Source organism: Camellia sinensis, chromosome 4, assembly GCF_055761805.1.
Source record: "Camellia sinensis isolate YWXY chromosome 4, ASM5576180v1, whole genome shotgun sequence".
Classification (NCBI taxonomy): domain Eukaryota; kingdom Viridiplantae; phylum Streptophyta; class Magnoliopsida; order Ericales; family Theaceae; genus Camellia; species Camellia sinensis.
Window position 1 is genome coordinate 149,075,735 of NC_138964.1, and position 72,089 is coordinate 149,147,823.

At 40.2% G+C, this 72,089-nt stretch overlaps 1 protein-coding gene across 1 annotated transcript; it reads left to right on the forward strand.

Annotated features, from left to right (window-relative positions):
* The first annotated feature begins 30,272 nt into the window (after nt 1-30,272).
* On the forward strand, nt 30,273-55,060 carry LOC145824127 (stemmadenine O-acetyltransferase-like). The gene is made up of 5 exons (XM_082923720.1): nt 30,273-30,384; nt 30,532-30,644; nt 52,633-52,690; nt 52,736-53,070; nt 54,326-55,060. Exons 1-5 carry the CDS (start codon nt 30,273-30,275, stop codon nt 55,058-55,060), a joined length of 1,353 nt encoding a protein of 450 aa, XP_082779846.1.
* Nucleotides 55,061-72,089: the final 17,029 nt, after the last annotated feature.

Sequence of the window (72,089 nt, forward strand, 5' to 3'; positions counted from 1 at the left end):
ATGGATCAACCGACAACTCTAGGTGGCTGAGTGATGAGCCAGATAAGGAGGAAGGAACTGAAATAAAATTTGAGGAAAAGGAATCAGGAATTGCTGTAGTGGCCGGAAGGCCCGATGAGAAGGAAAAACTGTAGGAGAACAGTGGCATGGAAAATTCAGCTCAAGAACTGGGCGCTGTGAGCACTGTGGACGCAGAACAGGAAGTTGCACTGAAGTAATTTGAATGAGATAGGGTTGAAGACAACCAGGAAGCTGTAATGGCCCAACACCCTGTGGGGGATACTTGTGATGTGAAGGTAATACAAACGGAGCCGGACAATTGTTTGTTGGCTGCTGATGGTGTATGGTGGGATAATGACGATTTGCATCTAGCCCACACCGACAAAGACCGGGGTGAGTGCCTTCCAGAGAGCACATGGTATGTGGAAGAAATAGATCACATTACAAGAAGTGGGTGGTATTTTAAGCCACCGTACTTAGATCAAGCTGAGGCATCTGGAAAAGACAGAGAGGTTCAGAAACAGAAAGAGAAGCAGCTGGAAGAAAAGGCAGTGTTGAAGAAGCTTAAGAAAATCCAAGCTGACATCTCAATTTGGGGTTTTCTCATGGCCTCCCAAGTACATCGACAAGCAGTACTGTCAGCAATAGACAAAGCTAAATTGTCCATTGATACTACCCCCGAACAACATGTGGCGCCAGGCCAACGCTAACCTTTTTTGACAAAAAACTGCCGCCGAAAGCCTCCGTTCCTAACAAATCCTTGTACATATCTGTTGAGTACAAGGAGAAATAGGTGTCGATGGTGTTGATAGACACCGGTTCGGCCATCAATGTCTGTCCTTCCCGCACAGCTTATACAATCAGCCATAGACCAGTAGACTTTGTGCCCACAGCCCAAGTAATTTGGGCATTTGATAATACGAGCAGGGAGGTCATGGGCACGATGCAAATTAGAGTCCATGTGGGCCCAGCTACACAAGATGTCAAGTTCCATGTCCTGGATATGCCGGCTACCTTCAATTTACTGTTAGGGCTGTCCTGATTGCATCATGTGAAAGCTGTCTCCTCCGCCCTCCACCAAATGTTGAAATATCCTCATGAGAAAGGAGTGGCAATTGTTTTTGAGAATTCATCTATCCATCCACCGCCAGAGGTAACTACACCAGTGCTGGAGATCACTCATGGCGAAGAGGATGTATTCCTCTTAGGGTTCACTTTGGCTGAAGCCCGGGTAGTGCAGACTATACTGGTCGCAGACGAAGGCATGTACGTCAGCGCCCAGTCTATCTATTTCATGAGTAAACTGTAACATGTTCTGAGAATGAAACTTGGAAGGAGTGGCCGGAAAGATGTGGCAACACTGACAAACATGTCACACAACCTACATGCCTTTGGTCTGGGCTATATACCCACCAAGGAAGAGTGGATCAAGAAAAGAGAAGAGATGACAGGCAGAGCCAAGCCTAAGCAAGTCGGGAAACACTATGAGCTTATTCAGAGGCCAATCTAGGGAACCCTGAATGGTTGCTTTGTTCGGGAGGGAGAAGATTTCTTCTTTTGCGGCTTTCCCGAGCCTTGGGTGAATTCCTTGAAGCAGCGTGTCCCCGGGTTTGAAATCTTCTTTAATCTACAGTTGCAATGTAATGATACTGAGGAAAGGGCTGAACCAAGCACGGAAGCTGAGCAGAGCATGGAAAGTGACTCAAACAACAGCGAACTTGGAGTAGGGGCAGCACTGGCTTGTCTCTTGACAGATCCTGTGAACCAGGTGTGAACCTAACCAGCATCATTTTGGATGCATCTGAGGCACCATCTCTTATCTGGCAGCTAAAGGAGGGCTATCTGTCTAGTTCTGAGTCAGGTGAAGAGCTAGAACCTGATTCCATAAAGTGTGTAAAGTCATAATTAGATTCCAGTTCTTCTGAGTCTGAGTCTGGTATTTCTGGGGGTGATAACTCAGATACCAAAGTCCTGTCTAGGTCTTTATTCAACTTTTCTTTCGAGTCTGTAATCGAAGATCTAGACCTTTTGAATGAGAACTCTACGAATTTTGTGTACTTCTCTGTGCCGTTGGTTTATTGTATTGACCATGATTTTCAGAATTTTAATGAAACCAAAAAAGAAGGAATTCCTCTGGTTTTGAAAAACTTGATTAATTGAGAGGATGAGAGGTTTGCTGAACCCTATGCTGATGAGATCATTGCTATTAATGTGGGTACTGAGAAAGATCCTTATTTGGTCCAGATCGGGTCCACGTTGTCTTCGGAGGAGCATGAGCGCTTAGTCACTTTGTTCAAAGCTTTCAAAGATGTTTTTGCGTAGTCCTACGAAGACATGCCTGGAATCAATCTTGAGATTGTATAGCATCGAATCACTCTTCACCTCGAGGCCCGCCCGGTCAAGCAGAAGTTGCACAAAATTCATCTGGATTGGGCACTAAAAATCAAAGAAGAGGTCACCAAGCAGATCGAGATAGGTTTCTTGTTAGTATCTTAGTATCTGACTTGGTTAGCCAACACTGTCCCAGTGTCGAAAAAGGATGGTAGAATCCGGGTGTGTGTGGATTTTCGAGACTTGAGCAGAGCTAGTCCGAAGGATGACTTTCCTCTGCTGCACATTGATGACTTAGTGGACTTTACTGCGGGCCATGCATTGATGTCATTTATGGATGGGTTCTTCAGGGACAACCAGATTCTGATGGCGCCCAAGGATAGAGAGAAGACCGCATTCACTACGCTGTGGGGTACCTACTGCTACCGGGTTATGCCGTTTGGGCTGAAGAATGCCAGGGCTACCTATCAGAGGGCTGCAACCACCGTTCTGCATGACATGATCCACAAAGAGGTCGAGGTGTATATGGACGACATGATTGTCAAGTCCAAAGAAAGAGAAGGCCACTACACTACCTTGAAGAAATTCTTTCAACGGATCAGAGAATACAAGTTGAGACTAAACCTGCAGAAATGCACCTTCAGTGTAACAGTAGGAAAAATACTAGGCTTTTTGATCACATAGAAGAGCCAAAATCAAGCCCATCCAAGAAATGCTAACATCGAGGACTGAAAAGGAGGTGTGAGGCTTTCTAGGTGAAGTTCAATTCATAAGACGGTTTATTTCCAAACTAATCTTGACTTGTAAACCACTATTTGGTCTCTTGAAGAAATGGAAGAAATTCTAATGGGATAATCGCTGTCAGTTTGCCTTCGAGCAGGTTAACCAGTTCCTCCAAAACCCGCATATGTTGTCACCGCTAGGGCCGGGGAAGCCTTTGATTCTATACTTATCAGTACTAGCCATGACCATAGGATGCATGCTTGCTCAGGAATCTGAAGATAGGGTGGAGAAAGCCATCTACAACTTGAGCAAGAAAATGCTAGATTATGAGACCCGCTATACTCCGTTGGAGAAAGCTTGCCTAGCCTTGGTATGGGCTACCAGGAAGTTAAGGCACTACTTGCTAGCTTCTCTGTAATCTCGATTTCGATATTAGACCCCCATCAAATATCTCTTTGAGAAACCAGCGCTTTCCGGTAGGCTAGTCCGTTGGTTCCTTCTTCTCTCCAAATTTGATCTCAAATACGTCACCCGCAAGTCGGTCAAGGGAAGTGCTGTAGCAGAGTTCCTGGCAGACCACCCAGTGGAAGGGGATGAAGCAATGGAATACTTGTTCCCAGATGAAGCCATTCTGCAAGTTAAGAAGGAAACTTGGGCGATGTACTTTGACGAAGCGTCCAATCAGTACGGTTATGGGATAGGTATGTTGATGATAGTACCCGACGACTCCCATATACCTTTAGCCTTCAAACTCCGGTTCAAGGTGTCTAATAATAAAGCAGAGTATGAAGCGTGTATCACTGGTTTAGAAGCCACCCTGGAACTAGGGGCAATAAAATTAGATGTTATCGGGGACTCGAACTTAGTTGTTTCTCAACTGAATGGAGACTGGAAAGTCAAAGAAGAAAAGATGAAGGTTTATCACCAGACCCTTGACGTTCTGATTCCTAGGTTTAAAAAGCTGACTTTCACGCATCTACTGAGAGAGAACAATAGGTTCACTGATACTTTAGCAACTCTATCTTCAATGGTAGACATCCACTTGGAGTCCAGATGCGTCTGATGATCATCGAGCAGAAATACAGGCCAGCTTATGAAACTATCACCACAATAGATGAAACGCAAGACAAAAACCCTTGGTACTACAATATTTGGAACTTCTTGGAAAAGGAGATTTATCCACCAGGGGCAAATGCCAAGGACAAAACGGTAATACGGAAAATGGCCGTCCAATTTATCATCTGCGGAGGTAAACTGTATAAAAGTGGTCATTTGGGAATGCACAAGTTGTGTGTCGAAGAAGAGGAATCAAAGCGCCTGATGAAGGCTATCCACGGTGGGGAATGCGGGCGCACATGAATGGTGTAATGTTAGCCCGGAAGATTCTCAGGCAAGGTTACTACTAGTCCACCATGGAGGAGAATTGTATTGGTTTTGTTCAGTGATGCCACAAATGCCAAATTCATGCCAATCGCATGAATATCCTGCTGTCAAAATTGTACAACATGACTTTGCCGTGGCCTTTCTCAATCTGGGGAATCAACGTCATCAGTGCAGTCACGCCAAATGAATAGAATGGGCATGAATATATCTTGGTGGCAATTGATTACCTTACAAAGTAGGTGGAAGTTCAGTCCTATACAGTGTTGAAGGCATCCCATGTGGCTAAGTTTATCAGAAGCAATATCATTTGTCGGTACAGAGTCCCAAACAAGATCATATAAGATAATGGCTCCAACTTCAAGAAAGGGGTGATAGACTTGTTGGAGAAGTACAATGTGGCTTTCCATAAGTCATCTATATACAGGCTGCAAACTAATGGAGCTGTTGAAGCTGCCAATAAGAACATCAAGAACATCTTACAGAAGATGGTTGAGACCTATAGGGACCGGCCAGATAAATTGCCATTGCACTCTGGGGTACAGAACTTTGATCCTAACGTCTACAGGTGCAACTCCTTATTCTCTCATCTACGGGTTGGAAGTCATTTTGTCAATCGAAATAGAAGTCCTGTCACTGCGAGTTATGGTTGAGTGTCAGATAGCAGAAGCGGATTGGCAATAGAGTAGACTTGAGGAGTTGATACTGTTTGATGAGAGAAGGTTGAAAGCATTATATCATGTTCAGGGCTACCAACGCAGAATTGCCAAGGCTTTTAACAAAAAAGTTAAGTCCCAAAATCTCAAAGAAGAGGATATGGTGCTAAAAGAAAACCGAGCTCCAATTCACGACCCTAGGGGCAAGTTGAGACCCAATTGGACTGGTCCTTACATCATCAAAGCTATTTGGTCGGGTGGAGCTATTATTCTCATGGACTTGGATGGCCTAGAATTTTCATAACCGATCAACTTGGACAAGTTAAAGAAATACTATCCCTAGAGGCTCGCTAGGCCGAAAACCCAAAAGGGCGACCTAGGCAAAAGTTAGAGCATGAAAAATTAGAAATAAAGAAAAACTAAGCTTGCAAGGTTAAAAACCCTAAAGGGTGACTTTGGCAAAAGTTAGAGCGCAAAAGGACAGAGTTAATACTCAAGTGAACCTGAACTAAACTACATAAGGCTTGATTCCCATCTTTGGGATACGTAGGCAACTCCATCCTGAAGTGTGGCCATAATCACCTCTAACTCAACTGTCCAGTCCATGTGTCTGATCAAGTCATCTTTGTCTATTTTTTTTATCTAAGAGTTCGGATGTGATTTTTATTCTAGGAAGAAGAGCTGGTTTTCATACAAAGCAGTAGTATTCAATCAGGAGTATTTATGATCTTTTGATTCGAGGTTGTACATCTTGAGGATTTATTTCGTGCATGTCAGGTGGTGATCCTTTTTGAAAATGGTTTTGAAAAGTTTTGATAAAAGTTGATTTTGTTCAAGATTTTGCCTTTTACAACTTTGTAGACATCCCATTTTTGACCGTCCTCAAGACTTGGATGTTCTTGTAGGTACATCCACTTACAAGTTTGATTGCTCATCGAGTACTTGACTTTCGCGACGGAATGCTCCAGGTTTGATCTTTCCAGACCCTATTTCCATTCTATCTCATATTTGGACCATGTGTTGGTCTTTGCTTAGTGATTTCCTTGATGGCCTGTCGGCCATCATTGAGGGCTGCCGGCCATGGGCTTTGCCCTGTCGGCCATCAATAGGTCCTGCTGGCCATCAATGAGGCACTGCCAGCCACCATTGTTTCAATAGATATTTTTGACAACTGTTTGCACAGAATGGCCCATCTGCTTGCACGTTGAGGGCTAGATTTGTTTGAAGGCTTCTTGTATGCTCTATATATACAAGCCATCTATATGCATGCAAAGGGTTACAAAGTTTGAGCTGAGCTATATCTCTCCCTCTCTCTCTCTAGAATCCTCTCTCTGTAGATTTTAGCCTTGAAAGTGTATTTTCTCTAGCCAAACACCTCTTGAAGCTCTTGGAGGCCTTGTTTGAGCTCCTTGGAGTGGTTTTGGCTCAGAAACTTGGTTGTTTTCTTGCTGTTTTAGTGTTGTGCTTTAAGGGTAAGAATTTCCCTCGTTTAAGCTTTGCTTTACTTCATTGCTTTTTCATCCTTGTGTGCTACTTTAAAGCTGGTTTTAGCTTCAAAAAAATTCTGTTTTTTAAAGTCCTAAAGTGTTGGTTTAAGCCTTGTGTGGTTAGGGGGTGGTTCCCCCTCTTGGCTCTTTGGCTTGTAAAGCCTTTTGAGCCAACTTCCTAAGCTTTTGAAACCTCCTCTTCTTGGCCTTATTTTAACATGTTATGATTCTGTTTTTGGTTGGTTAGAGCACCTCTTGTTTGCTTCTTATACTTGTAGTGTAATCATGCTTGCTAGCCTAGCTTACTTGATGTTATAGCCTATTATTCTAACATGTGTTAGCTTAGCTCCAGCACTTTCTGGCTACTAATTTAGCATGCTCTAGCTCTGTTTTGAGTGGTCTTGATCATATGAGGCTTGCTTTGTATAGCTATAGTGTAAATGGCCTTGACTAACTTTGAGTTTCAAGGTCTTCAACATGTTATGCTTGAGTTGTTTGCATGTTTTGGCATCATTTCATAAATGATTTCAGTGCATATAGCCATGTCACACTCTCACATATTCCACTTTTTTCATCACTTTTAAGAGGTATGCCATGTGCCTTGTTTACGAGCCAATACTTGAACATGATTTTCTTGCTTTTCATGCTACCATCTCAGCACATTTTGGCCACTGTTTTTGGCATGTTTGAGGTCTGTCCAGGGCTGGTTTGGCCATTTGGGCTTGACGTTGCATGGTTCTAGTGTAAAGCTTTTCACTAGTTTTAATGCTTAAGTCTTCTAATATGTTGTACATGAGTTGTTTGCATGTTGGAGTCTTGCATTTCATGCCATTTCAGCACTGAAATTCTGCCACCTCCCTCATTTCTTCATTTTTCTATTTGTTTTGAGGGTTGGTTAGTCTTAAAGTTGTGTTTAAGTGTGGGATTGAAGCTTATGCTTAAATGGCTTTAACCCTCTTTTGAGGGTTTCTCCTAGTCAAAGGCATAAGTTTCTCTCATGTCTTAAATCAACTTTTGATTGACCTCTCTCTCATTAGAGGACTTTCACATTGGACAAATCAATTAAAGAATGGTTTGGTAACTTAAAATGTGTAAACAAGAATTGAATCAAGTAAAACATGCCAAGATAAGCATGTTGCATTTGCATTGCATTGTGTTCAATCGGACGTTATATTGAACACAAGGTGAATTGGTCCATTTCATACTCAAAGTAATGAAAATGAGTCAATTCCTTTTGTCTCCATTGCCTTTGATTATCCATGATAGGGTTGTGGTTCTAGAGTCTTGTTTGTCTTGCATTTATTTAATTTGTGCGAGTTGGATCCTTGGCCATCATGCATTGAATGCTTGATTGATGGTTTTGGATCCAATGGTACCTCTCCTTTGATGTTTTAAGATGATAAGGAGTGGTACAGTACACACATACCCTTGGGAGACCCTCCAATTTTTCTCTGGTTTGAGCTCTATTGCAAAATGGTGGTGCAGCACACCAGTGGCCGGCAGTGCCACACCAATAGCCGGCACTGCTTCATCATTGGTCGGCAGTGCACATCCTTGGTCGTCAGATGGCCGGCAGCAGCTCCTCATGACCGGCAGGCAACTGGTACATTCCCCACCAGTGATTTAGTAAGGTTCAGTAGAGAGTTCTTGGAGACACCCTGCAAACAGAGCCTCTCAAGAGCAAGCCGGAAGGTGTTTCGAGGCTACAACCGAGGCATGCATGTTCAACTTCTTCAAACAGAGCTGAGGCAGTGTAGTTTGTAGCTTGATACTTTACTTGTTAGTTAGCATTTGAATTTGTAATTTAATTAATTTGTTAATTAGTTAAAGTACTGTAATAATTAAGTAGCTTAGTTTAGCTATTTCTTTATGGGTTTGTAATAATCAGTCTAATTAGTTTAATTAGATTAGTTAGTTAGCTTAGTTTAGAATAGCTTAGCGTATTTATTCGGACCCTCCTTCGAGAGGGCACAATGTTGTAATAAGGGTGCGTGTGTATGTGCATGTCTTCCAATCCCATTTCTTTCTCCCTTTTACTTAACTGCTTTCAGTGGTTAGTTTTAGGGCATGTTCAATTAGCATTCCTTATGCTTGCATGTCTGCATCATTCATTCGTCTTGCATGCACCGGGCTCGGCGCATCATTCAAACTGCATTGTATCTCAATACCTCTTTGAATACGTGTATCAAAATGTTGCATTCATATGCCATAGTAGATAGCCGAGCCTACTTAGTTGCATTTTTGCATGTGTTGCATTAGGCATTTTAACATAGTTAGGATCATGCATGATTTCTAACTAGTTTTCTGTTTTGGCTTGGAGTACACTGTAAGTCTTTACGTTTTAGCATACTTGCATGAGTGTGAGTGTTGCCATGTTTAGCATGCTTTCCATGAGGCCATTTGCTTAAGTGTTTAACTACATGAATGCCTGTGGGTGAAGGCTTGATTGCTTGAATTGGAACAACTCGATGATTATGAGCTTTAAGCCCACTTTGCGAAATGGCAAAATCATGTTTTAAAGCCCACTTAAGGGTGGCAAATCTGCACTTTAGCCTACTTGCGAGTAGCACTTTCAAACCATTTTTGAAAACCAACATGAATCATTTTGTTCCAATTCTCGTGTTTGAGTCTATACTTGTATGTTGTGCGCATCACATAGTAAGTTAGCTAATAACCGGATAAGAACACATGTGTTTATAAAAACAACATATCATGTTAGTAGAGGCCGATCCTTTGATCGGGTGAGCGGGGGTGCTCATTTCAGGACCTTCCCCTCTTGTACCCAAGTTCCCGAACTGAGGTAACTTTGGTGATGACGGACACGTGGCCTTTGGCACGAGTCAGGGTTTCCTAAATTTCTCAAAAATAAAACATTTAGGTGGCGACTCTGTAATCTGGCAAAGCAGTCCATGTTTGGCGCTTTTTTATTCAAAATTGATTTTCCAAAACCAATTGCCAGATTTGGACTCTTTGGTGTTTATCAGTCTCACATTGCACTTTGTGAGATTAGATTCAGAACCGTGACAGGAGTACGAACTGTAGTGAGACCAATTCGCGCCCTCTCCGAAAGGGGGGACGCACGGAGAAAGTCGAGTGCTACAAACTTAGACCATTTTTGGACCAAAAAGAAAAAATTTAGTGCTCACAACTTTAATTTCATTGATTTCAACATAAAGTTTACCAACTCTCTGATACAAATCAAAGTTATTTTTATTACATCATAAAAACTTTTAAAAAAAGGTCAAAGCAATAAACTAGGGGCACAGGTGAGTCGAGTGCTCCTGCGTCCTCTACTCGTGCTTGTGGAAGCTTTTGAAGCCAAAATAGGCACGACTCGTGCCTTATCCTCGAGCTAAGCCAAGCACTCGCCAGAAAGGGCATGATTGAAACTAAGGACAAGGGCCAGAACCTCTCTCGCCCTTCAGGCAATGAGGTACCTAGCCAAGTGTGAACCACAGATAGGGAATGAAGCTGGATATTCTACCACCTCCTCTGGGCAAGTCTAATTATGCCCAAACTAGCGTCTTAACCGAAAGGGAAAGTACAACATGCAGTGCGTGAGGCCGATCAACTATATGCCAATTTGCCGAGCCACGTTGTAACTCATCTCGGTTAGATTAAGCCAGAGGCAGCTCCAAGCTATGTCAGTAGAAAACCTGCTGCACATCCAATTGCACCACCATCCCTAGTTGGGGAAATCCACTTGTCGATGGTAGAAAAAATAACCTTGAGTTGAGTACTCGGGCAAGAGTCCACTACCTTCAGCTTATCCATAAGTCATACCTGGGAAGGAACAAAAAATAAGAGAGATTAAAGAATAGAGATATGTATGTTGAAAAAAAAGTAAGAAAAGGGCTTTGAGAGAAAAATAGAGCATAAGTGCCGCGTGAAGTGAGAAACACATATGAGAAATAGTGAAAAACAATACCTGAAGAAGTAATGGACTCCCCGCAACTTGGTCGTCTCTCGCTGATGAAATTTGTCCAAACCCATCAAGGTCTCGGCCAGTGCCAAACCAATGCAACTCTTACCTTCTTTTAGACCTTTGCCACTTCGATCAACCGAATGCTGGATCCACTGAAACTAGGGACAAGAAGGAAATGAGGAAGCATACATAAGCAGGGTGCATGTTGCTGAAAACCTCACCAGAGAAGGTCGCCTCTATCACCGATGTAGGAAAATCGATGAATCAAGTTGGGTATGTCAAGCTCTCTATTGTGGACCAATGATTGAGCCTCGTGTAAAGTGAGTCCACACATCCGTCCCAAAGCTTGGGCATGGCCAAAACGAGGCTGAGGCATAATTTCCTCATCGCGCTGGGATTCCATTAATGCCTAAAATTCTTCAAGTGTCGGGCACATTTCTTGTGCTCCGAAGCGAAAGACATGTGTAATTGGGTCCCAGCATCAAGCCGTGGCATGGAGGAACGAAAAACAAAGTGGAGTACGGCTCAACGGAAAAAGTACATTTATGCCGGAACCCCAGAAATTTGCCTTTTCTGTGCCATCTAAAGCAGCTATCCAATCTGTGAGCTTCTCGGCAAGGAATATCTCCATTTGTGGAAAAAATTGCAGATGAAATGAGATTTTGGAGAAGAAATCACGAAGCAGAACCTTTTGTAAAAGATAAGGCTATAATTGGAAGCCAACTGTCAACAATCTGAAGGTACCTCACACTGGCCACCCCTCTCTGGCCGGCAACTTCTCTTTGTGGCTGGCAGTCCCTCTTTCTGGCCTGTCATCCACCTGTGTGCTGGGCAATGTTGGCAACGTGTGTTTTGTCTTGATCTTTGTGTGTTTTAATGTCTTGTTTTGAGTCTTTTGATTTTAGCAAGTGTGTTTATTTGTATTTGAGATGTTTTTGCTTTGTTTATCGAGTTGTATTTTGTATTTTGGTTATTGGTCGGCTCATTACCCGATTAAGAACATTGTTTCAATTAGGTGCTCTCTTTGCAAATTCGATTCCATGTCCATTTCATGCAAATATGGTGTTCATGGTGCAAAAATGACAAAACATTTCATAAAAACTGCGAGGTTTTATTCCGATTATGGTTTTTATAAAAGAGAAGTACAAGTTTCGAAAGCAAATAAAACCTATCTGAAGCTATTCATGTGCTAATGCTACCAAACAAAGAAGAAACTAAACAAAAAGTACAAAAAAAAAAAAATCAGTGCCAGACATCTCAAGCTTGAGAGGCCCTATTTGTCCTCTTCCTCGGAGGGGACCTGAGAACACTATCTCCATCAGCACCACTGTTGGAATCAGACTCTAAACCAGAGTCGGTATCATCTCCGTTCCCTGCCTTAGAGCCCGTCTTGGCACCACCTCCGCTCTGAGACCCCGAGCCAGCATCCTTATCTCCACTCTCAGATGACTCAGCATGTCGACTCATTGCCTCCTCGAAACCACTAGTCTCAACATCATCGTCGCTCAAAATGGTTTCTGAGGGACTGCTCTAGCCTCAGGTACCACTATCTCTGCCTCGACCGTAACTCACATCTCGGCCATGAACTGGGGCCTGTCTTTCTCTCCTCCCTGCTACTGGAGAAGGTACTACTAGTGCTGCTGCTGTCGTTGGCGCCATCAGTGTAGATGGAATCTGAAAAAGTTGTCAACATATTAGCTACAATGTGTGTATCAGATACAGGCATAGTATGCAGAATAGGTATCATGCAGAAATCATATACAGTATGAGTACAATGTGTGAGTACAGTGTGTCAATGCAGTGTATCAGTACAATTTGGGAAAGACTACAGTTGAAGTGCCGATGTATCAATGGAAATATGATAGCATGATGCACAAACAGAGTTAGTAATGAAATGCATGCTGAACTGGCGGAAATTACCTAGATACCGTGGAGACCAAGCAGCATCTCCCTCTTCTACACCATACCCATTAGAGAAGCCACCAGCTCAAGGAGTCTCCCTGTATACTCTATGGATGCATGCATGTGCATTTGGGTGATCAATGTTTGGAATAAACATATCTAAAATGGAAGTGTAGGGGTGCAAATTGTAAAGTGTGGTCCATACCTGAGACGTGTCTCGAACTCCGACATACTAGTGCCTAGCCTCTGCTGGCTTGATCGGAATTTGGTAAGTAGTCCCAGTCGGCCGCCAACATATGAGCATAGTGGGAAGCTCTGGCCAATGAATAGTCTACTCAATATGGGGAACCCCTCTAATATGGGCCCTAGTCGCCCGAGTCGCCTCACCCGCCACAGGAGCCCCTGCTCCCTCGCCTGCGTGAGCGTCCAACAAAAGAGGCATAAGGTGGGTCTGAATAAATGTTGTGTAGTCCCCCTCATCTCTAAAGAAATCAGTGTTTAGGCCTACCATGAACTGAATGACTGCGCCAACAGATAGGGTATCCATTATCCTCATAGATGCTGGGAGTGGCATTTGAATGATTGGATCAGGTAGGCCCACAGTCTGGCATACGAATCTCTCATTTAAAAACCAAGCCCAACAGACTGGGCCTTCCAGCAAAATTCGAAAGCGCGATGTGCCCCAAGCTCCCTCATACTGGTCTCTTACCCCGGCCAGCATCATGTCGCAGGGCTGCCACGTGATCTGCAAATAGAGAATGTACAGATTGTTAGTTGCCGTCAGTTGCCAAAGTGTGAATCAAAGTAGTATTAAAGAAAAAATGATTGTGAGTTGTGGGTTACCTCAGCAGCGACCACTGTATCAAAGTAATAGCGGAAGAAGGCGAAGGTCTCACGACTCTGATGCTGACACCGACCATCGTACCATCTCGAGTAAGGGACAACAAGAGGGAGCTCGTCCATGGGCTCTGGAGTGAGGGTTGGAAAATATACATAAACTCATAGTTGCAAGGAAAGGGTAGTGGTTATCAACAGTATGAACAGATACAGAAAGTGCAAAACAGAAAGCACAGTATAAACAAATACAGAAAGTGTAAAGCAAAAGGCATAAAGTATGAACAGATACAAAAAATGCAAAACAAAAGGCACAAATGTTGAACACATATAAGGCAGAAAATGTAAAGTAGAAAGTTGTAGACACCCCATTTTTGACCGTCTTCAAGACTTGGTTGTGCTTACAGGTACATCCAACAACTAGTTCGATTGCTCGTCGAGTACTCGACTGTCGCGGCGGGACGTCACAGGTTTGAGCTTCCCAAACCCTGTATCCTTTCTGCCCCTTTTTTGGACCATGTATTGGCCCTTCTAGCTTGATTCTCTTGGTGCACTGTCGGCCCCATTTTGGCCCTGCCAGCCATGCATTTGTTACTGCCGGCCATTGATGAAGCCTGTCAGCCATCAATGAGCCACTGTTGGCCACTGCTGATGGCCGGCAAAACCCTTATCTCAGTAGGTTTCACGCTAGATCTTTTGAGCCAACTGGTTTTCACTCATTTCCCCTCCATACACGTGTATGGAGGGATGAAGCTCTTGTCAAGCTTGTTTAACAAGCTTCTCTTTGTTTTTCTTCTATATAAGGAGAGGCCCTCTCTCCTTAGCAGAAGTTCATCCATTTTAGAGAAGAAAGACCTCTCTCTCTATATATATTTCTCATTCTCTCTCTATATATTGCATAGAATAGTGTTCTAAAGTCCATTTTTCTTGCACTTTTACACTACAACACATAGAGATACACCACCATCTTTGGGATAAGGTTCTTGGGAGTGTTACTTGAGCTCTGAAACTTGGTTTTTGGCCCCTGAGGTTGCTGGTTTCAAAATTGATCTTCAAGGGTGAGTATATTCCCCATTTTAGCATTTATTTGTACCTCATTTTGGCCATCCTTGCATATTGTTTTAGGCCTTGCTTTCAACTGAAAAAAGTTCTGTATTTGAGTGTTTTTTATGATTGTTTAAGGTCTTCTTGGTGTTAAGGGTGCATAACTCTCTTGTTTGCCTTGTTTGGCCTTGTTTTGTACCATGCTTTAAGGCCTTCGAGGTAGTTTTGGTTTGGCCTTTTAGCCACTAAAATCCAGTGGATTTTCAATGATAGGCATGTGGTTTTGAGGCCTAAAACCAGAGGGGAGTGACCCCTCTCTTTTTGTTTTGTTTGCTTGAGTTTTTGGCCTATCAAATGAGCATGTATCCCTATACTTTTGAGGGTTGGTTAAGGCCCTTTTTTGTGACTTTTAGAACCTTCCTTGACTCTGTTCATGGCTAGTTTGGTCATCTTTTGCATGCTTCTTATATGTGTAGTGTGATCCCATTTGTGGCTCATCAAAGTAGCATGTTTGCCTAGCTTATGTTGAGTCCATTTCAGCATGTTTTTGGTGATGTTTTGCCATGACATAACTCTATCTAAAGTTGGTTTGGTCATCTTTTGCATGCTCCATATACTTGTAGAACAAATCTTGCTTACTAGCCTTATGTGCATGTTCATTTGACTCATCATTCCAGCATAATTTGGCTTTACCCCAACATGATTTTATTCTTATTTTGGGCTGTTCTAGGACTGTTTTGCGCTGCCATGGTCATATCACTCATGTTTTGTATAGCTATAGTGTAAATGCTTTGGGTAGCCTTGGGTTTTGAGGCCCCTACCATGCCATACATGTGATGTTTGCATGCTTTGCCATCATTTCGAACGTTATTTCAGTCCATGAAATTTGGTCATACACCTGCATTTGACATGCTTTAAATGCCTTGAAGAGTTTGTGTTTTATGCCTCATGAATGGATCATTGTGCATGCCATTAAGCCTAGGCCTTTGGGTCATCATATCAGTGCATTTTGGGTCTTGTTATACCATGATATACCTCTATTTTATGCTGTCCAAGTCATGCCATGTTTGGTTTTAATAGGTGTAATGTAATACCTCTTTTGTAGCCGTGTATGCTCCATGTTTTTTACCTTTGTTCTAGCTTGTATTGGCTAGGTTCAAGCATGTTTTTAGTCTCACCTTGACCTGCCTAGGGACTATTTTAGGTGCCCTTAGTCCTTCGGGGCTTGCCTTGCACGGCCATGGTTTAAGTCCCTTTGTTGGCTTTGTACTTTGAGCTTTCTTGCATGCTATGTTTGACTTGTTTGGGTGGTTTGGCATCACTCCTTGCATGATTTCAGAGATTACCTCATTGCCACATTATCATGATTATCACTCTTTGCTCATGTTTGAGAGTTGTGTCCTTATGCTTTAATTCTTGGGCTAATGCATTCTGCATCCATACCTTGCTTTTGTGCCCTCATTCCAACACTTTTGGCCACTGATTTGGGGCATGACTGAGGTCTACCCCCCTTTTGGTTTAAGTCCATTTGACATGTCCACTTACATGTTGCTTGTATGCTTATTTCACATTGCATTGAGTATGCCATATAGTTGTATGTTTGCATGCTTAAGTCATATTGCATGTTTGCTTGCTTGAGTCGCATTGTGTATGCCATGCTTGTGTTGCATTGTCGTTTGGATTAAAGTGTTAATCTGAGCACGAGGAACGAGGGGCGTTTCATACTTCAAGTGATGAAACGTGTCTCAATTCTCGATCGCCGACGCTCTTGATGATCCATGATAGAGTTCTAGGCACTTATGTGTTTTTCTTGCGCATTCATTTCTCATTGATTTGCACAAGTTGGATCTTTGGCCATCATGCATTGAAATGCGTGATTGATGGTCGTGTATCCAATTATGCCTCTCCCTTGATTTTTTGAGGTGATATGGGGTGGCATAGTGCATACATACCCTTGGGAGACCCTCCCTTTTCTCTATTTTGTGCTCTGCTGTAGCTTAGTGTCCCAGCACATCAGTGGCCAGCAGTGCCTTGCAGATGGCTTCCAGTCCTTTATTCTTAGCCGGCAGTGCCCACTCTTGGTCGGCAGGATGGTCGGCGGTGGCTCCCCATGGCCGGCAGGCCACTGATGCACTCCCCAGCATGTTTCTGGTAAGATCCAGCAGCAAGTTCTCAAAGACACCCTGCAAACAGAGCCTCTAAAGAGCATTTGGAGAGCTTTTGGGATAGGAATCGAGCATGCATCCTCTTCTCCCACAACCAGAGCTAGAACAACATTGTTTACTGTTTTCCTTACTGGCTAATTAGCATTTGGTTTTATAATTTAATTAATTAATTTGTTAATTAATTAAATTTTGTAATAATTAGTTGTAGCTAGTTATTCATTTGGTTATGTAATAATTAATTAGCTTGTCAGTTAGTTAATTAGTTGGCATGTATTATTTATTCGGACCCTCCGTCGAGAGGGCACAATTGTTGTAATAAGTGTGCGTGTGTGTGTGCATGTCCTCCAATCCCACGTCTTTCTCCCTTTTACTTAACCGCTTACAATGGTTAGTTCTAGGGCATATTTTCAATTAGCATCCTTATGCTTTGCATGCGTGCATCCATTCATCTATATTGCATGCATCGGGCTCAGCGCTTCATACTAACTGCATCGTATTTCAATACCGATTTGAATACATGGTAAAAAGTTATATTTCACATGCCATTTTAGAATAGCCGAGCCTATTTCTAGTTGCATTTTGCATGTGTTGCATTAGCCATCTTAACATGAACTAGGATCATGCATTGATTACTAACTAGTTTTTGTTTTGGCTCGGAGTACACTGTGAGTGTTTACGCTTTAGCATACTGCATGTGTGTGAGTGTTGCCATGATAGCATGTTTGTCATGAGGCTATTTGCTTAATTGATATACCTTCCTGAATGCCTGTGGGTGAAGGTTGGATTACTTGAATTGGAACAATTCATCAAATCCGCATTTTAACCTACTTACGAGTAGCAAACTTCAAACCATTTTCCAAACAAATGGATATGCAATGCTTTGTTTCAAATTAGGCGATCTAGTCTATACTTGTTTTGCTGTGCGCATCACATAGTAAATCTAGCTAATTAACCAGAATAAGAACACATGTGTTTTCAAAAACAAGATATCATGTTTAGTACAGGCCGATCTTTGATCGGGCGAGCAGGGGTGCTCATAGATGACCTTCCCCAATCGTACCCAAGTTCCCGAGCCGAGGCAACTTTGGTGATGACGGACACGTGGCCTTAGGCACGAGTCAGGGTTTCTTAAATTTCCCAAAAATAAAATATTTAGGTGGCGACTCTGTATTTGGCAAAGCAGTCCATGTTTGGCACTTCTTTATAAAAATCAATTTTTCAAAACGATTTGTCGGATTTAGACTCTTTGGTGATTTATTGGTCTCACATCGCACATTGTGAGATTAGATTCAGAACCGTGACATTGAGTCCGAACTGTAGTAGCTCAGAACAAAATGAGATTCGCGCCTTCGCGAGAAGCACGGATATTGGAGAGTTCCCGGGAGCGCGTCTACAAAAGTGTAAAGTGCAAAGAGGGAACCGAAATGCATACCTTCCAAGCTCGCCAGTACTTTCCGATCTGCTCTCCCCTCATAAGGGAGTTGGAACTCATATAGCCGTAAAGGGTGGCGACGCCAACTCCCTCCCAGTCATAGAATTGCACCCGAGGAAGGGTCACCAGGGCGCTCAACAGACATAAACCCATGGTGTTCCACCTATTTGAAAACAAGGTGGTGCTGAGAATAAACATCAGGAAGCCTCGGGCATACTGCTTCATCTTCTCTAGTGTCTCAGGCTCGCTCCTGCAAAACTGCTCGGTGAACCAACTCTATCTCACCATGGTTGGCCGGTAAAGAGTAGGCGGGCTCCCAATAGGTCGATCTAAGAAGCCTCCACTCCTTTATATCTATGTCATAAGGGATCAGATCCCCCCTACTCCTAAGCTTGTGATCATGGTGAAGTCATAGGGAGTCATCGTCATCTCCCCGGCAGTAGAGAGGTGGAAGGAGCTGGTGGTGTCCCATCACCTCTCCACTAATGCTCTTAGATAAGGCAGCTTGCTATGATGTGTGTTAGTTCAGAGCAGAAAAGGTTGAAGCTTGCCTCATCGACGATGTCGTGGACCCCAACAGGGAGCTCATCGTACCAGTCCCTCACCGTCATCGCTCCGTACCCCCTGTAGGCACGGGAGTCTCCCTATGGCAGAGAAAAAGAGTGAATTAGGCAGTGATGAAAGAACAGTGAAATGAAAGGTAGTGCAAGAAATGCAATTAAAAGAAAGGTTAGAATGCATGAAAAAAGAGTTCATACCTCAGTAGCGCTGGATGAAAGATGGGAGGCCAGCTGTAACGCCCTCAAAATTAACCCATTATATATCATTGACATGCGCTATTTAAAGAAGACAATATATTAATCCATTCATCAGAGTATTACTAAATAAAGCATTACATGTAACATCGAATAAAATGCCCTACAGGCTTACATCTTTCCAAGCCAACACTTGGATACAAAAATATGAGTTCTAACTCAATACAAGAAAAAGCCCCAGGCTTGAATGTTTACATGTACTAATAATTAAAGACAATTAACTAAAGGTAGTCTTCTTCAATCCAGAAGCCAAACCCTCCCAAGCTAAGTCCTTGGAGGTAGTTTATCACCTGAACCTGAAAATGATGTTCCCATAAAGGGTGAGCCACAGCCCAGTAGAAATATACTAAACCACATATAAGCAATGAATAAAGCAATAGCATTCAACAGATGGTTAACCAAAATAATCAATTTCTTCATTTTACAGTCTCATGACACTATTGCCAAAGATACGTTTTACTTTCCAATTTTATCAACATGGCTCAGAACCTGGCCAAACTTACAACAGTGAATCACATATATCATATTCACATCCTTCCGATATCAACAAACAAATGAGACTCAAGCTCAAATCAAACACTTCATACTTCCAGATTGATACACATTTTAGTGCTGTATCAATAAAACACTTTTATATAAATAAGCACACATAAAAGTGATGCTAATGGAGTCCATCCCCTATCTCCTCCCAAACAAAATCCGGTTTAGAGGTCCATCCCCTATCTTCCCCTAAACCGTGGAGTACATCCCCTATCTCCTCCCACACACAAAACAATGTATGCAAATGCAATGCTCAATCAATACACGTATTTTCTGTATCAATGCCATAGTCAAAATTAATGACTTAACCAATGTGATTAGTTTCAGTTATTCCTAATCCACATGCAATGTCTACAACAATCACGACTATCCTCCACCGATAGCCCAAAACAGTTATTTCTAAACTGAAAATAACTATGTAAACAATTCAATAGACAAATGATACCAATTACCCAATTACGCCATTTAATCAATGAATTCCCCAATTCCATGAATTTAACCCTCTTTTCCCAATTCCATGAATTACTTATACAAATTAATTCAATAAAACAACTAGGGTTTTTCCCAAAATTTACCAAAGTATCCCCAACATATCAAAATACCAAAACTTAGGACAAAACCTATAAAATGGAGTAGGAAATCCCTACCTCGAAGACAACAACTCAAATGGTGAAGACAGAGATGAGTGCCCAAATACCAATGTGCTCCAAATCGCCAAAAGTTCAGATTAAATGAAAGCCCTCAACCCACTCTATCTTTTTAATGAAGGATCTAGGATAGAAACACACCCTAAGTGGATCAAATCTAAGAGAGAAGGTGAATAGGGAGAGAGAGAAGTCGGACCTAGGGTTTGGAATCAAAAAGAATATGAAAAAGACTGATCAAAACCCGCTGTTGCGAATATAAACTGGACAGGCTCGCTCGAGCGAAGACTTGGTCGCTCGAGCGACCAGACACAGAGAAACTACGCTCGAGCCAAGGAAGCCTTGCTCGAGCCAACAAGCCAAAAGCTCGCTCGAGCGAAAGAAAGCTCGATCGAGCGAAGAACTCAAACCCTCAGGTCTGTAACCAGACACACGCTCGAGCGAAGGAACTATTGCTCGAGCGAAGAACAAACTAACTCGCTCGAGCGAAGAAAAGCTCGCTCGAGCCAAGAATGCAAAGCTACAGGTCCAAACCAGACACAAACTCTCGCTCGAGCTATCAAACCCCGGCTCGAGCGAAGAACCAAAACAACAGCTCGCTCGAGCGGCAAACTCCTCGCTTGAGCGAAGATCCAAAATACTGGACAGCAACACTTGATTTCTAAACCCAACCAACCTGAAACAAACCTGCCCAACACATCCTATAATTCCAAATGAGAAAATTAGGGACAACAACAACCATTATACAATGACAGAATCTACGGAACCTAAGTCCGGATACAATAATCAAATGGGAGAAGGCCGGGGTCGCTATACCAGCTCCCTCAACAAAAGGCCATCTGCTGCGTCGCGAGCAAAATCGTTGAAACGCTAATGCCTCCAGGCAGTAATATGTGTGTACGGGGATGATACGTCGCCGAATCGAAGGACCGAACTCTCAATGGTAATGGCTTTGGCTTAAACTCTAGCTCAAACTCTGCCTTAAGATCAGCCTCAATGTCCTCTGCTACCCCGCCAACCTTAGCAACTGCTGGCTCCTCTACCTCAGCTACGGGTGGAGTACGATGGGGCATTAAGGTAAGTTCCTGGGATACCTGGTCAAAAGAAGAGGCATTGAGGCAAGCCCAGATCAAATTAAGGCCATTCTTGACTTGAAAAGCCCGACGTCAACCAAGCAGGTCCAGATTTTGACCGGCAAGGCAGTATCCCTAAACAGGTTCATTAGCCGAAGTTCAGATAAGTATAAATCATTTTTTAGTTTGTTAAAGAAAGCCATAGATTTCTTATGGGCAGAAGGGTATGAAGTTGCCTTGACCGACTTGAAAAAGTACCTGACAACAGCTCTAGCTCTATCAAATCTAGTACCTGGAGAAGAATTGTTCCTATACTTGGCAGTTTCAAAACATGCAATGAGCGCGGTAGTAATATGAGAAGAGGAAGGAGAACAAAAGGCAGTATACTATGTGAGTAATACCCTAGCAGGTGCAGAAACCAGGTACCTTCCCTTGGAGAAATTAACACTAGCCCTGGTGATGGCTTCGAAAAAGCTAAATCACTACTTCTAAGCCCACAAGATTGTGGTGCTGACTGAGCATCCTTTAAAGTCTCTGTTGCAACATGGGGATCTGACAGGCAGAGTAGCTAGATAGGCAGTGGTGCTGGGCCAGTATGACTTGGAATTCAAGCCTAGAATAGCAATTAACGGCAAAGTTTTGGCCGAGTTCACCCTTGGTGCCATCCCACGTCGGACTCCGGTGAGCCACGGCTTAGGTTGTCCAAGAGAACCAGAAAAAAACCCAACTAGGGCCCAAGAACCCCACTCTAGCCAAACAGAAAAAGAAGAGAAACCAAAGCCCTGCGATATCTACACCAGTGACTCTTTCCGCCTGTTTGTTGATGGTAGTTCAAACCGTCAAGGAGCAAAGGTAGGAGTAGTGTTAGTATCACCATATGGGCGAATGTTAGAGCAGTCTATTCATTTGGGGTTCAAAGCCTCAAACAATGAAGCAGAGTATGAAGCATTGATTGCAGGGTTGAAGTTAGCAACAACAATAGAAGTTGTTGAGGTGGTAGTCTTCTGCGACTCCCAACTTATTGTGAATCAGGCAACAAGCGAGTATGCAAACCGAGATGAATGAATGATAGCTTATGTCAAAGAGATTGTCAGACTGGTAGCATTGTTCAAGGATTGCCGGCTACAGCAGGTTAGCTGAGATGATAATAGTCATACTGATGCCTTAGCTAACTTGGCTAGTGCTATGAAATCAGAGAAGGCAAGGACAATAATGGTTTATTATTTATCAGGCCCAAGTGTAGAACCACTGATCACAGAGTACGAAGCAATGTGTATGGAGATGGGTCCAAGCTAGATGGATGTAATTGTAACGTTCTTGAGGGATGGGAAGCTGTCGGATGACCAAAAAGAGGCGCATAAGACCAGATTGAAGTCGGCCAGATTCTGCTTGTCAGTAGAAGGTCATCTCTACAGGAGATCCTTCACTGGACCTCTTCTAAGATGTGTGCATCCATCCCAAGTTGAGGATTTCTATATGGAAGCCATGCTGAGGGCAGATCACTTGCTCATAGAGCCATATCCCAGGGATACTGGTGGCCCTACATGCAGAAGAATGCTAAAGCCTATGTCAAGAAATGTGAGAAATGTCAAAGATTTGCACCTTTAATACATCAACCAGTAGCAAATCTGAACCCAGTGTCTAGCCCATGGCCGTTTACCCAGTGGGGCATGGACCTAGTGTGACCACTGCCACAAGCAACTAGACAAAAAAAAGTACTTGCTAGTAGCCGCAGACTACTTTACAAAATAGGTAGAGGCTGAACCCTTTGCAAAGATTCGAGATATCGATGTGAAGAACTTCATCTGGAAGAACATAATAACTAGATTTGGGATCCCGAGGGCCATTATAGCAGACAATGGCACTTAGTTTGATAGTAAGTTGCTCAAGAGTTTTTGTGCCAAGTATAAGATTAAGAACTACTATTCTGCTCTTAGTTTCCCCCAGAGTAATGGGCAAGCAAAAGCATCTAACAAGACCATTTTGGATAGGATCAAGAGAAGGCGGGAAGTAGCCAAGGGCAAGTGGGTGGAAGAATTGCCCAATGTTTTGTGGGCATATCGGACTACGCCGAAAAGATCAACTGGGGAGTCTCCATTTGCCATGGCTTATGGCACTGAAGCAGTCATCCCACTAGAAATTGGTATCCCTGGAATCAAAACCCAAGGAGTGGAGAATAGAACAAACGAGGCATTCTTGGCCCGTGATCTGGACCTGTTGGAAGAAAGAAGAGAGAGAGCAGCAATTCGTCTGGGGGCATACTAGTAGCAGCTTGCTAGGGCTTACAACAAAAAGGTCAACCCAAGAGAATTCAAGGTTGGGGACCTCATCTTGAGAAAAGTTGTTGGCAACAAGAAGGATCCTAAGGAGGACAAAACTTGGCCCAAACTGGGAAGGGCCTTATAGAATCATCTCAGTTGCCGGCAATAGGGCATATCAGCTTAAAGACACTGATGGCAAAAAGTTGCCACGACCCTAGAACACTTGCAATCTAAAGTTTTTTTATCATTAGTTTTGTTTTTTAAGAATTATACAATATTAGCCGAAGTTTTAATAAAACAGTAGCTTGATTTGGTTTTTATTGTTAGTGATATTTGTGCGATAGGACTGAAGCAGTCTTATGACGATGTTTCCGAATGAAACATGACAAATAACTTAGACTTATCATATGATAGATTTGAATTATACTTACCATATGATAGAGTTGAACTAAGTTGGCGATGTTTCTGACTAAAACATGACAAGTAACTTAGACTTATCATATAGTAGAGTTAAATTATATTTGTCATATGATAAAATTGAACTAAGTTGGCGATGTTTCCGATTGAAACATGACGAATAACTTAGACTTATCATATGGTAGAGTAGAATTATACTTGCCATATGATAAAGTTGAACTAAGTTGGTGATGTTTCTGACTGAAACATGACGAGTAACTTAGACTTATTATATGGTAGAATTGCATTATACTTACCATATGATAGAGTTGAACTAAGTTGGCGATGTTTGAAACATGACAAATAACTTAGACTTATCATATGCTAGAGTTGAATTGTACTTGCCATATGATAGAGTTGAACTAAGTTGGCAATATTTGAATAAAACATGTCGGGTAATTTGGACTTTCCACGATGGCAGAGTTGAACCAAGTCTGGTCTAGTTAGATTAAAAAAGACTGAGGTCGCAAGACTCGGCTAAATCTTAGTTTGAATCAGACTTCGGAAAAAATTGAAGATACATGCTTTAATGTGAACATAAGTAATACTTAGGTTCACATTAGCGGGTAGGAATGAGAAATAGGCTGGATACTCGTTGAAATTTTTTGGCAATAATTTACAAGTTGGAGTCAGCCAAGGTAACTTGATAAGGGGATAACCAAGGTATTTGTTTCCCGAGGTAACCAAAACAGTTGTCAAGACTGGAAGGATTGAAAGGGTTCAATCTTGGAAACTCTTGTTGAAAGTTACCAAGAGGAAATTTTATAAAGTGCCCGTTGGCTGAGATACATTAATTAGTTTAATTAAATTTATTAGCTACTTATTTTTTTTCATTAATTATTTGTGCACATATATTAATTATTATTTTTTACTCATTGTATTTACACATTATTTAAATTAATTGTTAATTCTTATATATTGTTTTACTTACATTACTATCGATCCTAATATTCTTAATATTTATTACAAAACATGAATCAGTTAATTTTCCTTCTAATATCCCTCTTCCAACAGTTGGATCATCATTTAGGGGCACAACTAGTACTATTTGGGAACATTTTGGAAAAAAATATCTACAAATAATCCTGATGGTACAATTACATTTAAAGAAAAATGTAAATATTACGCACATTTACTTAGTGCTATAGCTGCAGAGGGTACTAGTCATCTAAAAAAGCATACTAACAAACATTTACAAAGTCAAAAATCTGATATTACAAGTCAAATGCAATTAGGGATTTCATCAACTGGTAATTTGCAAACATTTTCATATGATCCTATACGTGCACAAAATTTTGTAGTTAATTATATTATTAAAAAAGAATAACCTTTAACTACTAATGAATGTCTCAATTTTACCAAAATGATTCACGAAAGTTTTGCACCGCAATATCAAAGTTTTTCAAGAAATACTACTAGAAACAAGATTTTAAAGAAATTTGAGGATCTTAAAAGTGAATTATTTGACATCTTTAAAAATTTGAATGGAAGAGTTTGTTTAACATTTGATCTGTGGTCAAATAATGGTTTTGAATATCAATGTATCACTGCACATTTTATTGATAATGATTGGAAATTAAATAAAAGAATTATTTCATTTAAATTATTTGAACTTCCATACACTGGTCATTCTCTTGGTGTAGAAATAAGAAATGCATTATAAAAGTGGATTTTACAAAATAAAATATTTACGATTAGTTTAGATAATGCAGCATATTATAATCAAACTGTAGTCCATTTAAAATCAACTTTACAAGTACTTGTTGATGATGATTTATTTCATGTTCGTTGTTATGACCATATTTTAAATTTGATTATTAAAGAAGCTATGCATGTATACGAGACTTCTGTACTTGTAATAAAAATGCAGTTGTTACTATTATGTCTTTTTCTAATCGAATTTTGGAATATAGAAAAAATTTTCAACGAGAAAATGTCATTTAAAAAATTAATATTAGATATAGATAGTAGGTAGAATTCAACGTATAGTATGTTAAAAATAGCTTATAAACAAAGAAGGACAATAATTTTTTTTTTTTTTTTTTGGCAACAACATCAATAGGAGGAGTATTGACTCCCACAGAACTTAATTGGAGCCAAATAACCTTATATAAAGATATTTTAAATTTTTAATACTTCGACAAAATTATTTTCTTATATATATATTCTTGCTTTACCATTTGTTTTACATATGCTAGCAGAAATAATTAAAATTTTTGTAAAATATATGAGTAATAAATATTATGTAACCATTATTACTTCAATGAAAGAAAAATTTGATAAATATTTTGATCATTTGCCTCATCTTTTAGGTTTAACCATAATAATTGATCTTAGGTATAAAGAAATTGGTTTACAAGAATTTTTAGAACGTATTTTCATTGATCAAACACAATTTGCCCCTATTATGCAAACATGCAACGGATTATTTGAAGAATACAGGGTAGCTGCATCTGTAAATACACATACACACACTACACTAACAGTCTCATCTCGACACGGGAGATTAAATATTTTTTCTGCAATAAAAAGTAGAAGAATATCTCAACATGCAAGTGTAAGTAGTTTGAACTACAACGTTATTTGGAAAACCCGTCAGTGGATGATTTCGATGATTTTGAAATTTTGGAACGGTGGAAACAAAATGAAACTATATGACCTGTGGTTTCACAAATGACCCGTGATATACTAATTGTTCATATTTCTACAATTGCTGTGGAAACAGTTTTTAATGCAGGTGGACGGGCGCTGAACGATTACCGTAGCAGGCTTTCTCCCCAAATTTTTGAGGCACTGATGATATCTAGAGATCATATGCATGCGTTTACAAGAAGACAAAATTACAGTGAAAATGAGCGAATTCAAAATGATTTGGATGAGATATCCTTAAGCAACGCGACTGAAATGTCTGTCTCCTCCGATGATTGATCAAAATTTTGTTTTTTACTATTTCATTTCATTTTTTTTATATTAGATTATTGAGGTGGAGTATAATACAAATGATTGGTAGGGTACTAGGTGCCAACATAGTTGGGATGTACTTGACCTATAGTGATTCAATTACTCTACCATCATCAATAATCTACACCTATTTTATTTAATAATATAAATTTTAGTAATATTTTATTTTATTTTGAAATAAAAATTATTCATTCAATAAATGTTATATAATTAATTTAATATTATAATATTGAAAGTTTCATTTTCATATATATAAAATTATTCATTTTGAAAGAAAAAAAATTACATAATTGCATACTTTTTTAGTTACAAGTTCATAATTAAAAAATATAAGTCATACATAATTAAATTTAAATGCTTCCATGAAACATAACCAAACAAAAAATCTCATTAATCTTAACTAAAATACTCTAGTATAATTTTTCTTTTATTTTTTATTCCTAATAAATAATTTACATAGATAATGTATTTATCGTTTATTTTTCAACAAAAAAAAAAAAGAGCCTGACTAGCCGCGGCCTGCAGCCCAAGCCTAGGCCCGTCGGCCCTATTATGAGTGGGCTTGGTCTTGGGCTTGGGCCCCACTTTTTGGCCCATAGGTCGGCCCGGTCCGGCCCGCTAAAAAAAGAGCCCACGGGGCCCACTTAGACCGACCCAAGCCCAAGCCTAGATGGGCTGGGCCGACTGGGCCATTATTACATCCCCAATTTTGGGTGTATAACCGGAACATTGTTTTGTATGATAGATTTTGTTTGAAGTGGGGCCCGTCAATATTATACTTGGTGGGTGTAACAACCCTGATCCATAATTAATGTATAATCAATTATTAAGAAGGCTTAATAAGCAATTAAAGTGGAATTTTTCATTAATTGCGTGTGTGTTGCATTATTTGTATTCATATTTGTTCATCGTAGAAAGATCTGTTCATGTTATTGTTTTGTTCTACGAATTGATAACCTTATCGGCATCTGATCAAGAAATTAACTTGACTTACCTGCTAATTGGAATTTTTAGGAATTTATGGTAGGTTGATTTGAAATTCGATTCAGAACTAAATAATTAGAATAAATGATCTCAATTAGTTATCCTTAACTTAAATTAATTAAGCTTTCTAATTGAGCCTATATAAGGCCACTTCCAACACCTTTAATACACTTTACACCCTAAATCCCTCATCTTTGAAGACTACACATGTGAGTGTGTGAGAGAGAGAGAGAGAGAGGGAGAGGAAGACTTGAGTTCAACTAAAAAGGATTTTCTAGAGAATTAAAGAGAACTAAGGAGGATTAGCTTGATCATTCAAGAATTAGTCTACTTAAAGCTCAATTGAGAAGTTTACGTGAGAACCCAAGCTTTTGATAATGCAATTAAGTTAGCCAACTCATGAATTCAAAAGAAATCCTATAAGAAGACAAGAATTGAGTTTGAAATGAAGAGAATTGAACCATATCATGCATGCATGCATATATCATGGCATTTTGAGTATTTTTCTAAAGAATTTCACATGCATATGTCTATCTTGACTTGGTTTTAAGAATTCATCACATTTCTTACCATTTGACCTTAATTAATCATGTTTTGAAAAGCTTAAGTTCAAAGTAATTCATGCATGTCATGTTTATGGCATATTTATAAATTTCAAGTTGGAGTTTTGATCAATTGGCATGCTTTTGTGCCTTGATTTAGTGAAATGATCTTCAAACCGTGGTATTTTACAAGTTTCTAAATGTTTTCTAAAGTTTTGGCCCAAAAATATGAGTTTTGAAGTGTGTGATTCGAGTTTGGAGCTTGGGAGTGCAATCTGGAAATTCCAAATTCTGCACTTCCGCTCAAGCGGTAAAAGTTGCGCTCAAGTGATAAATCTGTGATCTTACACTTCTGCTCGAGCGACCAGAAGTCCGCTCGAGCGTGAAATGCAAGCTCCCAAAAGTTTACACATTTTGCAGACTGCTCAAGCAACAGAAGTTGTGCTAGAGCGAGGACCTCAGTCTCAGGCTCAAGCGATCGTTGAGTGGCCATCGAGCGGAGATTTTACACAACCAGTACTTTTGTGAGATTTACAGACCGCTTGAGCAAGGGAATCTGCGCTCGAGCGACCCCTCACTTGTTTGCATATCCACTCGAGCGACGTAAGTTGCGCTCAAGCGAAACCCCTATTTTCAGCAATTTTTGATTAAGTATTTATATTTTAGCATCCTCATTGCAACCTAGGCATTCCTAGACCAAGATTAAGACATAATAATAAGGATAAGAAGTAGAAATGCATCAAGATAAAAAAGGATTAAGTAAACGATTCCGAGTGTGTAATTCAGTGTGTGTTCGTTCTGTAACTGTGTAGGTCACGCGCCATAAGGGATCTGATTTGCCTACTCTATCTGTTTGTTTTGGGACCAACTGTGAGTAATAACTTAGTAGAGCTATATTTAACTTTATTTATTTTATGTGTGATGGAATAAGATCTATTTTATGAAATATTATGTTCTGTACAATGAATGATCATCCAAATTCTGATAAGTACTCGGGGCTCAAGTAAGTTATCTGTTCCCAGTCCGGAGGTTCCTTTATGAAACTGACAAGTTATCTATACCCAACCGAAGGTTCTTTTATAGAACTGACAAGTTATCCATACTCGGCCGGAGGTTCCTTTATGGAACTGACAAGTATGATCTTCGATACTCCATATGTGATCTGTTAGCACTAACGGATGTAAGATTAAGTACGTATTCTAATTTTTGTCACTAACTTGAATAAGAATATGAATATAAATTTGTTTCTAATATGAACTCTGATTTCTAATTATGTTATGGACATCATTCATCAAAACCTTTTACTCTGTTATTATTCACTGGGCTTTCGCTCACTATTTAAGTTATGTATGTAGGTGAGCAAGCGCATGACTAGGCCTAAGCTGCTACCTGGAAAGGTTAGAGTCAACCAGCCACCGTGCCTCCCAGGGAAGTTCCCTTTTGAGATGTCAAGTTTTGCAACTTTGCTATAGATGTTTTGTTTTGTTTTGCTTATTTGCACATTGGGCTAAGTCCCCTTTTGGCTTTATCTGTGGAAATAAGTGACGTAAGACTAATATATTTATGACGTCACATGCACATATATATATATATATATATATAAGTTTTTTTTTAAAGATCTCTGTCCCATGTACGTTAACACAACTTAATGGACTACATATATTTTGTATATTTGCTTCCTCAGCCCCTAATTATATGTTATTATGTTAAGAGGCCTTTGATAATCCAAGAATTACTGGCCAGTTACGACGCTAAACCTATAGGGGCAGGTTTGGGTCGTAACAGTGGGCATTTTTTCCCCTCACATTTTGATTGAGCCATTGTGCAAATGATATACTATCTGTAGCTGATTTATTCATGATGGTTGATAATGTAATCCTCATGTGATTTTGTATGAGGTTGTTCTTGAACCATCTTTGTCAATAGTGAATTAGGAGTCACTATTAAGGGGAATCGTGATTTGATGATTGACTGAGTTAGAGATGAAGAGATAGGAATATACCGATTTTCTGGATGCATCCTATTTTCATGTGACCCATCCTAATTTGGTCTTTAAGCTACTCCCGACATGGAGTGAGGGAGACATTACTGTAAAGATTGTAGTTTTGTGATCAATGATGGAAGGGACTGAGGAATGTGGTATTGATTGCATGGTGGGATCGGCTTTAACTGTGACTGTTGCTACGGTGGTTCTTGCTTTTGCTATACTCCCTAAGACTGTTAATTATGGTATATGACTGTGTGAGTTTCATGTGACACTATCAGGGCCATTTATGGAGTATACTTTTTCATCCGTCATGGCTTTGTGAGTGGCTATGGATGTCATGACTGTGAGGTGCAAGATGCTTATTTGACTCCAGGTTTTATCCGTGATAGGAACTAGGAGCTTGTGGGGTAGGTTAGCAGAGTTGATTGGTTTCAGTGGTTGCTTTAGCTTGTTTATTACGGTGTCTTATTGTGAAACAGTTTATGTTTATGTGGTTCATTTTGTACACTTGCCCATATATTTTCTTCAAATTTCCATTTATTATCTTTGATGGCAAAGGTTACTTGGGGAAAAGAAAGGATATATGGGCAAATTTCGGTATTTATGGCTTCTTTTGTTGGTTTCCCACATATGCGGGGTTGTTTTTAGATACCATTTGTAGTAGTCTTTTCCCCCTCTTTGTGGGGCGGTGTTAGTTTTGATGTATTACCTACGGAATGCCCCTTGTAAATGTGTAAATTCTTTGTATTTATTTTATGACTTACCTATCCAAAAAAAACTTACCAAAATCAATCACAAAATGTAACTATCAAATTCAAACACTTTCTCAAATCAAAATAACAACTTGTAAGAAAAGTCAAATCTTTAATTTTTTTCCCGTTTATCATTAAACTTTAAAAACTCTTAACCACATAAGGGTAATGGATTATACAAAAAGCTATTGGTTCGTGTTAGGGATTATAGGAGAAGCTATTGGTTTGTCTTAGAATACCACCACATACTATCCTAATATTGTTGTGATTAATAGAAAAAGTAAAATTCACGAACTTATATTCAGTGATTAAAAAATATAAAAAGACATGATAACTATAATTAGTGAAGAGTATGGTTAGTCAATCCTCCACTAAATTGGCAATAGTTTTTCGGGCTATAGACACTAAGGAGTGGAGTGTACGCCCAGATCTAACACCACATTTCTGTAAGCTTCTAATTTCTCTCTCCAAATTCAATGTGGTTATTTCAATAAATAAAGTTATAAATTATTTTATCAATTTGTAAATATTTTGTAAAGTTATCGCTGATTTACAATTTTCTCAAAGAAAAATGGATAGCAAATAGTATGATTTCGTGAGTATATCGTCTATTCATATATGTTATGATGTTATGTGCTTCGGTATTCGTAATAAAATATTACTCTATTTGGTTTAATTTATTTTTTAATAAATTTTTTATTTTTTATTTTTAGTGATTTTTTAAATATTTTATATAATTTTTTTTATTGATACACTTAATTTAGATGCACTTAAAAAATATAATATTTGTGATTTTGCTTTTGCTTTTAAAAACTCCCCAAACACAAAAAGTAAAAATAAATTTGGAAATTCAATATATTTTTGTATTTTGTTATATTCAATAAAATATTTAAAGATTTTGTACAATTTTTTTACTTTTTAAGTGTATCAAAATTAAGTGAAATAAAAATTATAAAAAAAATAATTAAAACTTTATGGATTTATTGAGTTATAAGTCCATTAAGTGGTATTTATAAATAAATCTCCTTTTTTTAACGGTAAGTTACTACATCTTATTTTAATACAGATATCTTCCTAACGTTTTAAAAATTATACTTTTCTCTTTGAAATTTATAATCTCATTACAATTTACCTCTTCCGTTAATTAACACTATTTATTGATATCATCGATTAATTTGTTTGATGGATCACAATGGTAACATCTGTGGCAACTTAGGTCTCTTTCTCAAAATTAACAATCTTTACACTATCTCTTTCTCTCCCTCTCTCCTACTCTCCCTCTTTCTCTCTAATTTGTTTGTCATCGACCGCTTGCTTTTTTTAACTTCATTTTACTTTATTTTTTAGTAGTAGTAGTGGTGGAATTAAGTTTTTTGTCCCTCTCATATTTGATGAGATGTTTTAGAGAGTGTCGACTAAAATTGTTGGTGGTAAAGAGGGAAAGATGAGCTATAAAGAGAGGGTGAGATGGAGAAAAAGCTCCAGGTCTAGTTCATCTCAAGGGGATGACAGGTATAGCGATCCCGGGTTTACCCTTGTTGTACAGTGATCCGGACATGTGTCCGTGGATGTTGGTAGTTGTTTATTCTCTAGTTTGCATCCTCGTTACTTTGTATATTGAGTTGTAGGATGTGTTGGGCAGGTTTGTTACAGGTTGGTTGTGTTTGGGAGCCTAGTGCTGCCGCCCAGATTTTTGGACCTTCGCTCGAGCGAGGAGTTGGTCGCTCGAGCGAGAGTTGAGTTCGTGTCTGATGGGTCAAGCCAGAGTGGCTTCGCTCGAGCGAGTGATGGCGTCTGGTTCTGGACCTGAGAGTTGTATTTCTTGGCTCGAGCGAGCTTTTCTTGGCTCGAGCGGTCTGGTTTGTTTTTCGCTCGAGCGAGAGGTCTGTCGCTCGAGCGTGCTTCTGGTTGCAGACCTGAGGGTTTGTGTTGTTGGCTCGAGCGAGCATTCTTTCGCTCGAGCGCACTTCTGAGTTTTTGGCTCGAGCGAGAACTTCTTGGCTCGAGCGAGAGTTTTCTGTGTCTGGTCGCTCGAGCGACAAAGTCTTCGCTCGAGCGAGCGTGTTTTATATCAACGGACAGTAGCGTTTTTGAACTTTACTTTTTCACTTTCTTTTTTGATCAAACCCTAGATCCGAGACTCTCTCTCTCTAAACTTACACTCTCTCTAAGATTTGATCTCCCTAGAGTGTGAATCTAGCCTAGGGCTTTTGTTAAAAAGATAGAGGGCGTTGAGAGCTTCGTTTTACTCTGAAAAAGTTTGGATTTGGAGCACGTTGATCTTCGAGTCTTCATCTCCTTTTTGGCTCAAACTTCGAGGTAGGGATATCCTACTCCTCTCTATGGATTTTGTCTTTAAATTTTAGTATTTTGAGATGTTGGAGTTGGTTTGGTAATTTGGTAAAAGTTTGGGACTTTTGTGCAATTTTACAAAAGTTGGGGTTTTATTCATAATAAACCTAGATGCATGTCTGGCATAGAGAAATGGAATAAATGTTGAATCATTGATGAAAATGGGACCTAAGGGTTGAAATGGTAATTATGGATAACGACCTAATTACTTTGTTTGATTAATTGGGATAATTAATTGTGAGAAATGAGGAAATGAAATGTTGATTGAATATCCATTGTGCATTTATTTTCTGTTTAGAAATAACTGCTTTGGGCTATCGGTGGAGGATAGTCGTGATTGTTGTAGACAATGCATGATGATTAGGCAAACGGAAACTAATCAATGAAATGTGTCATGGAACTTGACGGTTGATAGAATACATTAACTGTATGTATTGAGTGATTGTATATAGAACCAATGTGTTTGTATACGTTATGTGTAGAGGAGGAGATGGGGGATGTACTCCGCGGTTTAGGGGAAGATGGGGGATGTACCTCTAAACCGGATAGTGTTGGAAGAAGATAGGGGATGAACTCCGTAGATACAGCTCATATGCTTGTCTAGAGAAGTGAAGATAGAGCTAATATGCTTATCTTTGTGAAGTGTGGATATAGCTTATATGCTTATCTATGGATATTGTTGTTATACATATCTGTTGTAGAATGTGGATATAGCTTATTTACTTATCTGAGAATGTGGATATTGTTGTTATACATATCTGTTGAGAATGTGGGTAGTGCTTATATGTCTATCGGTTGAAAAAGGGAAAATGAAAGGTAACTTGGACTCATAAGTCGTATGACATAAATACGTGATTTATGTGAATATATCAGTGTTGGCCATCTATCAATTGCTAATCTTTTAGTCATTGTTCATGGTTGGTTTAGTATATTTCTACTGGGCTGTGGCTCACCCTATATGGGAATATCATTTTCAGGTACAGGTAGCATGCCACCTCCAAGGACATAGCTTGGGAGGCTAGAGGCGGACATACTTTTGTTGTTTTACTTTTTGATGTATTACATGTAAATTCAAGCCAAGGGCTTAATGTGTATGAGTTAGTACTCTTTTGTTGTAACCAAGTGTTAACTTGGAAAGCTGTAAGCCCTTAGGGCATTTACTTTTGTTGTTAACATGTAATACTTATGTAATGGAATTCTGATAAATGGAAGAATGTGGTTATTTCATATGTCAATGCATATCTTTATTGGTGGGTTTAATGTTGTTATTTTGAGGGTGTTACAATAGGTAAGTGCATTGAAGTCATTTAAATTTTTCCCTTAATGGGGTTGATCAACAAACTCTTACAGGAAGTCACACGTCAAGGAGATATTTATATTAAAATTAAACTTTAGGGTGTAATTTATTCTGTTTAAAAATATTATATATAGTCAAAATAAGTACGAATAATATATAAAAACCACTCAATAATGATTGTTTGGGTGGATATGATTTTAAAATTGGATTAATAATCTAATAAAATACATAAATTGATGTTTAATAAAATATTTAAAAAATAAACAAGTCTTGGAGTAATGTAGTATACTTCATATCGGAGACTAACGCTATTGAGAGGATGCAAATTGAGATACAAATTGAGAGATCAATGCAAGGTTTAGTCTAATTGATTAAATTATACAATTGAGAGGATTTTATCAGGCCATCCTCATAATTTTGAGTAGGGCTATAAATGGGCGAAGTCCAACCGGATAGTAGATTATTTAAACTTTGTTTAAAATTTTAACGAGTTTCAAAATATGCTTAAACTTGACTTGTTTATATAACAAGTAGATTTAAACAAACTTTGAACAAGTCAAGTTAAAGTAACTTTTTTTTTATAGTGCACATAAATTTATTGACTAGTAGTGAGTTCAAATTTAGTTTGAAAATTTAAGAGCATAAAATTGTGCTCAAAATTGACTTGCCTACATAAAAAATTAATCTCAAACAAATATTTAATGAGTCAAACACAAGTCAACCTCTAATAGCTTGATTAATAAGCTTAAATTATGAGACTCCAAAGTTCACTTATATTTTTCTTTTCAGAACTATAGGGATTAATTTGCTCTAAAAATTGATTAATCTGATTCCCATATGTGAATAGATAATTGTAGGACTTAGAGAAAGTAATCTATACACCTACCATGGGACTGAGGAAGTAATTGTTATTTCCCTTATTTTTTTAGAGGACATATAAACTTATTGAGATTAGTAATAAGTTGTTTAAATTTGATTTCAAAAATTTAACGAAATTAAAATAGTGTTCAAAATTGACTTGTCTGCATAACAAAATCTCAAACAAACATTTAACAAGTCAAACGCAGGTCAAGCTTTTATGGCTTGGTTTGTTTAACAAGCTTAATTTTGAGACTCAAAAGTTCAGTATATATATTTTTTTTCCCCAGAACTATAAGGGTCTATTAAATTCCTAATTTTCTCTAAAAACTTATTAATCTGATTCCCATGAATAGTAGATTGCAACGACATGAAAAACAAAAACAAAAACAAAAACAAAAACAAAAACAAAAACAAAAAAATACAAAAATTAATATATACATCTACCATTAGGGGTGAGCGCGGTGTTGTTCGGATTGTTTAAAAGTAAAATTATAAATTGAATGGCGGATTGGCAAATTAGTAAATTGCGGTTTGAGGAGTTTTGGACGGATTGGTAGATTAAAGAATATTCTAACCAATTCTCGAGCCTTTGCATAATATATAGCACTAATTTGCATAATATTTTTCATATATATAACACAAACTAATTATATATATATATATATATATATATATTACTACCAATTTGTAATAAATTTCACACATTAAATTTCTTTCATACTCATTTTTACTTTGATATTTTATTATAAGTTACAAAAACATATATATATATATATATTAACTATAGTGGAGCTGAACAGAGAGGTTTCGAATGCGGATTATAAATTTTAAAGTTTAAACTGTGGTTAACTGATAGAGCAGTACAAATTGATATGAATCAGTGCAATTTTAACAAATTAGGCGTTATTTTGCACAAATCCTACCTACCATGGGAGGAATGAAGGAAGGAATTGCCAACAAATTAGGTTTTAGGGCAAGTTACATAACTGTTGACACTATAAATAGTAATATTATTATTATTACTATTATTATTATTATTACAGGACACGTGACATTTTCTTGATCAATCAAGAGTTCAGAAAAGTCACAAAGTTAATGGTCTTGCATGGTGGAATATGGAAGACAAGGTGAAAGAAGTTAAAGCACATATAAAGAATATGATGGACAAAGTGACTTAGTGGGAGATATGGAGGGATATGTGACATTGTGGGAATGAAGGTGGAAGAGTGGGTAGTTTTAGGTGGTTATTGGGTAGTTATTACTGAAAGTTTTTGCCATATAAATAGCCATTAATGGCTATATTTATAGGACCCAAAACCAGATCTAGAAACCAGTCTATTTTACCATACATTTTTCCAGTTGTTTATTTTTCAGTTCTTTACTTTCCAGTCCTTTACTTTCCCATACTGAATTTTAGTTTCTTAAGAGTAGTTCTAAGTTAGTCTATTTAATATGATTATGCAGTAGAGATTAAATCTGTATAGTGTGGGTCCATATACACTACTACAAAAACAGATAAATATCACACTTTTTTTGTGTGATGTATGTTATTTAATCACACCTTTTAAGTTTTATTAAAGTGTGATATTTGGGAGTGTGATTGAAATGGGTCATTTTTAATCACACCTTTTAAGTGTGATTAATAACATTTAGATCAAACCTTTTAGTCGCCAAAAGATCATTCGTGAAAAAAAAAATTACATTCACTAGCTTCTCATTTGCTTCTGTGGAGATTCGAACCATCAATCCTCTCACACCATAAAGTTTATACAACACACTCTTTTCACTGCACCTTTATAACACCATATGATTATATATGCAACATATATTATTTATATAGTACATAAATTCGTATTAATATAAAAGTATATATATAAAGATAATTATTTTTTATTGAAAATAATTTATGTAAAAATAAATTATTTACTAGAAAAAAAAGAGATCACTTTTGGCGGTTTAGTCGCCAATTTTATACTTTTGGCTACTAATTATTTTTTAGGCGTTAAAAAATTAATTCTCGGGCTAAAATTACCACTTTTGCGACTAAACTTCTTTTTAGTCTCCAAAAAGTCTCACTTTTGGCTACTGAACATCTTTTTAGTCGCCTAATGCCTCAGTTTTGGCTACTAAATTTTTTTTAGTCGCCAAAAAATCTCACTTTTGGGTACTAAACTTTTTTTAGTCGGTAAAAACCTCACTTTTGGCGACCAAACATCTTTTTAGTCACCCAATACCTCACTTTTAGCTACTAATTTTTTTTTAGTCGCCAAAAAGCCTTAGTTTTGGCTACTAAAATTTTTTTAGTCGGTAAAAGCTATATATAGATTTTTAGTCGCCAAAACCTATACTTTTGGCTACTAAATTTTTTTAGTCACAAAAAATCTTTACTTTTAGCTACTAATGCTTTTTTAGTCGCCAAAGATGCTTTTTCTTGTAGTGGAGTATATATATATATCTATATATAATTACACTTATTTAAAAAAGTGTGATTAAAAAGTAGTAATGTATATATAATCACACTTTAATTAGAAGGTGTGATTAAAAAATATATAAATAATCACACTTTAATTAGAATGTGTAATTAAAAAATATATAAATAATCACAGTTTAATTAGAATGTGTGATTAAAAAATTTATATCTAATCACACTTATTTAAAAAGTGTGATTAAAAAGTAGTAGTGTATATATAATCACACTTTAATTAAAATGTGTGATTAAAAATATATATGTATAATCACACTTAATTGAAAAGTGACATAAAAAATGAATATTATCACACTCAATGAAATTAAGTGTGATTAAAATATCAATCTAATTTTTTTTATTACACTTCCAATAAAAGTGATATTTTTTTTTTTTGTCAAAGTGTGATCTTTAACTATTTTTGTAGTAGTGGTATAGAATAAATCTAAAATGCAATATGATTATTTTAGGAAATTTTTGAATAATTAAATCTTGGTTCGTAATATTAAAGTTATATTAAGGGTTTGTTTGGAATGAACTATATATAAGTACACTTTTTGACTTTTTGGATAAAAAAGTGGAGGAAAAAAATATGATTGTTTAGCATAACTTTTTGATTTTTTATGAAAAAATATACATTAAAATATTGTATAAAATAGAAAAATTACCGTATTACCTCTAATGCCCCCTGTGCGTACTGACAGTGATTGTTTAGGAAGCCAATACGAAACGTTGCTTTGAAGTTGTGTGGTGGGCAGCATACTTTAGAAGATATATAGGAGCTGCTTTCCTCTAGTCCGAGATCGAATTAGACGGTGCTATTCGGCCCATGGGGGCCCACCACGGGTTCCGTTTTGATAATTCGAACCATTCAATGTGTAAAACTTGTCGAGTACTATATGCTTGTAAAAAATCATGTTGATCAGATATCGATAACTATCCATCGAATCAATTTTTTGTCAACCGTTAATTTGTTCACCGTCCATTTTTTTTTAATACAAAACTGATTTGATCATATAGTTGTCGATATTCGATCAACGTGATTTTTCACAAACATATAGTACTCGACGAGTTCTATACATTCAACAGTTCAATTATCAAAACGGGACCTGTGATTGGCCCCCACGGGCCCCCACAGACTGAATAGTACCGTTCTGTGTAAATTAATTTATTTATATATTTTTTTTATAAATAGTAATAATTTATTAATTTTTTTTAATAACTTTTTGTATTTTTATCTTTTATAAATTTACCAAACTATTTAATTAACGATTTTACTATTAAAATCGTACAGTAAGAAAAACGGAAGGGTGATCCACGTTGAGTTTGGAAACCGATGCATGATCGACGTTGAGTTTGGAAACCGAGTGCGTGATCCACGTTGTGTTTGGAGAGAGAAATTAGATATATTGAAAAATGATCAATATCTTTTCCATTTCATTTTATAAGATTATAATATATCACAAAAATCTAAAATTAATAATCAGTAGTTTGGCCCTGTATGATAGAGCTGTGAGAAAGTGCTTATAGTTTATGCCTTAACAACTTATAGCTTATAACTATGAACATAAACTGATTTTTGACTTATAAATTAAGCTTCTCCTGCCCCACTCAAAGAATAAGCTGATTTCTGACTTACAAAAAGCTATAAGCTGCATTGTTAAACTAAACCAAACACATCAAAATAGCTTAAATTAAGCTGAAAGTTGAAATAAGCTGAAAAAAAACTGTACCCAACAGGGCCTTTATATCTATCATGTCATTTAAAATTTTAATCACTTTAAAATTTAAAATAAAAATTTATTAATGTGGATATTTTGGAGCCATTGATCATAGAAAGGAAATTTTCATTTCATCCTATTTGTAGATCCCTTCAAACATACTATTTACTTGGAAATATATATACATACTTTTTTGGGGAAATTTCAGTGCAATATAAGTTTCAAAAAATAATTATCACTAAGTGGTTAATTATAATATAAATATTAATAATTAAAATTATGCATCTTTCATGAATATATACAATAATTATAGCGATCCCGGGTTTACCCTTGTTGTATAGTGATCCGGACATGTGTCCGTGGATGTTGGTAGTTGTTTATTATCTTGTTTACATCCTTTCCTACTTTGTATTTGAGTTATAGGATGTGTTGGGCGGGTTTGTTACAGGTTGGTTGAGTTTAGAAACCAAAACTAGTTGCCTAGATTTTGGCCTGTACGCTCGAGCGGGGGTTTGGGCGCTCGAGCGGGGAATATACCCATCCAGTAATTGTTGTGCAGTGTTGTACGCTCGAGCGTGGAGTTGGCCGCTCGAGCGGAGGCCTGGTTCTGCAAAAGTGCTGGGCGAGTGCATTCTGCGCTCGAGCGGGCGGTTGGCCGCTCGAGCGGAAGTCTGTGAGTGGACGCTTGAGCGGGGTGTTTTACGCTCGAGCGGAAGACTGGGTTAAAGTCCCGAATTTGTGACTCTTCAAATCACTTTTTCACTTTCTCTTCTCTCTCTTACTTTTCCAAAATCACCATTGTTGAGCCTCTCACTCTAGACTCTACCTTCTCTCTAGGTTTTGATCTAGTAGGAGTGATTTACTCACCTTTGGCCTTTACAAAAAAGTTGTTGATCGTCGAGGGCTTCATTTTAATCTGAAAATCTCGGGTTTTGGAGCACGTTGGGTTTTGTCGTCTTCTCCTTTGGGACTCCGAATTTGAGGTAGGGATATCCTACTCCTCTCTATGGGTTTTGTCTTTAAATCTTGGTATTTTGAGATGTTGGGCTTGGTTTGGTAATTTTGTGAAAGTTTGGGGCTTTTGTGTAATTTTACAAAAGTTGGGGTTTTATTCATAATAAACCTAGATGCATGTTTGGCATAGAAAAAATGGAATGATTGTTGAATCATTGATGAAAATGGGACCTAAGGGTTGAAATAGTAATTATGGAAAATGGCCTAATTACATTGTTTAATTAATTGGGATAATTAATTGGTGAGAAATGAGGAAACGAAATGTTGATTGAATATCCATTTGTGCATTTATTTTCTGTTTTAGAAATAACTGCTTTGGGCTATCGGTGGAGGATAGTCGAGATTGTTGTAGACAATGCATGATGATTAGGTAAACGGAAACTAATCAATGGAATGTGTCATGGAACTTGACGGTTGATAGAATACATTAATTGTGTGTATTGTGTGATTGTATATAGAACCAATGTGTTTATATACGTTATGTGTAGAGGAGGAGATAGGGGATGTACTCCGCGGTTTAGGGGAAGATAGGGGATGTACCTCTAAACCAGATAGGTATTGGGAGGAGATAGGGGATGAACTTCGTAGACACAGCTCATATGCTTGTGTAGAGAAGTGAATATAGAGCTCATATGCTTATCTTTGTGAAGTGTGGATACAGCTTGTATGCTTATCTGTGGATATTGTTGTTATACATATCTGTTGAGAATGTGGATATAGTTTTTATGCTTATCTGAATATGAGATATAGTTTTTATACATATCTGTGGAAATGATGATAGAGCTAGTATGCTTATCTGTTGTTAAAGGGAAAATGAAAAGTAATTGGGACTTGTAAGTCGTTGACATAAATATGTTATTTATGTGATTGTATCAGTGTTGACCAACTATCAATTGCTAATGTTTTAGTCATTGTCCATGGTTGGTTTAGTGCATTTCTACTGGGCTGTGGCTCACCCTATATGGGAATATCATTTTCAGGTGCAGGAAGCATGCCACCTCCAAGGTCATAGCTTGGGAGGCTAGAGGCGGACATAGTGTAGTTGTTTTACTTTTGATGTATTACATGTAACTTCAAGCCAAGGGCTTAATGTGTAAACGAGTTAGTACTTTTTGTTGAAACCAAGTGTTAACTTGGAAAGCTGTAAGCCCGTAGGGCATTTTGTTTTGATGTTACCATGTAATACTTATGTAATGAAACTCAATGAAATAAAGGAATGTGGTTAGTTATATGTAAATGCATGTCTTATCTGATGGGTTTAATGTTATTATTTTGAGGGCGTTACAACTTGGTATCAGAGCGTACCGGGTTCGAATACTTTGGGTACGTGGGAAGTGATTAGGATCACAATGGGTTTGTCTCGCTTGATAGAGACTTAGATGTAGTATCATATGCTATGTGCTTAATTGATAACATGCTTATGTGACTATGTGGGTATGGGATTTAATTTCTAGGATATTGATTGGATCCTTGAGTTTCTGGGAGTCTTGTTGGAAAAGCACTTGATCAATGCTGTTTCTAACCGGAACTCTAGTAACGTCTCGGGACTATCATTATCCGAAAATGAAATTCGTAAGTGCTTATGTGTTTATGTGCTTATGTGGAGTGAATTACAGTTGTCCATGTATTAGGACGTGAGTGTTTAGTTTCGGCACATTTATGAATGTGCTAATGTTCTGTGTTGCCTTTATTAGGATGTCAGGACGAGGAAGAGGTACTAGGCGTGGTAGACCTGCGAGGCAGGAAGTACCGTTACCTGGTGAGATTCCGGTAGTACAGGAGGGGGTTGGGCAGGCCACTGTGGCCGAGCCAGTAGGTCAGCAGGCTATGGGTGCCTTGGCCAAAGAGATAGCAGGAGCTTTGGGTATTCTTAGAGCTGGGAATCAGGCAGCTGAGACAGGGCCTTCCTTCTTGAAGAGGGAGTTTTTCCGGTCTAATCCGGATGAGTTTATCGGGGATCCGAAGGAGCCACTGAAGGCTGATGAGTGGTTAGAGCAGATGAGTAAGACGTTCGAGATGCTTGGCATTGAGGACGGAGCACTGAAAGTGACCTTGGCATCCTTCCAGCTGAAGGGAGATGCGGGTCAGTGGTGGAAGTACGAGAAAGCTCGTGTTGGTGGTACTTGGGAGGCGTTTGTGAATGCTTTTCAGGAAAGGTTTTTGTCTGCAGTAGTTAGGGAGAAGCTGAGAGATCAGTTTAGCCGGCTTAATCAGCAGGGCTTGTCAGTGGCCTAGTTTGAGACTACTTTTACCAGTCTGTCTAGGTTTGCACCTGAACTGGTGGCGTCTGAAGAACGCCGTTGCTATGAGTTTGAGCGAAAGTTAAGGCGGGGCCTCAAGTTGAGAATTGGTGGGTCTTATATTCGAGAGTATAGACACCTAGTGGACGCTGCAGCTCATATGGAGCTTATGATGCAGGAGGAGGATGAGGGTCAGAGAGGCTCCAAGAGGAGCCAGGATAGTCAGGGTGATGGCAGGAGACAGAAGGGTTATAACCCTCAGCAGTCTCACGGTGCAGTCTCTAGATCGACCTTTCCAGTGCCGAGTGTAGGCTCGGGGAGAGGCAGTCAGGGGGAATTCACTTGTTACAAGTGTGGCCAGCTGGGTCACAAGGTTTCAGTTTGCCCGCAGAAGGGTGGGGGCCAGAAAGCTGCTTCTTCTTCAGCTAGACTGCAGAGTCAGAGTTTGGGCAGGGGGCAGCTCTTGACTTGTTATCAGTGTGGACAACCTGGGCACATGAAGAGGTTTTGCCCACAGTTGAGTGCCACTTCGGGAGCGTCTGGTTCTAGGCAGACGCAGGGTTTTCAGCCAGCTCAGTCTGTGCAGGCCTCGAGGGCCAATCCGGGAGTTTCGTCATCCCAGTCTGTGCAGCAGTCTTTTGCTCCGAGAGGTGAGCAGGTAGACCAGGGGCCTACGGGGCGCGTGTATGCTGTTACCGCGCAGGATTTAGTACCAGCTCCATCAGTAGTGAGAGGTACTTTTCTGTTTTGCAACTCAGTTGCTAATGTGTTGATAGACACGGGTGCATCTCATTCTTTTGTATCTGCTGCATTTGCATCGGTTTTGGAATTGGAGTTAGCACAATTAGCATCTCCTATTTGTGTGGTATCGCCTTTGGGCGGTGAGTTGATCCTGAAACAGGGTGTTAGAGGATGTGATATAGAGGTCGCCGACTATAGGCTTCTTTTTCCGTTTGTTGTCATGCCCATGAAGGGTTTTGATGTTATTTTGGGTATGGACTGGTTATCGTCATACCGGGCTGTTATTGATTGCTACCGCCAGAGGGTCACGTTATGTACCTTGAGCGGGGAGTGGTTCCATTTCTTGGGAGACCGGGTTGGTAGTGTTTTGCCACCGGGGTATGACTCGCGAGGGCGAAGTGAGCTTAGTAGTCTACTTGCCAGCTTTGAGAGTGGTGAGAGTGGTGAGACCCAGGTTGTGTTACCGAGGGTGGTTTGTGAGTATTCGGATGTCTTTCCCGAAGATCTTGTTAGTTTGCCACCTCACCGAGAGATAGAGTTCTCTATTGATTTAGTGCCTGGTACGGCGCCGATTTCTATGGCACCTTACCGTTTTGCTCCAGCAGAGTTGGTTGAGTTGAAAGTTCAGCTCCAGGAATTGCTCGATAAGGGCTTTGTTCGCTCTAGTGTTTCACCGTGGGGAGCACCGGCACTCTTTGTTAAAAAGAAAGATGGTGCCTTGAGATTGTGTATAGACTACCGGAAGTTGAATCGGGCTACGGTTAAGAATAAGTATCCTATGCCCCGTATAGATGATTTGTTTGACCAGTTGAAGGGTTCTCGTTGTTTCTCTAAGATAGACTTGAGATCGGGTTACCATCAGTTGAGGGTCAGGGAGGAAGATATTCCTGAGACGGCATTCCGTACGCGGTATGGCCATTATGAGTTTTTGGTGATGCCATTCGGGCTTACCAATGCACCGGCAGTCTTTATGGACTTGATGAATCGGATTTTCCGGGAGTTCTTAGACCGATTTGTGGTTGTTTTCGTGGACGACATCCTTATCTATTCGTCTTCTGAGGAGGAGCACGAGGCACACTTGAGAGTGGTGCTTGAGTTACTTAGAGCCCATAGGCTGTATGCCAAGTTTGGGAAGTGTGAGTTCTGGCTGAGGGAAGTCAAATTCTTAGGCCACGTGGTATCCGGGAAAGGGGTGTCTGTTGATACATCCAAGGTTGAGGCAGTGCAAGATTGGGCACAGCCTAAGAGTGTGTTTGAGATCCGCAGTTTTCTGGGATTAGCTGGGTATTACCGTCGGTTTGTGAAAGATTTCTCCAGGTTAGCGTCACCGTTGACTAGGCTGACTCAGAAGAGAGTCAAGTTTGTGTGGAGTGAGACTTGTGAAAAGTCGTTCCAAGAGCTGAAAGCTAGATTGACCACCGCTCCGGTGTTGATTATTCCGGAGAGAGGGTTGGGTTATGCGGTTTATTGTGATGCCTCACGAGAGGGTTTGGGTTGTGTGTTGATGCAAGAGGGAAAAGTGATAGCTTATGGCTCACGTCAGTTGAAAATACACGAGACGAATTACCCCACACACGACCTAGAGTTAGCAGCTGTGATCTTTGCCTTGAAAATCTGGAGGCACTACCTTTATGGTGAGAGGTTCGAGGTATTCTCGGATCATAAGAGTTTGAAGTATCTGTTTACACAGAGAGACTTGAATTTGAGGCAGAGGAGATGGATGGAGTTCATCGAGGATTATGATTTTGAGTTGCATTATCATCCGGGAAAGGCCAATGTTGTGGCCGATGCCCTTAGTAGGAAATCCATTAGTGATGTTGCTAGTATAGCCATCCGGGAATGGGAGATGTTGGGAGCACTTGGCGAGTTTGATTTGCTACTGGGCGAATCTGTTGAGGCTGCGGCCTTGTTTTCTGTCGTTGTGCAGCCTACACTTGTGATTAGAGTGTTAGAGGCACAGAGAGGTGACCTTGAGGTAGAATCCCTCCGAGAAAAGATCTCTAGTGGGAAAGTTGAGAAGGGTTTAACGGTGTTTCCCGACCTGAGTGTGAGATACCGAGACCGTTTGTTTGTACCGGAGTCTTGCTGAGAGGAAGTACTCCGAGAGTTTCACCATTCGCGCCTTGCGGTGCATCCGGGAGGTACTAAGATGTATCAGGATTTGGGTCGCCAGTTTTGGTGGCGGGGTATGAAGAGAGATGTGGCTGTTTTCGTATCGAAATGCCTTACTTGCCAACAGGTGAAGGCCGAGCATCAGAGGCCAGCGGGTTTGTTGCAACCCTTGCCTATTGCCGAGTGGAAGTGGGAGCATGTCACTATGGACTTCGTTGTGGGTCTTCCGAGGACTCAGCGGGGTAGTGATGCTATTTGGGTGGTTGTAGACCGATTGACTAAGTCGGCGCACTTTATTCCTATGCGCGTGAGAGATTCGGTAGATCATCTTGCCGATTTGTATATTCGGGACGTAGTGAGATTGCACGGGGTCCCAGTGACGATCGTCTCAGATAGAGATCCTCGTTTTACTGCTAGATTGTGGCAGAGTTTGCAGAGTGCCTTGGGCACTAAGTTGACCTTTAGTACGGCTTATCATCCTCAGACTGACGGGCAGTCCGAGCGTACTATTCAGATCCTCGAGGATATGCTTCGGGGTTGTGTCCTGGATTTCAGTGGGACGTGGGAGAGGCACTTGCCATTGGTAGAGTTTGCCTACAACAACAGTTTTCAGTCTAGCATCGGTATGGCACCGTTTGAGGCCTTGTATGGCTGACCGTGTAGGTCTCCAGTTTGTTGGGCCGAGGTGGGTGATGCACCTTTGTTGGGTCCGGAGTTGGTTAAGGAGACGACGGAGAAAGTTGAGCTTATCCGTAGGAGGCTTGTTACAGCCCAGAGTCGACAAAAGAGTTATGCCGACCGTAGGAGGAGGCCTTTGGCGTTTGAGGTAGGTGATCATGTCTTTCTGAAGATATCACCTAGACGAGGCCTGATGAGGTTTGGGAAGAGTGGGAAGTTCTCCCCTCGGTTTATTGGTCCTTTTGAGATCCTTGAGAGGATTGGTGAGGTTGCTTATCGATTAGCCTTACCACCGCAGTTGTCCGGAGTGCATGACGTGTTTCATGTGAGTATGCTTCGGAAGTATGAGCCAGATCCATCACATGTGTTGGATTGGACTGATTTAGAGGTAGATGAGGATGCCTCGTATGAGGAGAGACCGGTACGGGTCTTAGATAGGCGGGATCAGGTCCTGCGTGGCAAGACCATTCCTTTGGTGAAAGTCTTGTGGAAACATCACGGAGTGGAGGAAGCCACTTGGGAACGTGAGTTGGAAGTCCGAGAGAAATATCCGGACTTGTTTGTTGACGTGTGATCTTGTATTTAAATTTTACATTATGTTGAACTTAAGAGCTTTTATATATGTCTTAAGTTGTAAAACATTGAGAATGTTTTGATTTTTGGAAGCATGTCTTGGAACTTGCCTCATATGGTAGTTGGATGTAACACTAAATATGTTGAATATATTGTTGACATTGGAAAGATAGTGCATAATGTTGATGCATGTTGAAAATACATATGTTGTTTACTTATTGTGATATGTCTCTATTTAAAGGGATGGGATGACCGGTAATGGGTCGAATTGTTGAATGTTCAAGTGTAACATTGTTTAAATTGGAGAAAAACTTGTTTTTGAAAACTTGTGTTTAATTTCGGGGACGAAATTCTTTATGGGGGGGAGGTTATAGCGATCCCGGGTTTACCCTTGTTGTATAGTGATCCGGACATGTGTCCGTGGATGTTGGTAGTTGTTTATTATCTTGTTTACATCCTTTCCTACTTTGTATTTGAGTTATAGGATGTGTTGGGCGGGTTTGTTACAGGTTGGTTGAGTTTAGAAACCAAAACTAGTTGCCTAGATTTTGGCCTGTACGCTCGAGCGGGGGTTTGGGCGCTCGAGCGGGGAATATACCCATCCAATAATTGTTGTGCAGTGTTGTACGCTCGAGCGTGGAGTTGGCCGCTCGAGCGGAGGCCTGGTTCTGCAAAAGTGCTGGGCGAGTGCATTCTGCGCTCGAGCGGGCGGTTGGCCGCTCGAGCGGAAGTCTGTGAGTGGCCGCTCGAGCGGGGTGTTTTACGCTCGAGCGGAAGACTGGGTTAAAGTCCCGAATTTGTGACTCTTCAAATCACTTTTTCACTTTCTCTTCTCTCTCTTACTTTTCCAAAATCACCATTGTTGAGCCTCTCACTCTAGACTCTACCTTCTCTCTAGGTTTTGATCTAGTAGGAGTGATTTACTCACCTTTGGCCTTTACAAAAAAGTTGTTGATCGTCGAGGGCTTCATTTTAATATGAAAATCTCGGGTTTTGGAGCACGTTGGGTTTTGTCGTCTTCTCCTTTGGGACTCCGAATTTGAGGTAGGGATATCCTACTCCTCTCTATGTGTTTTGTCTTTAAATCTTGGTATTTTGAGATGTTGGGCTTGGTTTGGTAATTTTGTGAAAGTTTGGGGCTTTTGTGTAATTTTACAAAAGTTGGGGTTTTATTCATAATAAACCTAGATGCATGTTTGGCATAGAAAAAATGGAATGATTGTTGAATCATTGATGAAAATGGGACCTAAGGGTTGAAATAGTAATTATGGAAAATGGCCTAATTACATTGTTTAATTAATTGGGATAATTAATTGGTGAGAAATGAGGAAACGAAATGTTGATTGAATATCCATTTGTGCATTTATTTTCTGTTTTAGAAATAACTGCTTTGGGCTATCGGTGGAGGATAGTCGAGATTGTTGTAGACAATGCATGATGATTAGGTAAACGGAAACTAATCAATGGAATGTGTCATGGAACTTGACGGTTGATAGAATACATTAATTGTGTGTATTGTGTGATTGTATATAGAACCAATGTGTTTATATACGTTATGTGTAGAGGAGGAGATAGGGGATGTACTCCGCGGTTTAGGGGAAGATAGGGGATGTACCTCTAAACCGGATAGGTATTGGGAGGAGATAGGGGATGAACTCCGTAGACACAGCTCATATGCTTGTCTAGAGAAGTGAAGATAGAGCTCATATGCTTATCTTTGTGAAGTGTGGATACAGCTTGTATGCTTATCTGTGGATATTGTTGTTATACATATCTGTTGAGAATGTGGATATAGTTTTTATGCTTATCTGAATATGAGATATAGTTTTTATACATATCTGTGGAAATGATGATAGAGCTAGTATGCTTATCTGTTGTTAAAGGGAAAATGAAAAGTAATTGGGACTTGTAAGTCGTTGACATAAATATGTTATTTATGTGATTGTATCAGTGTTGACCAACTATCAATTGCTAATGTTTTAGTCATTGTCCATGGTTGGTTTAGTGCATTTCTACTGGGCTGTGGCTCACCCTATATGGGAATATCATTTTCAGGTGCAGGAAGCATGCCACCTCCAAGGTCATAGCTTGGGAGGCTAGAGGCGGACATAGTGTAGTTGTTTTACTTTTGATGTATTACATGTAACTTCAAGCCAAGGGCTTAATGTGTAAACGAGTTAGTACTTTTTGTTGAAACCAAGTGTTAACTTGGAAAGCTGTAAGCCCGTAGGGCATTTTGTTTTGATGTTAACATGTAATACTTATGTAATGAAACTCAATGAAATAAAGGAATGTGGTTAGTTATATGTAAATGCATGTCTTATCTGATGGGTTTAATGTTATTATTTTGAGGGCGTTACAATAATTTTCTTAAATTACCACTGAATGATGATTTCCCCTACATTTTTTTTCTTCTGGGGGGAAAGAAAATAATCGAGGTATCAATTTTTATCTTCACTGTGTATTATCAAGTGCTATAATATGTTAACTATATATGTTATAATTTATAAAATTTATTTATTTATACATTATGTAATGAATAGGCACTACAAATAATTAAGATTTTAGAAACTAAAATTTAGAAACAAAATTATTTTTTAGGGATCAAATATTTTTGTTGCATAAAGTATCGTTATTATATTTTTAGGAATGAAAATTAGACATTAGTAATGAATTATTATCTTTCTATGACCAAATTTTTTTTCTCAAAAAATAAATCATTTTGAAACCAAATTATTTTATCCCTAAAAGTGTATTTATTGGTTAACATTTTCAAAATTTTGTCGCTAAAAATCTTATTTTTGACTTTTCAAGACGATTTTTTACTGACTATCCTTACGACGATAGAAATGGATCCCTAAATGTCTTTTATAACAAAATTTTTACTTTTTGAGACTAAAAAATTTGGTCTCTAAAACTCTTATATGTTGTAATGAAGCCTACTTATTAGTTGTTACTATTTGATGATACAGTTACTACACAACGGGTCCCAGGTGGAATGGGTCGGACTAATCCACGCTTCTTCAACCGGTAACTGAGTGTTCAAGCCCACTAGAGAACCTGCACACAAGTTCAATAGGGGAACAGGGAGTCCCCCAGCGAACCCTCCGACGAGCAAATTAGAGAGAGAGAAGTGTAATGTAGGGATATGAATTAGAGATAGAAAAACTTAACCTTCTTCTTGTCTTCAACATATGCGTATATCCTCTGGTAATCATTTCGCCGTCCTTTCCGACCTACCACCTTGGCTGAAAGTCTATGCTGTAGCTTACCTTGTTCAGGGTGAGGGGGTGCTGTTCCGACGGAGAGATGTTGTCGTAATAAATGCTGTGATGGACTGCATTAATGGCGATGTGTAGTGGCAATAACTTTGCAGATCTTTGTCTGCTGATGTGGCTTGTCCTTTACCTGCCACATGTATGAATATCATTGGTTCTTCGTGCCATGTTGGCTTCCAGCTATTCAGGATCTTATCAGTTGGGTTATGTGTTGGGCTCTAAGTGATGGGCTTCGGTTGTTCATAGTGAGCTATGACCTTTGTGGGCCTAACCACGTCACTATTAGTATAAAATAAATTTATATTTCTTAGAAATATACGTTTTGTGCCTCTGATCTTTTAATTTTTTATTTTATCAATTTTGTTTTTAAAAATTTCAATTTGAGTCAATTTTGTTCAATTTCAAACAAACCTTCTTAGCTTCTATTTAGGAAGTGGGTTGGCTTTTTGATTTTTTTGGCTATTTTAGCCTAGGCTAAAAAGCTTGGTTTGAGAAGAGCTTTTTGACTTTTTTGACTTTTTTTGTGAGAGAAGAGTGTAATGATTATGGGTTGCATGTGATGTTTTGTTTGTTATGGCTAAAATAGCATGTTTTGTCTTTTGTGGCTAAAATAGCCACAAAAAACTATTCATCTATGGTCCCAATAGTATAAATTTTGTATCACTTTGGTCCCTTAACATTGACGATGAAAACAAAATAGAACCGTACCGTGTTACATGACGAAATTGACAAAATTAAAATTTTTGGGTGAATTACACTAACGGTCCATATAGTTTGGAACTTGTATCACTTTGATCCCTGCCTTTTCAATTGTAACACATTTGACCCTGAATTTTAAATATTATTCCAAATAAGGATAATTGAAGATACCATTATTTAATTTCAAGGACAAAATCGCCAATTTCATAAAATATAAACAAATATGACAAAAATAAATGTCAAAAAATTATTTTTGAATTTTAAAAATTATTTCTACTCACCGAAGATAAAATTATGTAAAATTGATAAATCTTTTACACATTTATTTTTTTTTACCATATTAATTTTTATTATGTGTTTGGATGATAATCATGTAATGGGTGGTTATTAGGATTTTAATGTGTAATCGATATACAGTATTTAATATATAAAATATTTTTAGTTTTGGATTTTTTGATTTAATAATGATATAAAAGTTGTTGCCATATTTAACTTTTGAAAAAATAGAAACTAATTAAATAAAAATAAAAATAAGCATTCATTACATGATCATCATCCAAACACATAATAAAAATTAATTTGGTAAAAAATAAAATAAATGTGTAAAAGATTTATCAGTTTTATATAATTTTATCTTTGGTGAGAATAAATAATTTTTTAAAATTCAAAAATATCTTTTTGACATTTATTTTTATCAAATTAGTTTATATTTTATTAAATTGACTATTTTGCCCTTAAAATTAATCAATAGTATCTTTAATTGTCCTTATTTGGAACAAGATTCAAAATTTATGATCAAATATGTTACAATTGAAAAATTAAGGATCAAAATGACACAAATCTTAAATTATGTGGACAAGTAATATAATTCGCCCTAAAATTTTCAAGGCCAACATAACACATAATGCATACTTTACTGACCGAAAATAAAATCTACAATTATTTTATTAATAATTAAGATAGTACGTTTGAAATTGAACTCAATCCAAAACACTACTGAAATAGCAAAATAAAATTTAAAAGACAAAACAACACAAAACATATAGGACCATATGTTTATTTTATCCATATTATTAATTGTAAAAACCAGTAAGTATAAAAGGTCATAGAGTTAAACATAAAAAATTAAAAATTAAAAAATTTTAAAAAAAAAAAACATAGTAAGTAAATGACTAAAATATATTTAGAAAAAGTTTATCATTTACTATTCCCCTAAACTCTTATTTCACTATACACCATTTTCTTGAAACTTCCATTGCATTACAATAATTCTCCCCAAACTTATGCATCAGGGCTGTGTGTCAACGACATTATTATTATTATTATTATTATTATTATTATTATTATTATTATTATTAAAGTATGTAAAATTTATTATACAAAAATGTTTGAGATCCCAAAGTTGGGTACTCCATGACCCCCAAAATGATGTCGACCAATCAATTTTTTTTTCTTTCCTTCCTAAACAATCACAGGTGAATAAAGGTTATGGGATTGTGCTTTTTAGGAGTACGTGGCATTGCTGTTTATTCTATTATGTGTTGGGTTTTGTGTTGATTATAAAACTGGTTTTATAAATAAATTTAAAAAAAAAAAGTTGTTTCTTCTTCCAAGCCTACATTATATATAATATGACACTTGTGTCAACCTAATGTATATACACATACACATATCAACATGGAGGTTTTGGTGATCTCTAAAAATCAAGCCATCTAACCCAACCCCTTCCAACCTAAGACATTTCAAACTTTCCTTTCTTGATCAAATCAACCATCCATGAATTTTTCCTTTGATTTTTTATTACCCATTAGGGTTTGAAGATGATTCAAGAGCCACAAACCTCACAAGGTCTAACCAGCTCAAGAAATCTCTTGCTGATGTCTTAACTAAGTTCTATCCACTAGCTGGTCGAGTCAAAGAAAACCTCTACATCGACTGCAATGATGAGGGTGTTCTTTACTTAGAAGCCCAGGTCAATTGCCAACTCTCACAAATCATTGGACAACAACCCATCAATCCCCATGTTGAGCTCAACAAGTTGCTTCCATTTGATCGACTCAATGATGCTGGTGATGTGCTCTTGGCAATACAAGTCACAGTCTTCAAATGTGGTGGGATGGCCATTGGGATGTGTTTTTCTCATCCTGTACCTTTGCCAACTCTTGGGCCAGTGCCGCTCGAGCGGGTCCACTACAAGAAAAATCACCTTTGGCGATTAATTTTTAGTCGTCAAAAGTCGACTTTTTAGTTTCTCCAACTAAAATTTTTAGTCGTCGCTTTTGTCGCGAATACATGGTCGCCGGAGGTATTGGCGACTAAAACTTTTTTAGTCGGCAAAAAACAGGTCTTTAGCGACCAAAGTTTTAGTCGCCAATAGTGATTCACACTTTTGAAAATCATACATTTAGCGACTAATCCTTTAGTTGCCAATACTCACTGAATCGCCGACTAAATCGTTTAGTCGCCAAAATAAAGACTTTTGGCGACTAATAATTTTAGTCGCCAAAGGTGCTTCCGTGAAAAAAAAAAAAAAACCAACTTTTTTGCTTTTACTGAGATTCGAACCATCAACCTGTCCCACATTCTAAACCTTTAGCAGCACACTCCCTCCACTATGCCACTACAACACCACATGAATATATACACAATATATATTACTTATATAGTATATTGACCCGTATTAATATAAAACTATATATATAAATATAATTATATTTATTCAATATAATTTATGTAAAAAATAAATTATTTACTAAAAAAAATTGAGGCCACTTTTGGCGACTAAATCCATTATTGAGTCGGCAGTTCTGTAATTTTGGGCTACTAATTATTTTTTAGTCGCTAAAAAAATAAGTTCCGCCTAAAAATAAACAGTTTTGGCGACTAAACCTGTTTTTGGTCGCCAAAAACGTCCCCTTTTGGCTACTAAACTGAATTTTAGTCGCCAATTGCCTGTTTTTAGCTACTAAATTTTTTTTAGTAGCCAAAGCCTCACTTTCAGCGACCAAACTGTTTTTAGTTGCCAAAACACGTATAATCGGCGACCAAACTGTTTTTTAGTCGCCAAAACCTATACTTTTGGCTACTAAATTATTTTAGTTTCCAAAAATCGTCACTTTTGGCTACTAAAAAACCTTTAGTCGGTAAAACCCATATAATCGGCGACTAAATTGATTTTTAGTCTCCAATAACTATACATTTGGCTACTAAATTGTTTTAGTCGCCACTTTTGGCTACTAATTTCATTTTTGTCGCCGAAAATGGCACTTTCAGCGACGAAAATAATTTTTTTAGTCGCCATTTCTGTATTTTCTTGTAGTGGTCATAGCAATATGGTATGCCCTCGACTTGATTCGGCCACATATTTCCCTCCTAGAGACATGTCTTGTTATAATATAAAGACCGGCAGGACAGAAGAAAAGATGGTTTCAAAGAGGTTTCTGTTCAATGCCTCTGCTATCTCTACTCTCAAAGACAAGTATGCAAATGAAATACAACCCACTAGGGTTGAAGCACTTTCCGCTTTCATATGGAGTAGATTCGTTGTTGCAACGAGTGATCAAGTAGAGGCAGAGGCAGAGGCAGAGACGAGTATTACAAGACTCTATTTGGTGATTCATGGATTAGACTTGCGCATGAGAATGAATCCCCCTCCAACAGAGTCTTATTTTGGCAATTTTAGTTGGGTTGTAATGATCATGCCATCCATGGACAAGACTGTGGAAGAGGGTTATGGGTTTGTGACAAAAATGAGGGAAGCAGTAAAGAAAACTAAAGACAGTGATTATGTGAAAAGAATTCAAGAGGGTGACACACTCTTCAGTTCTATGAAAAGAAAGGGAGATGATAAATCAAGTCAAGAACCTCCAAGGGAAGAGGCAATGAGAAAGAATATAGAGTTTGGTAACTTTACCTTTTCTAGTTATTGCAGGTTTCAACTATATGAAGTCGATTTTGGGTGGGGGAGACCTATATGGGTAAGCCGGGCTACTCTACCCGTAAAGAATCAAGCTGTTTTTATTCCTACAAGATCTGGTGATGGTATAGAAGTGTGGATTAATTTGACAGATGTTGACATGGCCAAATTTGAAGCTGATGGAGTTTTTCTCAAATTTCTTTCCCAAGCCTCTAACTGATGATGACTTGGGTGCTAAGTTCTATTTTCTATAGCATGCTCAAGAATTATTATATCTGGGTTAAAGAAGAATGTGATGTTGTTACTTGTTTTTGCTTCTGCTTCAGATTTAATAAATGGTTATAGGCCTTTCAAAATTGTAAATAAATTTTATCCCAATGACTCGTTTCACAAAGCAAAAAAAAAAAAAAAATTGTATTTGAAATTTCAATTGCAAAATTATGATATTGATATTTTTAAACATTTCAAATTGAAATGAATTATTTAAAAATAATTGATGGTTATTTTCCATATGCATAAATTTCTTTATAGAATATTATGAACCATGCCAGTTACAGTTACCTATGAAAAAGTGAACTTTTCAAATTCGAAGTTGATCAAATCCTACATTCAATCAACCATTAGTTTTATTTTCTATTGAAATGAATATGATGGATAAGCATATATAGCGATCCCAGGTTTACCCTTGTTGAACAGTGATCCGGACATGTGTCCGTGGATGTTGGTAGTTGTTTATTATCTTGTTTATATAGCGATCCCGGGTTTACCCTTGTTGTACAGTGATCCGGACATGTGTCCGTGGATGTTGGTTGTTGTTTATTATCATGTTTGCATCCTTTGTACCTTGTATAGTGAGTTATGGGATGTGTTGGGCAGGTTTGTTACAGGTTGGTTGTGTTTGGGAGCCTAGCGTTGCTGCCCAGATTTTTGGTCCTTCGCTCGAGCGAGGAGTTTGTCGCTCGAGCGAGAGTAGTGTTGCCCCGGTTCTGGACCTGAGAGTTGTAGTTTCTGGCTCGAGCGAGAGTTTCGTGGCTCGAGCGGTCTGGGTTTTTCTTCGCTCGATCGAGAACTTCTTGGCTCGAGCGAGAGTTTTCTGTGTCTGGTCGCTCGAGCGACCAATCCTTCGCTCGAGCGAGCGTGTTTTATATCAGCGGACAGCAGCGTCTAAAACATCACTTTTTCAGTCCTTTTCTTTGATTAAACCCTAAATCCGACACCCTCTCTCTCTAAACTTGCACTCTCTCTAAGATTTGATCTCCCTAAGGTGTGAATCTAGCCTAGGGTCTTTGTTAAAAAGATAGAGGGCGTTGAGAGCTTCGATTTAATCTGAAAAAGTTTGGATTTGGAGCAAGTTGATCTTGGAGTCTTCATCTCCTTTTTGGCTTAAACTTCAAGGTAGGGATATCCTACTCCTCTCTATGGGTTTTGTCTTTAAATTTTGGTATTTTGAGATGTTGGGCTTGGTTTGGTAATTTTGTGAAAGTTTGGGGCTTTTGTGTAATTTTACAAAAGTTGGGGTTTTATTCATAATAAACCTAGATGCATGTTTAGCATGAAAAAAATGGAATGATTGCTGAATCATTGAAGAAAATGGGACCTAAGGGTTGAAATGGTAATTATGGAAAATGGTCTAATTGCATTGTTTAATTAATTGGGATAATTAATTGATGAGAAATGAGGAAATGAAATGTTGATTGAATATCCATTTGTGCATTTATTTTCTGTTTTAGAAATAACTGCTTTGGGCTATCGGTGGAGGATAGTCGTGATTGTTGTAGACAATGTATGTTGATTAGGCAAACTGAAACTAATCAATGGAATGTGTTATGGAACTTGACAGTTGCTAGAATACATTAATTGTTTGTATTGTGTGATTGTATATAGAACCAATGTGTTTATATACGTTATGTGTAGAGGAGGAGATAGGGGATGTACTCCGCGGTTTAGGGGAAGATAGGGGATGTACCTCTAAACCGGATAGGTATTTGGAGGAGATAGGGGATGTACTCCGTAGACAGAGCTCATATGCTTGTCTAGAGAAGTGAAGATAGAGCTCATATGCTTATCTTTGTGAAGTGAAGTGTGGATACAGCTTGTATGCTTATCTGTGGATATTGTTGATATACATATCTGTTGTAGAGTGTGGATACAGCTTGTATGCTTATCTGTGGATATTGTTCATATACATATCTGTTGAGAATGTGGATATAGCTTTTATACTTATCTGAATGTGAGATATAGTTTTTATACATATCTGTGGAAATGATGATAGAGCTAGCATGCTTATCTGTTGAAAAGGGGAAAATGAAAAGTAATTGGGACTTGTAAGTCGTTGACATAAATATGTAATTTATGTGATTGAATCAGTGTTGACCAACTATCAATTGCTAATGTTTTAGTCATTGTCCATGGTTGGTTTAGTGTATTTCTACTGGGCTGTGGCTCACCCTATATGGGAATATCATTTTCAGGTGCAGGAAGCATGCCACCTCCAAGGACATAGCTGGGAGGCTAGTGGCGGACATAGTTTTGTCGTTTTACTGTTGATGTATTACATGTAATTTCAAGCCAAGGGCTTAATATGTAAACGAGTTAGAACTCTTTGTTGTAACCAAGTGTTAACTTGGAAAGCTGTAAGCCCGTAGGGCATTTTGTTATGAGGTTAACATGTAATACTTATGTCTTGGAATTCTAATGAATGAAAGGAATGCAGTTAGTTTAAATGTAAATGCATGTCTTACCTGATGGGTTTATTGTTATTATTTTGGGGGCGTTACAACTTGGTATCAGAGCGTACCGGGTTCGAATACTTTGGGTACGTGGGAAGTGATTAGGATCACAATGGGTTTGTCTCGCTTGATAGAGACTTAGATGTAGTATCATATGCTATGTGCTTAAATGCTAACATGCTTATGTGACTATGTGGGTATGGGATTTAATTTCTAGGATGTTGATTGGATCCTTGAGTTTCTGGAAGTCTTGTTGGAAAAGCACTTGATCAATGCTGTTTCTAACCGGAACTCTAGTAACGTCTTGGGACTATCATTATCCGGAAATGAAATTCGTAAGTGCTTATGTGTTTATGTGCTTATGTGGAGTGAATTACACTTGTCCATGCATTAGGACGTGAGTGATTAGTTTCGGCACACCTATGAATGTGCTAACGTTCTGTGTTGCCTTTATTAGGATGTCAGGACGAGGAAGAGGTGCTAGGCGTGGTAGACCTGCGAGGCAGGAAGTACCGTTACAGGGTGAGATTCCGGCAGTGCAGGAGGGAGTTGGGCAGGCCAATGTGGCCGAGCCAGTGGGTCAGCAGGCTATGGGTGCCTTGGCCAGAGAGATAGCAGGAGCTTTGGGTATTCTTAGAGCTGGGAATCAGACAGCTGAGACAGGGCCTTCCTTCTTGAAGAGGGAGTTCTTCCGGTGTAATCCGGACGAGTTTATCGGGGATCCTAAAGAGCCGCTTAAGGCAGATGAATGGCTCGAACAGACAACGAAGACGTTTGAGATGCTTGGCATCGAGGACGGAGCACTGAAAGTGACCTTGGCATCCTTTCAACTGAAGGGAGATGCGGGTCAATGGTGGAAATACGAGAAGGCTCGTGTTGGTGGTACTTGGGAGGCGTTTGTGAATGCTTTTCAGGAGAGGTTTTTATCAGCAGCAGCTAGGGAGAAGCTGAGGGATCAGTTTAGCCGGCTTAATCAGCAGGGCTTGTCAGTGGCCGTGTTTGAGGCTACTTTTACCAGTCTGTCTAGGTTTGCACCTGAACTAGTGGCGTCTGAGGAACGCCGTTGCTATGAGTTTGAGCGGAAGTTGAGGCGGGGCCTCAAGTTGAGAATTGGTGGGTCTTATATTCGAGAGTATAGACACCTAGTGGATGCTGCAGCTCATATGGAGCTTATGATGCAGGAGGAGGATGAGGGTCAGAGAGGCTCCAAGAGGAGCCAGGATAGTCAGAGTGATGGCAGGAGACAGAGGGGTTATAACCCTCAGCAGTCTCAGGGTGCAGTCTCTAGATCGACCTTTCCAGTGCCGAGTGTAGGCTCGGGGAGAGGCAGTCAGGGAGAATTCACTTGTTACAAGTGTGGCCAGCTGGGTCACAAGGTTTCTGTTTGCCCGCAGAAGGGTGGGGGTCAGAAAGCTGCTTCTTCTTCAGCTAGACCGCCGAGTCAGAGTTTGGGCAGGGGGCAGCTCTTGATTTGTTATCAGTGTGGACAACCTGGGCACATGAAGAGGTTTTGCCCACTTCGGGAGCGTCTGGTTCTAGGCAGACGCAGGGTTTTCAGCCAGCTCAGTCTGTGCAGGCCTCGAGGGCCAATCCGGGAGCTTCGTCATCCCAGTCTGTGCAGCAGTCTTTTGCTCCGAGAGGTGAGCAGGTAGACCAGGGGCCTACGGGGCGCGTGTATGCTGTTACCGCGCAGGATTTAGTACCAGCTCCATCAGTAGTGAGAGGTACTTTTCTGTTTTGCAACTCAGTTGCTAGTGTGTTGATAGACACGGGTGCATCTCATTCTTTTGTATCTGCTGCATTTGCATCTGTTTTGGAATTGGAGTTAGCACAGTTAGCATCTCCTATTTGTGTGGTATCGCCTTTGGGCGGTGAGTTGATTCTGAAACAGGGTGTTAGAGGATGTGATATAGAGGTCGCCGATTATAGGCTTCCTTTTCCGTTTGTTGTCATGCCCATGAAGGGTTTTGATGTTATTTTGGGTATAGACTGGTTATCGTCATACCGGGCTGTTATTGATTGCTACCGCCAGAGGGTCACGTTATGTACCTTGAGCGGGGAGTGGTTCCATTTCTTGGGAGACCGGGTTGGTAGTGTTTTGCCACCGGGGTATGATTCGCGAGGGCGAAGTGAGCTTAGTAGTCTACTTGCTAGCTTTGAGAGTGGTGAGAGTGGTGAGACCCAGGTTGTGTTACCGAGGGTGGTTTGTGAGTATCCGGATGTTTTTCCCGAAGATCTTGTTAGTTTGCCACCTCACCGAGAGATAGAGTTCTCTATTGATTTAGTGCCTGGTACGGCACCGATTTCTATGGCACCTTACCGTTTTGCTCCAGCAGAGTTGGTTGAGTTGAAAGTTCAGCTCCAGGAATTGCTTGATAAGGGCTTTGTTCGCCCTAGTGTTTCACCGTGGGGAGCACCGGCACTCTTTGTTAAAAAGAAAGATGGTGCCTTGAGATTGTGTATAGACTACCGGAAGTTGAATCGGGCTACGGTTAAGAATAAGTACCCTATGCCCCGTATAGATGATTTGTTTGACCAGTTGAAGGGTTCCCGTTGTTTCTCTAAGATAGACTTGAGATCGGGTTACCATCAGTTGAGGGTCAGGGAGGAAGATGTTCCTAAGACGGCATTCCGTACGCGGTATGGCCATTATGAGTTTTTGGTGATGCCATTTGGGCTTACCAATGCACCGGCAGTCTTTATGGACTTGATGAACCAGATTTTCCGGGAGTTCTTAGACCGCTTTGTGGTTGTTTTTGTGGACGATATCCTTATCTATTCGTCATCTAAGGAGGAGCACGAGGAACACTTGAGAGTGGTGCTTGAGTTACTTAGAGCCCATAGGCTGTATGCCAAGTTTGGGAAGTGTGAGTTCTGGCTGGGGGAAGTCAAGTTCTTAGGCCATGTGGTATCCGGGGAAGGGGTGTCTGTTGATACATCCAAGGTGGAGGCAGTGCAAGATTGGGCACAACCTAAGAGTGTATTTGAGATCCGCAGTTTTCTGGGATTAGCTGGGTATTACCGTCGGTTTGTGAAGGATTTCTCCAGGTTAGCGTCACCGTTGACTAGGCTGACTCGGAAGGGAGTCAAGTTTGTGTGGAGTGAGACTTGTGAAAAGTCGTTTCAAGAGTTGAAAGTTAGATTGACCACCGCTCCGGTGTTGATTATTCCGGAGAGAGGGTTGGGTTATGCGGTTTATTGTGATGCCTCACGAGAGGGTTTGGGTTGTGTGTTGATGCAAGAGGGGAAAGTGGTAGCTTATGGCTCACGTCAGTTGAAAATACACGAGAAGAATTACCCCACACACGACCTAGAGTTAGCAGCTGTGATTTTTGCCTTGAAAATCTGGAGGCACTACCTTTATGGTGAGAGGTTCGAGGTATTCTCGGATCATAAGAGTTTGAAGTATCTGTTTACACAGAGAGACTTGAATCTGAGGCAGAGGAGGTGGATGGAATTCATCGAGGATTATGATTTTGAGTTGCATTATCATCCGGGAAAGGCCAATGTTGTGGCCGATGCCCTTAGTAGGAAGACCATTAGTGATGTAGCTTGTATAGCCATCCGGGAATGGGAGATGTTGGGAGCACTTGGCGAGTTTGATTTGCTACTGGGCGAATCTGTCGAGGCTGCGGCCTTGTTTTCTGTTGTTGCGCAACCTACACTTGTGATTAGAGTGTTAGAGGCACAGAGAGGTGACCTTGAGGTAGAATCCCTCCGAGAGAAGATCTCCAGTGGGAAAGTTGAGAAGGGTTTGACGGTGTATCCCGACCTGAGTGTGAGATACCGAAACCGTTTGTTTGTACCGGAGTCTTGCCGCGAGGAGGTACTCCGAGAGTTTCACCATTCGCGCCTTGCGGTGCATCCGGGAGGTACTAAGATGTATCTGGATTTGGGTCGCCAGTTTTGGTGGCGGGGTATGAAAAGAGATGTGGCTGTTTTCGTATCGAAATGCCTTACTTGCCAGCAAGTGAAGGCCGAGCATCAGAGGCCAGCGGGTTTGTTGCAACCCTTGCCTATTGCCGAGTGGAAGTGGGAGCATGTCACTATGGACTTCGTTGTAGGTCTTCCGAGGACTCAACGGGGTAGTGATGCTATTTGGGTGGTTGTAGACCGGTTGACTAAGTCGGCGCACTTTATTCCTATGCGCGTGAGAGATTCGGTAGATCATCTTGCCGACTTGTATATTCGGGACGTAGTGAGATTGCACGGGGTCCCAGTGACGATCGTCTCAGATAGAGATCCTCGTTTTACTGCTAGGTTGTGGCAGAGTTTGCAGAGTGCACTGGGCACTAAGTTGACCTTTAGTACGGCTTATCATCCTCAGACTGACGGGCAGTCCGAGCGTACTATTCAGATCCTCGAGGATATGCTTCGGGGTTGTGTCCTGGATTTCAGTGGGACGTGGGAGAGGCACTTGCCATTGGTAGAGTTTGCCTACAACAACAGTTTTCAGTCTAGCATCGGTATGGCACCGTTTGAGGCCTTGTATGGCCGACCGTGTAGGTCTCCAGTTTGTTGGGCCGAGGTGGGTGATGCACCTTTGTTGGGTCCGGAGTTGGTTAGGGAGACGACGGAGAAAGTTGAGCTTATCCGTAGGAGGCTTGTTACAGCCCAGAGTCGACAAAAGAGTTATGCCGACCGTAGGAGGAGGCCTTTGGCGTTTGAGGTAGGTGATCATGTCTTTCTGAAGATATCACCTAGACGAGGCCTAATGAGGTTTGGGAAGAGTGGGAAGTTATCCCCTCGGTTTATTGGTCCTTTTGAGATCCTTGAGAGGATTGGTGAGGTTGCTTATCGATTAGCCTTACCACCGCAGTTGTCCGGAGTGCATGACGTGTTTCATGTGAGTATGCTTCGGAAGTATGAGCCAGATCCATCACATGTGTTGGATTGGACTGATTTAGAGGTAGATGAGGATGCCTCGTATGAGGAGAGACCGGTTCGGGTCTTGGATAGGCGGGATCAGGTCCTACGTGGTAAGACCATTCCTTTGGTGAAAGTCTTGTGGAAACATCACGGAGTGGAGGAAGCCACTTGGGAACGTGAGTTGGAAGTCCGTGAGAAATATCCGGACTTGTTTGTTGATATGTAATTTTGAAAATGTTTTGGTTATTGGAAGTATGTTTTGAAACTTGCCTCATATGGAAGTTGAATGTAACATTATAGGTGTTAAGTATATTGTTGACATTGGAAAGTTAGTGCATAATGTTAGTGCATGTTAATAATACATATGTTTGTGTTATGTCTCTTGTTTAAGGGATGGGATGACCAGTAATGGGTCGAATTGTTGAATGTTAAATTGTAACATTGTTTAAAATGGAGGAAAACCTGTTTTTGAAAACTTGTGCTTAATTTCGGGGGCGAAATTCTTTAAGGGGGGGAGGTTATAGCGATCCCGGGTTTACCCTTGTTGTACAGTGATCCGGACATGTGTCCGTGGATGTTGGTTGTTGTTTATTATCATGTTTGCATCCTTTGTACCTTGTATAGTGAGTTATGGGATGTGTTGGGCAGGTTTGTTACAGGTTGGTTGTGTTTGGGAGCCTAGCGTTGCTGCCCAGATTTTTGGTCCTTCGCTCGAGCGAGGAGTTTGTCGCTCGAGCGAGAGTAGTGTTGCCCCGGTTCTGGACCTGAGAGTTGTAGTTTCTGGCTCGAGCGAGAGTTTCGTGGCTCGAGCGGTCTCGGTTTTTCTTCGCTCGATCGAGAACTTCTTGGCTCGAGCGAGAGTTTTCTGTGTCTGGTCGCTCGAGCGACCAATCCTTCGCTCGAGTGAGCGTGTTTTATATCAGCGGACAGCAGCGTCTAAAACATCACTTTTTCAGTCCTTTTCTTTGATTAAACCCTAAATCCGACACCCTCTCTCTCTAAACTTGCACTCTCTCTAAGATTTGATCTCCCTAAGGTGTGAATCTAGCCTAGGGTCTTTGTTAAAAAGATAGAGGGCGTTGAGAGCTTCGATTTAATCTGAAAAAGTTTGGATTTGGAGCAAGTTGATCTTGGAGTCTTCATCTCCTTTTTGGCTTAAACTTCAAGGTAGGGATATCCTACTCCTCTCTATGGGTTTTGTCTTTAAATTTTGGTATTTTGAGATGTTGGGCTTGGTTTGGTAATTTTGTGAAAGTTTGGGGCTTTTGTGTAATTTTACAAAAGTTGGGGTTTTATTCATAATAAACCTAGATGCATGTTTAGCATGAAAAAAATGGAATGATTGCTGAATCATTGAAGAAAATGGGACCTAAGGGTTGAAATGGTAATTATGGAAAATGGTCTAATTGCATTGTTTAATTAATTGGGATAATTAATTGATGAGAAATGAGGAAATGAAATGTTGATTGAATATCCATTTGTGCATTTATTTTCTGTTTTAGAAATAACTGCTTTGGGCTATCGGTGGAGGATAGTCGTGATTGTTGTAGACAATGTATGTTGATTAGGCAAACTGAAACTAATCAATGGAATGTGTTATGGAACTTGACAGTTGCTAGAATACATTAATTGTTTGTATTGTGTGATTGTATATAGAACCAATGTGTTTATATACGTTATGTGTAGAGGAGGAGATAGGGGATGTACTCCGCGGTTTAGGGGAAGATAGGGGATGTACCTCTAAACCGGATAGGTATTTGGAGGAGATAGGGGATGTACTCCGTAGACAGAGCTCATATGCTTGTCTAGAGAAGTGAAGATAGAGCTCATATGCTTATCTTTGTGAAGTGAAGTGTGGATACAGCTTGTATGCTTATCTGTGGATATTGTTGATATACATATCTGTTGTAGAGTGTGGATACAGCTTGTATGCTTATCTGTGGATATTGTTGATATACATATCTGTTGAGAATGTGGATATAGCTTTTATACTTATCTGAATGTGAGATATAGTTTTTATACATATCTGTGGAAATGATGATAGAGCTAGCATGCTTATCTGTTGAAAAGGGGAAAATGAAAAGTAATTGGGACTTGTAAGTCGTTGACATAAATATGTAATTTATGTGATTGAATCAGTGTTGACCAACTATCAATTGCTAATGTTTTAGTCATTGTCCATGGTTGGTTTAGTGTATTTCTACTGGGCTGTGGCTCACCCTATATGGGAATATCATTTTCAGGTGCAGGAAGCATGCCACCTCCAAGGACATAGCTGGGAGGCTAGTGGCGGACATAGTTTTGTCGTTTTACTGTTGATGTATTACATGTAATTTCAAGCCAAGGGCTTAATATGTAAACGAGTTAGAACTCTTTGTTGTAACCAAGTGTTAACTTGGAAAGCTGTAAGCCCGTAGGGCATTTTGTTATGAGGTTAACATGTAATACTTATGTCTTGGAATTCTAATGAATGAAAGGAATGCAGTTAGTTTAAATGTAAATGCATGTCTTACCTGATGGGTTTATTGTTATTATTTTGGGGGCGTTACAGTTTACATCCTTTCTTACTTTGTATTTGAGTTATAGGATATGTTGGGCAGGTTTGTTGCAGGTTGGTTGAGTTTAGAAACCAAAACTAGTTGCCCAGATTTTGGCCTGTCCGCTCGAGCGGGGGTTTGGGCGCTCGAGCGGGGAATACACCCATTCAGTATTTTTCTGTGCAGCGTTGTACGCTCGAGCGTGGGATTGGCCGCTCGAGCGGGGTTGTCTGAGTGCCGCTCGAGCGTAGAGTTGGAAGCTGGAGCGGAGGCCTGGTTCTGCAAAAGTGCTGGGCGAGTGCATTCTGCGCTCGAGCGGGCGGTTGGCCGCTCGAGCGGAAGTCTGTGAGTGGCCGCTCGAGCGGGGTGTTTTACGCTCGAGCGGATACCTGGGTTAAAGTCCCGAATTTGTGACTCTTCAAATCACTTTTTCACTTTCTCTTCTCTCTCTTACTTTTCCAAAATCACCATTGTTGAGCCTCTCACTCTAGACTCTACCTTCTCTCTAGGTTTTGATCTAGTAGGAGTGATTTACTCACCTTTGGCCTTTACAAAAAAGTTGTTGATCGTCGAGGGCTTCTTTTTAATATGAAAATCTCGGGTTTTGGAGCACGTTGGGTTTTGTCGTCTTCTCCTTTGGGACTCCGAATTTGAGGTAGGGATAACCTACTCCTCTCTATGGGTTTTGTCTTTAAATTTTGGTATTTTGAGATGTTGGGCTTGGTTTGGTAATTTTGTGAAAGTTTGGGGCTTTTGTGTAATTTTACAAAAGTTGGGGTTTTATTCATAATAAACCTAGATGCATATTTGACATGAAAAAATGAAATGATTGTTAAATCATTGATGAAAGTGGAACCTAAGGGTTAAAATGTTAATTATGGAAAAATGGCCTAATTACATTGTTTAATTAATTGGGATAATTAATTGTGAGAAATGAGGTGAGAAATGAGGAATGAAATGTTGATTGAATATCCATTTGTGCATTTATTTTCTGTTTAGAAATAACTGCTTTGGGCTATCGGTGGAGGATAGTCGTGATTGTTGTAAACAATGCATGTTGATTAGGTAAACTGAAACTAATCAATGGAATGTGTCATGGAACTTGACGGTTGATAGAATACATTAATTTTATGTATTGGGTGATTGTATATAGAACCATTGTGTTTGTATACGTTATGTGTAGAGGAGGAGATAGGGGATGTACTCCGCGGTTTAGGGGAAGATAGGGGATGTACCTCTAAACCAGATAGGTATTGGGAGGAGATAGGGGATGAACTCCGTAGACACGGCTCATATGCTTGTCTAGAGAAGTGAAGATAGAGCTCATATGCTTATCTTTGTGAAGTGTGGATACAGCTTATATGCTTATCTGTGAATGTGGGATATTGTTTTTATACATATCTGTGGAAATGTTGATAGAGCTAGCATGCTTATCTGTTGAGAAAGGGAAAATGAAAGGTAACTTAGACTCATAAGTTGTATGACATAAATGTGTAATTTATGTGCATGTATTAGTGTAGACCATCTATCAATTGCTAATATTTTAGTCATTGTCCATGGTGGGTTTAGTGTATTTCTACTGGGCTGTGGCTCACCCTATATGGGAATAACATTTTCAGTTGCAGGAAGCATGCCACCTCCAAGGACATAGCTGGGAGGCTAGTGGCAGACATACTTTTGTCGCTTAACTTTTGATGTATTACATGTAACTTCAAGCCTAGGGCTTAATGTGTAAACGAGTTAGTACTCTTTTGTTGTAACCAAGTGTTAACTTGGAAAGCTGTAAGCCCGTAGGGCATTTTGTTTTTGATATTAACATGTAATACTTATGTAATGAAACTCTAATGAATAAAAGAGTGTGGTTAGTTTATATGTAAATGCATGTCTTATCTGATGGGTTTATTGTTGTTATTTTGAGGGCGTTACAACTTGGTATCAGAGCGTACCGGGTTCGAATACTTTGGGTACGTGGGAAGTGATTAGTATCACAATGAGTTTGTCTCGCTTGATAGAGACTTAGATGTAGTATCATATGCTATGTGCTAAATTGATAACATGCTTATGTGACTATGTGGGTATGGGATTTAATTTCTAGGATGTTGAATGGATCCTTGAGTTTCTGGGAGTCTTGTTGGAAAAGCACTTGATCAATGCTGTTTCTAACCGGAACTCTAGTAACGTCTCGGGACTATCATTATCCGGAAATGAAAATTCGTAAGTGCTTATGTGTTTATGTGCTTACGTGGAGTGAATTACAGTTGTCCATGCATTAGGACGTGAGTGTTTAGTTTCGGCACATTTATGAATGTGCTAATGTTTTGTGTTACCTTTATTAGGATGTCAGGACGAGGAAGAGGTGCTAGGCGTGGTAGACCTGCGAGGCAGGAAGCACCGTTACCGGGTGAGATTCCGGCAGTGCAGGAGGGAGTTGGTCAGGCCACTGTGGCCGAGCCAGTGGGTCAGCAGGCTATGGGTGCCTTGGCTAGAGAGATAGCAGGAGCTTTGGGTATTCTTAGAGCTGGGAATCAGGCAGCTGAGACGGGGCCTTCTTTCTTGAAGAGGGAGTTTTTCCGGTCTAACCCGGATGAGTTTATCGAGGATCCGAAGGAGCCACTAAAGGCTGATGAGTGGCTAGAACAAATGAGTAAGACGTTTAAGATGCTTGGCATCGAGGACGGAACACTTAAAGTGACCTTGGCATCCTTCCAGCTGAAGAGAGATGCGGGTCAATGGTGGAAGTACGAGAAGGCTCGTGTGGGCAGTACTTGGGAGGCGTTTATAAATGCTTTTCAGGAGAGATTTTTGTCTGCAGCAGCTAGGGAGAAGCTGAGGGATCAATTTAGCCGGCTTAAACAGCAGGGCTTGTCAGTGGCCGAGTTTGAGGCTACTTTTACCAGTCTGTCCAGGTTTGCACCGGAACTGGTGGCGTCTGAGGAACGCCGTTGCTATGAGTTTGAGCGGAAGTTGAGGCGGGGCCTCAAGTTGAGAGTTAGTGGGTCATACATTCGAGAGTATAGACACCTAGTTGATGCTGCTGCTCATATGGAGCTTATGATGCAGGAGGAGGATGAGGGTCAGAGAGGCTCCAAGAAGAGCCAGGATAGTCAGAGTGATGGCAGGAGACAGAAGGGTTATAACCCTCAGCAGTCTCAGGGTGCAGTCTCTAGATCGACCTTTCCAGTGCCGAGTGTAGGCTCGGGGAGAGGCAGTCAGGGGGAATTCACTTGTTATAAGTGTGGCCAGCTGGGTCACAAGGTTTCAGTTTGCCCGCAGAAGGGTGGGGGTCAGAAAGCTGCATCTTCTTCAGCTAGACCGCAGAGTTAGAGTTTGGGCAGGGGGCAGCTCTTGACTTGTTATCAGTGTGGACAACCTGGGCACATGAAGAGGTTTTGCCCACAGTTGAGTGCCACTTCGGGAGCGTCTGGTTCTAGGCAGACGCAGGGTTTTCAGCCAGCTCAGTCTGTGCAGGCCTCGAGGGCCAATCCGGGAGTTTCGTCATCCCAGTCTGTGCAGCAGTCGTTTGCTCCAAGAGGTGAGCAGGTAGACCAGGGGCCTACGGGGCGCGTGTATGCTGTTACCGCGCAGGATTTAGTACCGGCTCCATCAGTAGTGAGAGGTACTTTTCTGTTTTGCAACTCAGTTGCTAGTGTGTTGATAGACACGGGTGCATCTCATTCTTTTGTATCTGCTGCATTTGCATCGGTTTTGGAATTGGAGTTAGCACAGTTAGCATCTCCTATTTGTGTAGTATCGCCTTTGGGTGGTGAGTTGATCCTGAAACAGGGTGTTAGAGGATGTGATATAGAGGTCGCCGACTATAGGCTTCCTTTTCCGTTTGTTGTCATGCCCATGAAGGGTTTTGATGTTATTTTGGGTATGGACTAGCTATCGTCATACCGGGCTGTTATTGATTGCTACCGCCAGAGGGTCACGTTATGTACCTTGAGCGGGGAGTGGTTCCATTTCTTGGGAGACCGGGTTGGTAGTGTTTTGCCACTGGGGTATGATTCGCGAGGGCGAAGTGAGCTTAGTAGTCTACTTGCTAGCTTTGAGAGTGGTGAGAGTGGTGAGACCCAGCATGTATTGCCGAGGGTGGTCTGTGAGTATTCGGATGTTTTTCCCGAAGATCTTGTTAGTTTGCCACCTCACCGAGAGATAGAGTTCTCTATTGATTTAGTGCCCGGCACGGCGCCGATTTCTATGGCACCTTACCGTTTTGCTCCAGCAGAGTTGGTTGAGTTGAAAGTTCAGCTCCAGGAATTGCTAGATAAGGGTTTTGTTCGCCCTAGTGTTTCACCGTGGGGAGCACCGGCACTCTTTGTTAAAAAGAAAGATGGTGCCTTGAGATTGTGTATTGACAATCGGAAGTTGAATCGGGCTACGGTTAAGAATAAGTATCCTATGCCCCGTATAGATGATTTGTTTGACCAATTGAAGGGTTCCCGTTGTTTCTCTAAGATAGACTTGAGATCGGGATACCACCAGTTGAGGGTCAGGGATGAGGATATTCCGAAAACGGCATTCCGTACGCGGTATGGCCATTATGAGTTTCTGGTAATGCCATTTGGGCTTACCAATGCACCGGCAGTCTTTATGGACTTGATGAACCGGGTTTTCCGGGATTTCTTAGACCGATTTGTGGTCGTCTTCGTGGACGACATTCTTATCTATTCGCCTTCTGAGGAGGAGCACGAGGCACACTTGAGAGTGGTGCTTGAGTTACTTAGAGCCCATAGGCTGTATGCCAAGTTTGGGAAGTGTGAGTTCTGGCTGAGGGAAGTCAAATTCTTAGGCCACGTGGTATCCGGGGAAGGGGTGTCTGTTGATACATCCAAGGTTGAGGCAGTGCAAGATTGGGCACAGCCTAAGAGTGTGTTTGAGATCCGCAGTTTTCTGGGATTAGCTGGGTATTACCGTCGGTTTGTGAAAGATTTCTCCAGATTAGCGTCACCGTTGACTAGACTGACTCGGAAGGGAGTTAAGTTTGTGTGGAGTGAGACTTGTGAAAAGTCGTTCCAAGAGTTGAAAGTTAGATTGACCACCGCTCCGGTGTTGATTATTCTGGAGAGAGGGTTGGGTTATGCGGTTTATTGTGATGCCTCACGTGAGGGTTTGGGTTGTGTGTTGATGCAGGAGGGGAAAGTGATAGCTTATGGCTCACGTCAGTTGAAAATACACGAGAAGAATTACCCCACACACGACCTAGAGTTAGCAACTGTGATCTTTGCCTTGAAAATCTGGAGGCACTATCTTTATGGTGAGAGGTTCGAGGTATTCTCGGATCATAAGAGTTTGAAGTATCTGTTTACACAGAGAGACTTGAATTTGAGGCAGAGGAGGTGGATGGAGTTCATCGAGGATTATGATTTTGAGTTGCATTATCATCCGGGAAAGGCCAATGTTGTGGCCGATGCCCTTAGTAGGAAAACCATTAGTGATGTAGCTTGTATAGCCATCCGGGAATGGGAGATGTTGGGAGCACTTGGCGAGTTTGATTTGCTACTAGGCGAATCTGTTGAGGCTGAGGCCTTGTTTTCTGTTGTTGCGCAGCCTACACTTGTGATTAGAGTGTTAGAGGCACAGAGAGGTGACCTTGAGGTAGAATCCCTCCGAGAGAAGATCTCCAGTGGGAAGGTTGAGAAGGGTTTGACGGTGTATCCCGACCTGAGTGTGAGATACCGGGACCGTTTGTTTGTACCGGAGTCTTGCCGAGAGGAAGTACTCCGAGAGTTTCACCATTCACGCCTTGCGGTGCATCCGGGAGGTACTAAGATGTATCAGGATTTGGGTCGCCAGTTTTGGTGGCGGGGTATGAAGAGAGATGTGGCTGTTTTCGTATCGAAGTGCCTTACTTGCCAGCAAGTGAAGGCCGAGCATCAGAGGCCAGCGGGTTTGTTGCAACCCTTGCCTATTGCCGAGTGGAAGTGGGAGCATGTCACTATGGACTTCGTTGTAGGTCTTCCGAGGACTCAACGGGGTAGTGATGCTATTTGGGTGGTTGTAGACCGGTTGACTAAGTCGGTGCACTTCATTCCTATGCGCGTGAGAGATACGGTAGATCATCTTATCGATTTGTATATTCGGGACGTAGTGAGATTGCACGGGGTCCCAGTGACGATCGTCTCAGATAGAGATCCTCGTTTTACTGCTAGGTTGTGGCAGAGTTTGCAGAGTGCCCTGGGCACTAAGTTGACCTTTAGTACGGCTTATCATCCTCAGACTGACGGGCAGTCCGAGCGTACTATTCAGATCCTCGAGGATATGCTTCGGGGTTGTGTCCTGGATTTCAGTGGGACGTGGGAGAGGCACTTGCCATTAGTAGAGTTTGCCTACAACAACAGTTTTCGGTCTAGCATCGGTATGGCACCGTTTGAGGCCTTATATGGCCGACCATGTAGGTCTCCAGTTTGTTGGGCCGAGGTGGGTGATGCACCTTTGTTGGGTCCGGAGTTGGTTAGGGAGACGACGGAGAAAGTTGAGCTTATCCGTAGGAGGCTTGTTACAGCCCAGAGTCGACAAAAGAGTTATGCCGACCGTAGGAGGAGGCCTTTGGCGTTTGGGGTAGGTGATCATGTCTTTCTGAAGATATCACCTAGACGGGGCTTGATGAGATTTGGGAAGAGTGGGAAGTTATCCCCTCGGTTTATTGGTCCTTTTGAGATCCTTGAGAGGATAGGTGAGGTTGCTTATCGGTTAGCCTTACCGCCGCAGTTGTCCGGAGTGCATGACGTGTTTCATGTAAGTATGCTTCGGAAGTATGAGCCAGATCCATCACATGTGCTGGATTGGACTGATTTAGAGGTAGATGAGGATGCCTCGTATGAGGAGAGACCGGTTCGGGTCTTGGATAGGCGGGATCAGGTCCTGCGTGGCAAGACCATTCCTTTGGTTAAAGTCTTGTGGAAACATCACGGAGTGGAGGAAGCCACTTGGGAACGTGAGTTGGAAGTCCGAGAGAAATATCCGGACTTGTTTGTTAATATGTAATCTTGTATTTAAATTTTACATTTTGTTGAACTTAAGAGCTTTTATATATGTCTTAAGTTGTGAAACATTGAAAATGTTTTGATTATTGGAAGTATGTTTTGGAACTTGCCTCATATGGAAGTTGAAT

What these genes read in the sequence shown, in the direction of transcription:
- LOC145824127 (XM_082923720.1), top strand. Translation starts at nt 30,273, where the DNA reads ATGGAAGGGACTGAGGAATGTGGTATTGATTGCATGGTGGGATCGGCT. An exon ending in CCCTAAGACTGTTAATTATG is followed by an intron (nt 30,385 to 30,531) that starts GTATATGACTGT and finishes TATCCGTGATAG; the next exon opens with GAACTAGGAGCTTGTGGGGT. An exon ending in GGATGTGTTTTTCTCATCCT is followed by an intron (nt 53,071 to 54,325) that starts GTACCTTTGCCA and finishes TATAATATAAAG; the next exon opens with ACCGGCAGGACAGAAGAAAA.